Source organism: Leptonychotes weddellii, chromosome 4 (assembly GCF_054177405.1).
Source record: "Leptonychotes weddellii isolate Sample4059 chromosome 4, ASM5417740v2, whole genome shotgun sequence".
In the NCBI taxonomy this organism is placed as follows: Eukaryota; Metazoa; Chordata; class Mammalia; order Carnivora; family Phocidae; genus Leptonychotes; species Leptonychotes weddellii.
This window is the reverse complement of record NC_138372.1, coordinates 19,909,408-19,974,524: the sequence shown is the minus strand read 5'-3', so window position 1 is coordinate 19,974,524 and position 65,117 is coordinate 19,909,408. Positions and strand designations below refer to the sequence as shown.

Here is a 65,117-nt window from a genome sequence, read left to right as displayed (position 1 = left end):
TTTTATTTGTGGTTTATTATATAAGTGATTGAATATGGGACAAAGCATTATGGTCTTGTTTGGTGAGACAGTATTAGCAGGATTTGTAGAGGTTTGTGTTTCTTCTCCCTTCCCCTTTTCCCTGTACTTTGTAATGTCAGTGTTTATATGAATATGACTTTCATTTGCTTTTCCAGAATAAAGAAGTTATTAATCGAAAGACAGGGTACATGGCTTACAGCCTTTGAAAGGCCAGAGGGAGTTAAGAGGACAAGGAAGGCTGGATGTAGCTCTCTGTCAGCAGGTGGCAGCACCATTATTCATTTCTTTTTTTTTTTTTTTTTTTTAAAGATTTTATTTATTTATTTGACAGAGAGACACAGCGAGAGAGGGAACACAAGCAGGGGGAGTGGGAGAGGGAGAAGCAGGCTTCCCGCCGAGCAGGGAGCCCGATGCGGGGCTCGATCCCAGGACCCTGGGATCATGACCTGAGCCGAAGGCAGACGCCTAACGACTGAGCCACCCAGGCGCCCCACCATTATTCATTTCTGTGAGGAGAAAAAACCCAGGAATTTTTCTATTATTTTACTCCAAGGAAGGCCATACCATGAGGAGGAGTTTGGGTCCAGTTTCTCTGCCATAAAAATGGGGCAGAGTGACCTTCTCTCATGAACCCCAAGCTGAAGAGGCATCCTGGTTTTGGCAAAACCTTTTTTGACCTACTCTTCTGGAACTCCTGGAGTTCATCCTTGGCCCTAAGAAAGGATGGCAGTAACCTGGGGAAAGGCCCATCTGTGCGGGTGCCTTTTCTGTTCTTAGTTGTTGATATCCCTGATCCTGGTATTTTCACCATCATGCAAAGGAAACCAGGCCCCTAAGACCTCAGGGTCATGACCTTCAGTGGCACCTAGCATCATCCCGTCCTGAGCCCAGCATAGCCCTTGTGGATTATGAGGGTTCCTTGGGCTTCAGAGGGCCTGGCTGTTCCATCCAGGGGTCACCAGCATGGGCACATCGTCCTTGCCCTGCTTTTCACTCCCTCCCACTCGGAATTTGAGCCCAGAGCCCTTCTCTTCAAGCCTCGTAGATCTCTTGAGGCTGTGCTGATGTTCCTGTTGCTCTTGGCCAAGGTGCGCACCCAGAGAGGCAGCCAGCTTCTCCCCTTCCTCCGGCATCAGCTGTGCTCAGGCACCAGGTCTCTCTTGTGGCCTACCACCAGGAAGAAGATGTTGAAGGGTTTCACTTTTTCCAGAACCTTCCAGTGCCACTGGGTGACACTCTCAAAGGATGTTCTGTTGGTGATATCAAACAGCAAAAGGCCTCCTGCTGAGTTCCGATAGTAGGAGCGAGTCACTGACCTTGACAGCCAAGAAGGAATCCAGAATTAGTTTTGAATCCTCCATTGAGGACAGAAAGGGACAAAGGAATTGGGGCAGTTTAATGGAAAGAGCTGGGGGAGAGTCCATAGTTCTCAATTCTTGATCCGCTGTGTGACAGGTAAGTGGCTTCATCTATCTTGAGTCTTGTCCTACCTGTATGTGGAGGGACTGTTCATTCAGCAAGTATTTATAAGCTGGGCCTGGGCCTGGGCCTGGGCTAGGCAGTGGGCTACACTGATGAATAAAAAACACAGGGAGCAGCCCTGCTATAGGGTGAGTGAAAAACTGCCTCTGTGTCTGGGGCACCTGGGTGGCTCAGTCAGTTAAGCCTCTGACTCTTAATTTCGGCTCAGGTCGTGATCTCCGAGTCCTGGGATTGGCCCTGCATGGGGCTCAGCACTCAGTGTGAAGTCAGCTTGAGATTTTCTTTCCCTCTGCCCCTCTCCCCGCTTGCACGTGCTCGCTCTCTTTCTGGAATAAATGGATACATCTTTTAAAAAACAAAAAAACCTGCCTCTGTCCCTGGGGCTGCAAAGGAGAGAGAGGTTGGGGGGGGGGGCCTGACCAGCTGAGTTGAGGGACTCGGGTGAAGGAGTGGAGATCTCTGAGGGAGCAAGTACTGTGTGAAAGCAAGCCTGAGGCCAGCTCGCAGGCATTGTGGCGAGGTCCAGCACCCAGGCTTCAGAGGCTGCCATGTGTGTGTCTGTGTGTGTGTGTCTGTGTGTGTGTGTCTATCTGTATGTCTGTGCTGTGTGTCTGTCTGTCTGTCTTGCAGGAGTGGGAGGGTGTAGTGTAGGCAACTAGGTAACCCTCCAGGCTGGCCTTGTGCTTCCCATCCCTCCTCAGCCACAGAAATACCTTTTTTCTCTTTTTTTAAAGATTAATTTATTTATTTTAGAGAGAGAGAGAAAGCAGAGGGAGAGGGAGAGAGAAACTCAAGCAGACTCTCTGCTGAGCTCAGAGCCCAACGTGGGGCTTGATCTCACAACCCTGAGATCATGACCTGGGCTGAAACCAAGAGTCAGACGCTCAACAAACTGAGCCACCCAGGCGCCCCTGAGTAATACCTTTCTTAATTGTTAGACATTTTAGGGCTATTAGAAAGACTCCATCTGGTAAGAGGATTCTGGTGCTAAAAACAGGCATATAAACAAAAAGTTTGAAAACTGTGCAGGTGCTAGGGACCAGTGGAGTTTCAGGTGGTGGACTGATGTGATTGGGTTTACATGTTAAAAGCCTTGCTCTGGCTGCCGGCATGGAGAATGGAGTCGGAAACAGGCAGGAGGGGGGCCAGCCAAGAAGGTACTGTGGTTAATTCGGACTAAAAGTAAAGGAATATGGCATGCGAGGTTTTCCTGAGAAAGTACTAACCAAAAGATAGAGGTAGAGGTTGGTTGCAACAATACAGGTGAGTTTTGGACACAGAAGGAGCCATCTGGGACCACAAAGCCATCCTGAAAAGTCTCCTGTGCCTGCATGAGGGGAAGCAGGGAGGAGGAGGCCTGACGTGGACTGAAGCCTTACAGTTACCTGTAGTTAGAAGAGGCCCCAGCGTCACCCAGTGCTGCCCCATCTCTTACAGGTAAGAACATCAAGATCTGGGAGGTCATTATGTCCTGTCTGAGGTCCCTGGGCAGGCCGGGACTCAGAGCTGTGCTCTTGGTCCATTGTCCATCCTCATGGGAGCCCTGGCCTCAAAGCGCTAGTCTAGTGGGGCAACAGAGCGTGAAATCTCCAGGTGCCCTGAAGGCTCGGAGAAAGAATTGATACATCTGGTTGGGCCAAGCCTTGAAGGATGAACAGAATTTTGACAGAGATGGAGGAAGGACATTCCAGACAAGGGACCCACACATGAAAGACCCAAAGGGAGCTTGTTAGCAGAAGGAGCTTAACACTTATTGGGCACTTAACACACAGCCTCCTATTTAATCCTCCAACAAAGCTGTGGGGTAGGAATTGTTCTCATTTTACCATGAAGACCAAGGCTCAGAGGTAGAGGACAGGGGCTGGGCTCCCACCCAGACATCTTCAGCTCCAGGCTGTGTGTGGAGGGCAGGATGGGTTTTCTGTCTTTACCCACTAAGTTTCAGTGGCTCCCAGAATGGGCAGGGTCTTCCGAAAGGCTCCCATGGGTGACAGACTGGCTCTGTGCCTTCAAAAGGGCAAAAGGCAAGGATCCAGGCCTGGGAGCCTGACCTTGTCGAAGCTGCTGTGGCTGGAGGGTTTAGTCAGGGTGCTGCTTTGGAGAGGGAGTTTTGCTTGCTCAGACTAGTCTAGGGATAGACCTGAAGGGACTATTCTGGAACTTCACTCTTAGTACAGAAGCAGAACCCAGTTCACATCTCCAGGAGTGGGTCATGATCTTTAAGAACTTTTGTTATTTCCCCACAGTGTTTACTTTGGTAGTCTCTGTTCCATTACAGTGAGGAATAAAACGCTCAGGGAAAAAGGGAAATTCCATTTTGTGAATTCCTACTGTGTGACCAGCACTGCCTTTGATTTCTCATCAAACCCTTTCTAAAACCCTGTGTGAGTTAGGTATTAGTATCCTCATTTTCCAGAGGAGTCCACTGAGGCTTGCGGAGATGAAGTGAGTTGACCAGGGTCCACAGTTACACATAGTGGAGCTGGGAGTCAAACCCAGGCTTGACTGCAAAGCCCACCGTAATGTAGGCAGCTGGGATGATGCTGTGGTTAAGAAGAAGTGATACTTACCTGAGCGTGGCAAGCCAGTCTGGTCACCCGGGGAGAGGGGAGAGGGCTGGGGCCATCCAGTGGAAGGAAATACCACGTGCAAAGCCCAGGGCTGCAGGTGGTTCGGAATTTGTCAGGGCCAAGGAGGCGGAGAGGCAGCGCGCACTAGCTCCGGAAGGGCCAGGACTTTGAATTCTAGGAGGGGAACAGCCATGTCAAATATACTTTTAAAACTTCCCTCTGGGGCGCTGTGGATGCTGAATCAACAGGGGACACCCTACAGGCCTCAAGAGGGGCGGCACAGTCTCCACTAGAGACCGCAGGGCCTGAACTGTGACAGCAATGGCCCTCAGGGCAGGGGGGCAGGGGCGCGGAGGCTGCTTCTGAGCGGCTGTGGGAGGCGGGGCTCAGCTGGCAGGTGGGTCTGCCCCCCTCCACTGCTCTTCTCTGCTTTTCCTCTTAGCCAGCGGGCTGGGCAGGGCTGCTTCCTGCTGCTGCCAGAATCCTACCCATCAAAGCCACTTGTAGCCTCCAGAGGGTTTGCCACATGGCAAGGGGCTTGTGAGCGTGGGACCGGAGCCCCGAGGCACAAGATAGGACCTTCTGGGCCTGGCCCGAGGCGGTGGACGAGACCTGGGTTCACCAGCTGAGCCACATCAGTTTCCCATCCTGGACTTTAGGTCCCTGTCTGTGAAATGGACAAGCTGAGCCCCACCTCACAGTTTTGCTTCGGGGTTAATAATAAGCCATAGAATGAGCCCACAATGCATGAGCTTACGTGTGTGGTAGGAATTCACATAATACTTCATTTAATCCTCACAACAACCTTGTGAGACAGAAACTACTGTTCTCCCCATTCTACAGATGGGAAACTGAGGCTGAGCAGCCTGCTGAACAGTCCTCAAAGGAGGCAGCTGGGGATAGTGGGCAACATCTTCTTGGAGATGGACCCAGCCTTGGGAGGGCCTAGGCTCAGGCCGGTCCTCCAGTGCCCAGCCAGGATTTGGGCAGAGAAGGTCAGTTTTTTCTTCCTCTCTTCAGGGATTTGGGGAGGTTTTGAACACCTGACAGCAAAATCCCCACCTCCATCCCCAGGATGAGCTGCTCATCTCCCAAACAAGCTTTGGTTTACACTGTACTCCTATTCAGGGAAGCTCTGGGAAATAAGAAACCACAGACCAAGTTGAAGGTCACTCCCTGCTTCTTCACTTACTCTAGTTGCTCAGATCTCCAGTAAATTCCTAGAACGAGCCCAGCTCTTTCCTTGTTCCTTACCTCGAGGCTTCTCCCTCTGCTCACTGGTTTCAGTTAACCTCACTGGGCCTTAGTCTGCACATCAGTAAAATGGAACAATAGTACCTACCTCAACTGGACATAAGAAGTAAGTTCTGGCCACTGTTCTTTCGGCCCAGACTGCTGCTCTTAGCTGGGCCCCTCTCCTCCCTCCCCCAGCTCTCAGCTCAAGGTCGTCTTCTCAGGGAGGCTCTCCCTGACCAACTGCTCTAAAGAAATCAGTCCCGTCTTTCTCAGCCCTGTCTCCAGGATCTGTGGGCTTCATAGCACTTATAACTGGAGATCATTTAGTTCACTTATTTACTCGTTTTGTTCTCTCTCCCACTAGAATGTCAACCCCAGGAGGGCTTTTCTGTCATGTTCACTGCTGCATCCTCAGAGCCCAGAACAGAGTAGATGCTTATTTTTTTTTAATTGATGAAGGAATGATAACATTCTCAAAAACAAGTCAGTCATTTCCCTCTCCCTCTCCAAGCTTCCCCATCGGTGAAATGAGGGTAACCGTGCCAACCTTGCAAGACTATCATAAGGATGAGTGATGAGGTTTTAAGAGAGGAGGTAGGGAGGAGGCAGTGCAAAGGGAGACCCACGCTGGCCCAGCCCCATGGGGAGGAAGCTAAGAAACCCTCCCTGACTGGAAACCTCCCAAGAACCCTAGGAAGAAGGGATTATCAGTCACATGGTGCTGAGGAGGAATCTGAGACTGAGTAAGCCCCAGGTCACAAAGTGAGTGAAGTGGTTGTGCTCTTTTTCGCTGTGGAACTGTCCCTGCCCTTCCTGTGCCCACTGGCACAATGATACCCCCTCTACACCTGCTGAGATTCTTACCAACACCAACACTATCTCCCTGATTGCCCTAGAACATTCTCTGCCTAGCTGTTCCTGTTCCCCAGGAGGCAATTGCTGAGCTGAGGATTAGCGAGCAGACATTGATTAGAGGGTTCTTGAGATCAATACCTGCTTGGGGGAGGAAGGGAGGGAAGTGGGACTGAGCAGAGGAAGAATTTAGCTGTGATGTTGTAAGAACAATGGCCTCAATCAGCCCCATGAAGAGTGATGAAGCTGGGTTTGACCTTCAGAGCTGGGGCAAGAGAACCAGGCCTTTAAACACTCCCCCACCCCCCAATAGATTCAACAGATCAACACTGGATGTGGGCAGCCCTGAGGGGTAGGCAGTTCCCAGAGGGTGCTGTGAGCCCACCATCACTGGCAGCACTCCCAGCAGCTGGGGGAGGGGGTGTTTAGGGTTTAGGGGTGGGGCTAGAAGGCTGTGGGATCTGCAGCCCTGTAGGGACATCTTGGTGCCTAATCACAGTGTCCACTATGTGCCCAACCTAGGAGATAACTCGCTCGCCTTCATGCCTGCCTCCCAGATCCAGCGCCCGGCCTTGGAGTAGGGGCGCTGGGCAGCGACCCTGAGGTTCAGGCACACACTTAAGACTCATCCAATTCGGAGGACCTAAGGAGGCTCCCAGGTAGGCTTGCCCTGAAATTGCCCGCCCAGTCCTCGCCTGTGCAGCAGTGTCCAGACTCCGTGTGTCTCCGCGTCCGGGCTCGGGAGTGCTGCCAGAAATGTCAGAGGGGAAAGAGTGGTGAGGACAGTTCTCGTATTCAGCTCTTAGCGGTATGGCTGGCTCTGGCTGAGCATGTCCCCCACATCCATTTCTCATTCATGCCCCCACCCCCCCACCCCTGCCGTGGCATGGGTCTTCTATGAGCCCCACGGACAGCTGAGGAAACAGGCTGATGGACACGAAGCTGCACACCTGGCTTCTTAGAGCTTTCTGGCAGAAAGGGGCTGAGCTGTGAAACCCCAAAATCCGGGAGGTGTGGCTGCTAGGATACTGTTTATATTAACCCTTTGGCTACATTTGGCCCTTTGCTCTCCGGAAAGATACTGACACTCCCCATCCCAGCAGCACTTCTAAGGTTGGCACTGCTTTAACCCTTTCCTTCCCAGAGTCAACACTGGCATGGACCTGGGGGCTGCTTCCTGGGGGGGGCGCTGGGGACTTGGGTCTTATGGATGAGCCGGACGCCCCCCCAGTCCTCCTCCAGCTTGATGTCCCCCTGATCCAGGGCCTGCTGGATGGCGTCAGCAAGGGTGCTGAAGGCCAGGTCCACATTGCAGTTATTTTTGGCGGAGGTCTCCATGAAGGCCATGCCCAGGGAGGCAGCCAGCTCCTCTGCCTCCTGGGCCGAGACACAGCGGGTGCTCTGCAGGTCACTCTTGTGGCCAACCAGTAAGAAGATCACCTTATCCGGGCCCTGAGTGGCCATGACCTCCTGGTGCCAGTCGCAGATATGTTCAAAGGACTTCCTGTTTGTCACATCAAAGACCAGTAGGACGCCCAGCACGTTCCGGTAGAAGGACCTGGTGATGCACCTGAAGGAGGCGGAGTGAGCTGGGTTTATGCCTTCCAGGCCCCCCCACAGGCAGGGCGTCCCCTGTGTGCACGGACTGCCTCACAAGCCCCATAGCTCTTTTCACACTGCCGGGTGCTTCTCTGCCCCCGGCCTCTGTGTCTCTCCCAACGGAGTGCCTGCGCCTCAGCTAGGGAGCAAGTTCAAGTCACCTCCTCTCTGGACCATTCCTGGAGGAAGCAGATTTCCTGATGGCAGATTTTTGTTTCCCGTTCTCTGCCTGGCAAACTCCTACGCATCCTTCCAGGCCGTCCCAAACCCCTCTTCCTTTCCCATCTCCCTGGCACCTCCTGCTCTGCTCGCTCTGCTCGGGTGGGCTCTCTCAGCAGCCGGGTCACCCATCCCTCCAGGTCTCCGTGGCAGGACCCTTGCGCCCTCCCGGCGCCAGGGTCTCAGGCCTCTGGCTCGGGGGCTTGGCCCACGTGGCTGCATCTGTGGGACGAACGACTCCACGTGGAGGGCCAGAGAGCAGGGCTGGGACCCCCAGACCTGTACCTTGGCCACCGAGGCCGAGCCCTCGGTGCGGGGGGGGGTAACCGCCCTGGAGGCGGGGGGGGGCACTGACCGCGCCCCCGGGTCCCTCAGCCCGCCCGGCCCGCACCTGAAGCGCTCGTGGCCCGCGGTGTCCCAGAGCTGCAGCTTGACGCACGGCCCGGCTCGCAGCTGCAGCTTGCGGCTGTAGAACTCGACGCCCACCGTGGGCGCCCACTCGGACTCGGGTTCGGGCTCCGGGGCCCCGGGCGCGCCCGCCACATAGCGCCGCAGTAGCGACGTCTTGCCCACGGCCGCGTCCCCCAGCAGCGCGATCCGGAACTGGTAGCGGCAGCCCCCAGCCGCCATGGCCCGCGTCCAGCCGCCCGAGGCCAGCCGCCCCGCCGCCCGGGGTCAGCCGCCCCGCCCCCGAGGCGCTCCCCCCCCCCCCGCCCCGGAGGCTGGCCCCGCCCCTCGGCCCGGGGCGCGAGACACCGGGGCACGTGCTCTCCTGCCTGGGGGCCCAGTTTCGTCCTCTAATAACCCCTACTTCGCGGGATGGGAGATTAAAGAAGGCAATGTGGGGAGGAGGACGAGCGAGGGACGAGAACCAAACAGGCACCTGCCCGAGACTAACACCGCCAGAGGGTTCACCTCATTCTGCGGGCCGGCTTCTCTCTCCAGCCCCACTCTCCGGGCAGTGCCCTGGTTGGGCCCCTGTTGCTGGAGCTGGAGGCACCACTCTAGAAAGTTGATGGTTTATAGGTGTCCCTTCCCCACCCAGGTGCTCCTTTCCCGGAGCTCCATTAGCCCTGGCCTAGGGCCTCCTAGGGCCTCCCGTTCAATGGTCGGGTTCAATGTTTAACAGCCCCCACTGCATCCTCAGCACCTGCTTGGGGCGGGGCCTCAGGGCCCAGAGAGGGATGCCAACAGGGCTGGTAGGAGGCCGGCAGACATAGGCAAATGCGATTCCAGAGAGCGTACTGTTGGCCTGTGGTCTGGACAACTAACATTTATGAGGCCAGATGGTCAGTTCTTCACACTCTGCTGGCGACAACTTTGAGAGCACCATAGTGTGCCTATTTTAGAGCCGAGGAGAACTGAGGCTTGTCTTAGGTCACAGAGCAGAGCTGAGACTCATACATGAGTTTGTCTCACTCTTCATTACCCCCCTGATGCCACAAAGGGGGACTGCAAATCAAGTACCAAGAGGACCAGGACACAGCGGTCAGGTCCCTGTGGGTTAGTGGCAAGGGTAAGGCAGGGACATCTGCCTCCAAGAGCCAGTCTACCCTCTCCAGTCAGGCCTTCTGGAAACCCAAGTTATCAAGGCTGGAGTTCTGGCTCGTCCCAAACAGTGCGTCTATTGGTTTAATCTCACTGTCCCAAAGTGGGTGGATTTTACCACTTTAACTTGTTTTGGCAAATTGGTGGTGAGGTGAAATCCTCACTTTTGCAAACAATCGAATCATCATATTTCCTTCTCACACAAACTTGTAAGGTGTCGTTATTCTCATTTTTACAGATGAGGAAACTTGAGGCTCAGAGATAAGGAATCCGAGGTCACTTAACAAGGAAGATAGACTAGCTGTCAAGTTTACCCAAGGCCAAAGCCTTATTTGCTATTTCTGTGTCTGACAGGACAGGCTGAGGATCTGGGAAGGCCCAGGTTTTCTTCTCACTCTTTTTTTTTTTTTAAGTGGTTATATGTATGTATGTATGTATGTATGTAAGTAAATAATCTCTACACCCAAAGTCGGGCTTCAACTCATGACCCCGAGCTCAAGAGTCACATGGTCTACCAACTGAGCTAGCCAGGTGCCCCTCTTCTGGCTAACTCCTAACAAATCAATAAGAAGCCATTTTGACAGGTCTCCATGTAATCTGTTACTGGTCACCTGCGTGGTAGAGCCTGAAGGGGCCCATGTGTCTGCTTGTCCCCTACTTCTAGGAGTAGGAGAGAGAGGAGCCTGAGAATCCAGGAACCCTGAGGAGCCTCAGGAAGGGTGTGTGTTCGGGGAGGAATCCTTCCTGCCAGCTTTGCCCAAATTAAGAGTTTGCCCCACTCCCACCTTCCCCACTGATTCCTCAGTTGAGATATTTTCTCCACCTCACTCTGTTTAGCTGGAAAAATATTTTTGTGTGTCAGGTCCCTATGGATGCCTCTAGCCCCTTCTTTACCCACCACTGGTACTCTGAGCTCCAGCCATGTGCAACACCTTTCCTCTTCTCAGTCCTCTTCTCCTCTTCAAAGGGCTAACTCCTACTACACGACTTAGGTTCGAGCCCTGTCCTCAGAAAGCCTCTGACTGGCCAGTGAGGTCACATACCCTTTTGTCCGCTGCATTAGCTGTCTCCCTCCTAGGTCACTTGAGGGCAATGATCCATGGTGGTATCCCAGTGCTTGGCACAAAACAGGAACTAAGTACATATTTATGGTAGAAAGAAAGAATGAAAGTGGATAAGTGCTAGTGGTTCATTAATTCAGTCAGTCAAATCCCACAGTAGGGCTGGACTCTGGACTCAGGGAGCCATAGGCTCAGAGAAGACCTTGTGCAGCAGGTGATTCTGAAGCTGGGTCTCCCAGGACGAGGGCGAGCTGGGGAGTTCAAGGAGGAAGGGCACTCTAGGCAGGAGCAGCTGGACAAAGGCAGAGAGGCATAAAACAACTTGAAAGGTGGTTTGAACCCCCATTCCCAGAAGCCTTTGCAGTCAGCACCCGTGGGCAGTGCATTGGCACCACTGGGCTCTTGGAACTTCCTCTCCTGGAGGCTCCTGCTGTGGGCGAGGGTCATGTGCCTGCCCCCTGCAGCGAGCGCCAGAATCCAGATGTCAGCTGACCTTGCCAGAGACTGGCTATGTGACTGGGGCGGGGCAAGTGACTTTCCCTCCCCACCCTGCTTCCCCTTCTGCTGAGTAAGGCAGATCATGGTGCCCGCCTCACAGAGTAATCTGGAGGGGCCATGCGACACAGCAGGCGAGTCAGGCGCCTCTGCCCAAGAGAGATCAAGGTTTTAGTTCCAACTGCCCTCTGACTAGCTGTGTGGCCTCCGCCAAGTTTTATTCGTTAATTCGTTTACTTTGTTTTTGTTTCAGTAAGTGCTAGCTCTCCGTTATACACCAGGCACTTACACAGCAGTGAAAATAAAAACACACAATTCCTGGTCTTGGGAGCTCACATCGTAATGGGGAAGACAGAAAATAAATCCATATATAATGTGATGTCAAGAAGCAATAAGTGCTATAAATAACAGTCAAGCAGGACAATGGCTTGAAGGGTGGCAGGGTGCTACATCAAAATAGGGTTTTCTTTTTTTTTTATTTTAAAAGATTTTATGTATTTATTAGACAGAGAGTGTGCACAAGCTGGGGGAACAGCAGGCAGAGGGAGAAGCAGGCTTCCCGCTGAGCAGGGAGCCTGATGCGGGGCTCGATTCCAGGACCCTGGGATCATGACCTGAGCCGAAGACAGCCGCTTAACAGACTGAGCCACCCAGGCGCCCCTAAATAGGGTTTTCTGAGGAGATGACATTAGAACAGAAAACCAGGGGGAGTGAGGGAGTAGTGTGGGTGTCTGTGATATCCAGAGAGGATAGTTCCAGGCAGGAAGAACCACCAAGAGCAAAGGCCCTGAGGTGGGATCAGGCAAGGGATGCTCCAAGTAGAGCAAAGAGCCTAAGAGAGCAGAATGATTGAGGGAGCAAGTGGTGGGTGATGAGGGCAGAGAGGAGGAAGAGCCAAATCACATGTGGCTTCAGAAGCCATCATGGGACCTCAGCTTTTATTCCAAATATCTTGTGAAGTCAGTGGAGATTTTGGAGCAGGTGAATAATATAATGTAAATTTTTTCTTGGTTTTTAATTTTTACATCTTAATGGGGGTATAAATGACACACAGTAAACTAACTGTACATATTACAGAGTATAATGTAATGACTTTTTTTTAAGATTTTATTTGACAGAGAGCGAACGAGAGAGCACAAGCAGGGGGAGTGGCAGAGGGAGAGGGAGAAGCAGACTCCCCGCTGAGCAGGGAGCCCATGCAGGGCTCCATCCAAGGACCCTGGGATCATGACCTGAGCTGAAGGCAAACACCCAACTGACTGAGCCACCCAGGCACCCAATGTAATGACTTGTGATGTAAGTGTACATTCATTAACCATTACAACAATCTAAATAATGAGCACATATCACCCCCAAATTTTCCCATTATTTATTTGTTTGTTTGTTTATTGTAGGTTCCACGCACAGTATGGAGCCCAGTGGGGGGCTTGAACTCATAACCCTGAGATCAAGACCTGAGCTGAGATCAAGGGTCAGATGTCTAACCAACTGAGGCACCCCTCTCCATGTCCTTTTTATTTTTTTCCCCCATATCCTTTTTAAATTCCCTTCTCCTGACCCCCCCACCCTGAGTTTTTAATTTTGATGAAATGTAACTTATTAATTCAATATTGTACTGGAGGTCCTAACTAATACTATACGACAAGAAAAATAAATAAAAAGCATCCAGATTGGAAAGGGAGAGGTAAACCTCTCTTTATTCACAGACATGTGAAAAGTCTTAAGGAATTTACATAGGAGCTACTAAAACTAATAAATGAGTTTAGCAAGGTTGGAGGATACAAGTTAATATGCAAAAATTAATTCTATATACACTAGCAAGGACCATTTAGAATTTGAAATTGATAAAAGCAATACCATTTACAATAGCATCAGAAATATGAAAAACTTAGGGACAAATTTGACTAAAAATATACAAGATCTGTATGTTGAAAATTACAAAACACTGTTGAGAGAAATTAAAGATAACTTGACTGAATGGAGAGCTATACCATCCTCAGGGATGAGAGGACTCAATATTGTTAAGATGTCAGTTCTCCCCAAATTAGTCTACAGATGCAATGCAATACCAACCAAATCCCAGTAGGCTTTTTAAAAAAATACAAATTAGCTGATACTAAAGTTTACATGGAAATGCAAAAGACTCTGAATAGCCAAAACAATTTTGAGAAAGAACGAGTTTGGATGATTTATACTACCCTATTTCAAAACTTATTAAAAAGTTACAGTGGGGCGCCTGGGTGGCTCAGTCGGTTAAACGTCTGTCTTGGGCTCAGGTCATGGTCCCAGGGTCCTGGGATCAAGCCCGGCATCGGGCTCCCTGCTCAGCGGGAAGCCGGCTTCTCCCTCTGCCTGCCTTGCCCCCTGCTTGTACTCGCTATCAAATAAATAAATAAAATAAAAAATCTTTTTAAAAAAGCTACAGTAATCAAGACAGTGTATTATTGAGTACAGAAACAGACCTACACATATGGTCAATTGATTTCTACAAAGGTGCCAAAGCAATTAGATGGATAAAGATAATCTTTTTCAACAAATGAACATGGAACAATTCGAGAGCCATATGTAATAAACTTTCACTCTTACACCATACACAAAAATTAATTAAAAATGAATCCTAGATCTAAATGTAAGAGCTAAAACTATTAAGCTCCTAGAAGAAAACATAGGAGAAAATCTTAATGCCTTTGAGCTAGGCAAAAATTTTTAAATTAGGACACAAAAAGCACAAAGCATAAATAAATAGACATTGGACTTCACCAAAATTAAAAACTTTTGCTCTTCAAACATCGTGGCTGGTGTGTTGAGACCAGACTATAGAGAAGAATGGCAGAATCGGGGAGACTGATTAGGAGGCTTACTGTGATTGTGGGTGAGCAGTGACAGCATCAGTGGGGTGGTAAGGAATGTCTTACCATCTTAAAGGTGGAGAATACAGGATTTGCTGACGGGTCCGAAGTAGGACGGTAGAGAAAGAGACCAGGGTCCCTCCAAGGATTTACTGAGATTGGGAAGAGCCGGTGCGGAGGAGGAAAGGCTGTGTTCTGAGAAGCCTATTTATTAGCCAGGTGTAGGTGTCCAGGAAGCTGCAGGGTGTAAGGTCTGGCGCTCAGGAGAAAAGAGGCTGGAGAAACACATTTGGGAGTCACCTGAAAGTTTCTTTCTCTCAGAGTCTGTTGTTTTCTCCATAAAATGGGAGTAATAGTAGTACCTACTTTTTAAAGTGTATATTAAGGATAAAAATTAATAGAGTTTAAGCACAGAATAGGTATTTAATTCTTGACGACTACTTGTTTTTACACTGACGCTTACTCATTCCACTGTGCTCGTGGCACAGTGACTCCGAGTGTGGTCTCTGCGGTGGACTCGTGGATTCCAGTCCTTACCTCGTTAGCTACCTGGCTGATGCATTCCTCAGTTTTCTTATCTGTAAAGTGGGTATAACTATAACTATACACAGGGTTATTATGAAAACTAGCTGAGATAATCGAGTATCATTTACTTAGTAACCGCTCAGTAATTTATCTATTAGCGCAAGAGGCTAGTCTTGAACAAAGAACGCGTTCCTCTTCCGAGGACTCGGCCGCCTTTTCCTTCCTAAGAAGCCCTCCCCACGGGCCCCGCTCCAACAGGAGCTCCCAGAGCGCCTCCCCAAACCCACTCAGCCGCGGCTGCCCTGTCGCAGCTCATAGCGTCATTTCCCGACTTTGGAAGTCTGACTGAACTCCAGCGGGCATGGCGGGTCGGCTTCATTTGTAAGCTCAGTGCCCAGTACCGGACGTTCAGTGAATCCGGAACACAGGCGGAAAGTCGCTCCAGCCCCGGTCAAAAGGCCGGGACTCCACACGCGCTTAGGTCTTGGAACGGGACGCGCCGCCCGGCATGAGGGCGGGCGGACTACAACTCCCAGCGGTCTGCGCGGCGCGTTGCTCCAATTGTCGGCGCGGCCTCCAGGGGCGAGGCCTATATAAGCCCCCCTTCCAAGACACGGACTTCCTTTTCCCCAGCCGGGGTGGTGGTGGCGTCTCTGGTCCTGGAGACCCAGGCCTGCTGCAGTTCACGCCCAGCCTCCTCTCCCCCCGCCGTAGCTTCGCCGCCGCTGGCCCCGCACCCGCCGGGCCTGCCTCCGAGGCTGCGGGATGATGAGAGCGGCTCGGAGCTGCCGGGCCTCCCGGCCCGCTGGGACCAACACCCGGAAGGCCTGGTCGGCCGCATGCGCGGGGAGAGGGGCCGGAGCCTGAGAGGGCCGTACCTGCTCCCGCCTCGGCCCGCGCATCGCTGCACCGTAGTGCGACGGGTGAGTGACGCGGGCAGGCGGCCTGGTGCAGGGCAGTCCTGGGTCTGAAGTGGCTTAATTTGCGCGGTGGTGTCCACCAGATCTGAAACTGCCTGTTAAAGCCACGTATTGGGTGACCTTGGGGAAGTGATTTCACCTGTCGTCTGGCTGCACAACACGTTAAGCAATCCATGCAGGTGGATAAAAGGGTAGGGTTTTCTGGGGGCCGCGTTTTAGAGTCCTTTAGGTCCTATTTTGAATCCCAGGTCTGTGGCTTTCTGCATTGATTGGCGACCCTAAGTAGATAGCTTAATTGGTCTAAACTTACCGGTAAAACGGATGATAAAATGGTCCTGTGAAGATGAAATGAGGTAAAACTCTGACACATAGTAAAATAAAGTGGTAATTGGGACCCGGTAATAGGATATCTTTTCGGCGCCTGACTGGCTCAGTCGGTTGAGCATGCGCCTCTTGATCTCAGGGTCCTGAGTTCCATCCCCATGTTGGGCATAAGCTCAGTCTAAAAAGTACATATAAAAGGGTATCTGTTCTCTTTAAGTAGGCTCCATGCCCAGCGTGGAGCCCAGTGCGGGGCTCTGGGTCGAACGCAGGACCATAAGGTCAAGACCTGTTCCCGGGATAAAGAGTCTTGACTCTTAACCAACCGAGCCACCCAGGCGCCCCAATGGTATCTGTTCTCTTATTTGGTCTCCAGTATATTTCAGTCCATGAATTTGTTACGCAATAGTGCACGGGCTCTAGGTGAGTCTAGGGGGCTAGGTGGCATTTGGGAGCGGTCCTGGGACCTAAATTGCCCTGTGGCCCTTATCGAAGCTGCAGCTGCTTCCACATAGCTGCTGTGGTCAAAAAGGAGCCCAGAGTGACAGTTTTCCTTGACGGTCGCCGTTCTGTTTGCTGTAACTGATCTGCAACATTTCAGGAAAAGACAGTTCCTGTTGTACCTGCCATTTCTCAGGTATAGGTGGAGTCCTTTATTACAATTGACAGGTTTCCAGAGGCCAGCAGAAACGTTTTGTTAATGGGGTCTTTTTTTTTATTTGGGAGAGAGCGAGCACGAGCGGGGGAAGGGGCAGAGGGAGAAGCAGGCTCCCCACTGAGCAGGGAGCCCGATGCTGGGCTCGATCCCAGGACCGACGCTTAACCAACTGAGCCACCCAGGCGTCCCTGTTAATAGCGTTCTACATAGAGTTGCTAGAAAAAAACTTGGGATAAGTAAATTGCTGAGACCAAGAACCAGTATGGTGGGGCAGGCCGAGTGGCGTGGACAGGTGTACTGGGAAAATCTATTGGCAAGTGGCACAAATCTCAGCAGTGCTGTGGGTCACTGCCCCGAAAAAGCTTACGGCGGAAGTACCAAAAGCCAGTCACACCTTTGATTATGAAGACCAAAGGAAGGGAACAGTAAGATCATTCAGGACAACTGTTTTCTCATCTCAGCTGTCCCAGATGAAGATTCCAGGATGACTTTGAAGTGGAGCTTTTTGGTGAGGATTCTGGGGTCATGACAGTGATGGAACACAACCACCTTGGGACCTGGTAGGTTTCTGGGAACTACCTGGCGGGTCAGTACAGCATGTTTCCAAGGGCTGTGGCCGGGTGTGGCCACGGGATCTCCAACTGCATGCGAGAGCAACCTGGAGAGACTTTGACAGCACAGGTCAGCATAATACCTGCAGCTGCCACTCGCCTTTCCTATAACAGCCCAGGACCTGGGTCGGAGGCCTTCTGCCCGAGTCCAGGTGTTTTCCATAAACTTCCATGAAGATGGGTGTATTGGATGTATTTCTGGTTTAGAGCTTTCACACTTTTTTCTGCAGGTTGCCCCCAAGTGTTCCTGTCAGTGTCTGCTACCGAAGAGTCTGAGGATACCAGGTTGTTGCTGTGCTTTAGACAAGGTAAAGTTAGATGCTGGAGACAGCCTGACCCTCCGGTTCCCTTTCCCATCGGATCTGAACGCTGGTCTTGGTGGTCGTAAAAGGAGGAAAAGGGATACTGAAGCTGGCCTCGTGGTGCTTATAGTCTGTTATATATGACTGTGGGCTAGTTTCAAACAGGGTTTGAATTCTCTTTGACCCGGTTTCCTCCTCCCCTCTAAAATGGGAGAATCTTAGGCTTAAAGGGAGGATGTATGTGAAGCTCTGGGCAGTTGTAGTGATTGCTGACTTAATGAATGGTTTTCTTGCCTCTTGAGAGTGTCCATTTTGGTGGTGTTTTTGTTTTTTTTTTTTTTTTTTAGATCTGTTACCAGTAAAGTTGTCCTTGTCTGTGATTATGGATCTATAGTTGGGTGAGTTGGCTACCTGAAACGTCATAGCTTCCTTGCAGCTTCCAGTAGTGCTTGAGCCTTGTGAACCCTGAGTAGTGTAGTGAATCGATAGAAGGCTAGTCAGGCCTCTGGGAAGTCTTAGCGTTTTCATATGTCATTTACACCTGACCTTGTATGCCGTATTAGCTGTTCATGGCCAGAAGAGAAAAATGTTTACAGTGTGACTTGAGTCTTAGATTTGCCCATCCTGTTGGAAGGCCAAGAGCATACTGCTAGGAGTAGAAGGTACCAGATGCCAAAGCCCTGTACCTTCGGCAGCAAGGGCCGATTGCTGTGAATGTACAATTGTGGTTTGAACTTATGCTGACATTTGGGGAAACCTCAAACCTGGGATCTCCCTTTCCTAGGAGTGTGGGAGATGGGTTGGGTAGAAACAAGTGTAGTTCATCTAGTGTGGGACGTTTTTTAGGCTGACTGGTCCAGGATGAAACCTAATCTGAGTGGACATCTATGGATGATAAATGCGGATATGGGACTGAGACCAGCTCTTCAGAAAAAGTCTGGGTGGCAATTAATTGGGGGCGTATTAACACACTGGCTTACACTTCCTTTGCAGGACAGAAACACTGGGAAGAGGCAAGCTGAAAGAACAGATTATTTTAGTGGAAAACCATGACCTTTGTATTTCTGCTACTGGTGGCACATGGCATAGAAGTGACTAGTAAAACACTTGAAGTATGTTTGTGTCCGTTTTCTTGTTCCCCGTTACAGTGTCGTCTTCATAAAGATAGGTTGACCTCTACAAGTTCCACTATACATAATTAATTTTTCCTCCAAAAAGCCTGAAAATTCAGGCAGAGCCTAATACGTATTCCTTAAAATATCTGAAGGCTTCTTGTGACCTAGACCATTTACCCCAAGTTGCCCCCATTGTCCACGCCCCCCCCCCGCCCCCCGCCTGCAATTTCCTCTAGCACAAACGAGTAGAGGTGAGCTGCAGATTTTTAGTGTAAATCGAGACTTTCCACATGGGTGCTGGAGAGCATTGTAAGTGGATTCATACCTATCTATCAAATGAAAATAATGTCAAGAAACCGGTGGGCCAGGCACACAGTCACATTAATGTCCCTCAATAAGGGCTTACTGAAGCTAGGCTTGCCCTTGGAGCATGGCCCCAAGTCTTGAGCCCTTTGGTCTAGATTTAGCTGGTTCCATTACAGCCTACCACACACAGCCACCAAACTTAAAAGCAAACTTGTCGGGGTGAAGGGATACTTGAATGGATGATCAACACTGCCCCCCACGAGGCATACAACAGGTAACCCATGCACTGTGACCCCAGAGAACCTTAAGGATGCAGCGTCTGTCACCTGAGATGGCCCTCTGGGTTGAATAAATCTTATGATCCACTTAGATTAATAACCCCAAACTCTCCTTATCTCCAAAAGTGGGTAACATCCCTACCTGGAAAAATTAACTTTTCAAGGACAAGTAGAACCTTGCTCAATGGCACCGTGGTTGTCAAACCCCGAAGGCTCACGGGCAAAGGAAGGCAGCAATGTTGCAGAAATGGTCATAATCTCAGAAGAGTTGATCACTAAAATCTTACAAAACATTTCCAGAAAGTTAAAAGTTCTTCTAATACTTTGTTAAAAAGGAGTCTCTCCTCTCCACCACACAGTCCTTTTCGGCTGGTCCTCTGTCCCGACTACATCATGGCAGGGATCTCTGAAGAGACTGTGTCCAGGGGCTGCCAGTGACAGTCCATCAAGGCGTCGTACAGCTCCTCGCTCTGCTCCATGAACTCCTTGTTGGCCTCCGTCACATCCAGCTGCGGCATGGGGTCTGCAAGAGAAGCCAGGGTGGGTTCAGAGTGCCAGGAGAAGCACCCAGACACTTGGACTCCGTTCCCCACTCCCAGGGCTTCCTGCTTCTGGCAAGTTCCCTGTGCTCTGTGTCAGAGTCCCTCAGGGCCCGCACCGCTGCCTTGCAGGGTTCCTTTAAGGATAAAAGTGGAGTCTACTTAGGAAACCTCATACACAGACTCAAATCATGGTGGCTGTTACTCCACCTCCTCTAGACTTCATGTGCCCTGGCTGTCCTCGTGTGGTCCTTCCTTCAATTTTGGGTTATGGAAATTGATCAAAATGACTAAGTCCAGAGCACTATTCTTCAAAGGGAACATTACATAGCAATGAAAATCAGCCTCAACTGCATACAACTTGGTTGGATCTCACAAATGGTGTTAATTTACCATGATGAGCACTGAGTAATGTAGAGAAGTGCTGAATCACTATATTGTACACCTGAAGCTAATGTAACACTGTACGTTAACTATACCAGAATTTTATTTAAAAGAAATGCTGAGTGTTCAATGAAAAAAGCAAAAGACAGTACATAATAGTACAACTGCATTGTATGAAGCTAAAAAAAATATTATTTAAGGATGGATATCTCTAAAGAGAAGGAAGAAAATAATTACCACAAAAATCAACACCGTAATTTTCCCTAGCAGGGTTGTGGGTTCAAATAAGTAACGCTTAGCCGACTGAGCCACCCAGCCACCCCAAGATTTTTTTTTTTTTTTAAAGATTTTTTTATTTATTTGAGAGAGAGAGAATGAGAGACAGAGAGCATGAGAGGGAGGAGGGTCAGAGGGAGAAGCAGACTCCCTGCTGAGCAGGGAGCCCGATGCGGGACTCGATCCCGGGACTCCAGGATCATGACTTGAGCCGAAGGCAGTCGCCCAACCAACTGAGCCACCCAGGCGCCCCACCCCAAGATTTTTTAAGTAATCTCTGTGCCCCACATGGGACTTGAGCTCACAACCCCAAGATCAAGAGTCACATGCTCCACTGTTGAGCCAGCCAGGTGCTCCTAAATTTTACTTCTTTTTTTTAAAGATTTATTTATTTGACAGAGACACAGCGAGAGAGGGAACACAAGCAGGGGGAGTGGGAGAGGGAAAAGCAGGCCTCCCGCCGAGCCAGGGAGCCCGATGCGGGGTTTGACCCCAGAACCCTGGGACCATGACCCAAGCCGAAGGCGGATGCTTAACGACTGAGCCACCCAGGCGCCCCTAAATTTTACTTCTTTAAAACGTAACATCTATTCAGAAATGTTTAAAAAAATTGTTTTTCATAGTATTTTCAAACCTTAAAAATCCTTTAAGTATTAATATCATTTGAGAAATCATTCGTTTGAAGGTTAGCAATCCCTTCAGTTTTATTTTCCTTTTTCCTGTGTTAAATTCAGTAAAAATTACAACAAATGCTTTTAATTAAAAAAAATTAAAAATGGCTATTACTGTGTAGCAGATTGGGGTGATTTTCAGTTTTCTTCATAATATGTTACTATATTTTCCAAATTTTTTTTTTTAATATTTAAAAAAAATTTTTTTTTTAAAATTTTATTTATTTATTTGACAGAGAGAGACAACAAGAAAGGGAACAGAAGCAGAGGGAGTGGGAGAGGGAGAAGCAGGCTTCCCGTGGAGCAGGGAGCCCGACGCGGGGCTCGATCCCAGGATCCTGGGATCATGACCTGAGCCGAAGGCAGACGCTTAACGACTGAGCCACGCAGGCGCCCCTATTTTCCAAATTTTCAATCATACCTATTACATGAGCATGAGGAAAAAATGTAATTTAAAATATATAGGAAAAAATTAAAATGAGATAAAAAAATGAATTTTACAAACTATCAAACACACACAAGGCAAGAGTTTTGCTGGAGACCTACATGTGGGGGTTGAATGTCCCAGGTCTCTCCCCTGCTGCGCTGCTTCCTCTGGGCTCGCTGGGACTGCACGCACGCCTCTGGGGCACACGCTCCCTTCTCACTATAATTATGCGTGCACTAGCTCTCTCACTAGAAGGCAGTTTCCTCCAGAGCAGAATCCACCTTGCATTCCTCAGCATCGAGCTAAGGAACAGTGGCGCCACAGAGCGGTCGCCTGACAGGACAGAGGAATGAGTGAACAAGCTTCTTTCTTACCTTCCAACGCGTCATCCCCGACTTCTTCATATGTCTGCCAAGAGACCGAAGAGAGGGTGAGTAGCAGCGTGAACTCCTGGCCCGAGACAAGGAGGCCTCATTTTTAGCCAACAGGTCGCTTCGTCTTTCCCCATTTTCTTCTGAGGCCGCAGCCTACCGACGCCATGCCGGGGGCCGAGCTGCGGCCCGGGGCCCGGGGCCCGCGCGCTTACCTGCATGGTGCTCTGCGTGTAGCCGTAGTGGGGGTAGCTGTAGCTGTAGCTGCCTGTGTTCTGGTCGTAGCCCCACTGGGCGTAGTAGTTCTGGTACTGCTGGTAATACTGGTTGTAGCTGTAGCTGTACATCTGACTATACTCCACTGGCTTCACACGGCTCCTTAGATGAAGAAAGAAGCAAAAATAAACAAATACAGGCAAACATCTCCAAGCGCTTACTACGTGACCAGGGGCTGTTCAAGTGGCTTTATGCAGATTAACTCATTTAATCTCCACAACAACCCTATGCAATAAGAATACATTTATTCCTATTTTACAGATGAGGAAACTGAGGTCCAGACAGGTCACCTAATTTGTCCAAAGTCACACACAGACCCAAACCCTGGCAGTCCGGCTCCAGAGCCAAGGCTTTACAGTCCGTTTTTAACGGCCAGGTTTGGCTCTCTTATCAAATCTTGTCAGTACTGACTTGTCCTCTTCTCAAAATCGGGGCGGGGGGCGGGGGACGGACTGTTTTTCTGCCAGCCACAAAGGCTCAGGTGAACATGGCCTGGAAAATGTGGATTTAGGATGATCCAAGAAGCATTTCAAACTACAAAATGTCGACTGCCCTCTTTCCCACACACAAAAAAGAAGTGTTCCAGGAGCCTTAGCAACACTACTGTAGTCACAACTACTGTTGATGGAGTAGCTTCTCAGCATCTGGGCCCATTGTTTTTCAGATACAGGCTCCTATTTTAAGTCCTGCACAACCCTATGACAGAGCTATTAATAATTATTCCCATTATACAGATGAGAATGAGAATCTAAAAGGTCAAGTAACTCACCCAAGGCCACACCTAGGACTGGAGCCAAATTTAACTCCAAGACTCATGCTCTGAACACCAGCCCACTACATACAGCATCTGCCCTGACAGATGCCAGACACCTTGCGAGGCTCCTATATCCTGCACTCACCAATCAGGGCTGAGGCCCAGGTTCAGTGGACAGCTTTTTTCTCCGGCTGGCATGGCTACCCCAGCCACTGCTAACCAAAGACAGAATGTCAAGCTTGCAAAGCATCCATTGCTTTCAAAAATACACAAAACCGGGCGCCTGGGTGGCTCAGTCGGTTAAGCGACTGCCTTCGGCTCAGGTCATGATCCTGGAGTCCCAGGATCCAGTCCCGCATTGGGCTCCCTGCTCGGCGGGGAGCCTGCTTCTCCCTCTGACCCTCCCCCCTCTCATGTGCTCTCTGTCTCTCTCATTCTCTCTGTCTCAAATAAATAAATAAAATCTTTAAAAAAAAAAAAATACACAAAACCATGTATGTATGGGTAGGCTTATGAGACAGGCCCGGGGCCTGACCAGCAGTCCTAGATGAGAGCAATCAAAAGAACAACACGGCGATGCGCTTCCAGAGTCCTCATACTCCAAAGAGCCAGACTCACAAGTGCAGCCGAATGTGCGGGAGGCAGAGGCTCACACCACCATGCCACCTGGCTTGTAAGGAGAACCGTAACTGTCATGTGGTGTAGACTGCACCCGTGGCCTCGGGATGGGTGTATTCTATCTCCACAGTGAAGCCAGAGAGGAAACCCAAGTCATAAGCAGGAGCTGAACTACCACAGCAAACCCTAAGGAACCACAAATTCTCAAAGTCTGAATGAGCTCTTCACAAGTTCCTTTTGAGTTCAACGTCTGCGTGGTGAGCAGGACTGGGCCAAAGCAGTTAGACAACGCCCCATCTGACTGCCTTAGCATCACCTCCTGACGGGCTGGCTAGATGAAGTCCAATGGCAGAGACTCCCTCTCCCTGCCCAGTACGAGGCTGGACACTGTTACTGTTCTCGTCCAGGACCACCCCGCCATGTTTCCAAGGAGCCTGCCACCCTCCTGGTATGTTCATGGAATTGAAGGCAGTCTCCCTGGCCTGGGTCTGCACATTTCTGTTGTTTCTCCACACTCAGCTCTTGCGGATTAACTCTCAAAGGGACCTCTTACTGCCCTCAATTCCTGGTGCTTGATGGCACCTCCCTAGATGCAGGCACCAAATTCTGACAACAATGATCAACCAAGAAATGGAACAGAACACAACCTCCTTGTGGAAAGGACTTTCTTTCTCTTGTTTATAGCTACAACTCCAAAGTCTAGGTCAGGGCCTGGAGAGTTGTAGGGATTCAGTCACTATTGATCGAATAAATGGTAACACATCAGAAACAACCAACACCATCAATATCAGAGACAGACCTCGAGACAGAATATACACTTAAGATACCCTACAGCTGTTAAAAAATACTATGATGAGGATTATACAACTATATGGAAAAGGGAATGTGTATATGAAGAAAACTGGGGGGGGGAGAATGAGATTATAATTAAAAATAAAGAAATAAATCTACCACATGTAAATTGATCCACACAGTGTATCTATATCTACCTATCACGGATATCTATGGAGAAGCTTATAAAAGTCAGAAATCATAATTAGTCATTTTAGGGTAACGAGGAAACTTCTTTTAAATATTTTCTTTAATGCTTTTATATAGTAGAGTTTATTACTATTTTTTAAAAATTTTTTTATTTGAGAGAGAGCAGGAGAGAGCACAAGCAGGGGGAAGGGCAGAGGGAGAGGGAGAAGCAGGCTTCCCGCTGAGCAGGGAGCCCGACTTGGGGCTCAATCCCAGGATCCTGGGATCATGACCTGAGTGGAAGGCAGACACCTAACCAATTGACCACCCAGGCACCCCTATATAGTAGAGTTTAGAACAAATTAACATTTTGGGGGGAATATCACAGGCTGATCTTCCATGTATTAAACACAGTTAAGCAGCAAAGAACCTCCAAATCTTTTGCTGCTTTGAAAAACCTGGCTATCTGGAAGTTCTGCCCTAAGAATGCAGTCACTCTCCTACGCCTGGCATGGAATTTCTCAACCTCAGCATTACTGACCTGGGGGCAGGGCAGGTAAGTCTGGTGTGGGGGCCGTCCTGGGCAGCGTAGGATGCTTAGTAGCACTGCTGGACTCCACTCGTTAGATTCCCAGAGCACCTCCCCACCCAAGTTGTGACAACCAAAATTATCTCCAGGTGTTGCCAATGTCCCCTGCGGGATAAAACTGTCCCTAGTTGAGAACCACTGCTTTGGCCAAAGGACAGAAGATTCTATGCTGACAATAGCTGTCTTCTGGGTGAGAAACTTGCTTGGAGCTGTAAGGGAAGAAGGGCTTTCTGCCTGGCATGACAGGTAGGATGGTGATATATGTAATATTCTGTACTGTTTGGATCTTTAACTCTCAGCCATTCCCATAGCTAAAATGGAGTATACTTTTTTTTCTTCTGCTCAGTTCTTATTAATTCTGTGGGTAAATTTCTAACAGCGATACTACTGGGCAAAGAGCAGGAACATTAAGTATGCAGGACACACCGCTTTCCCAGTACTACTACCAGCAATGTCTGAATGTATCTGCCTTCGCAGGTCGGAGCTCTCCCCCAGCTACAAGCTTCTGGAGGCGCAGGTTATGCTCATTCATCTGCAATGCCCAGCACACAGCCTGGCAAGTAACAGGCTTCCCTGCAGTCTCCCAGCCGGCATGCGGAAGCTCTGATTATTAACAAGCAGATGAGAAGCGTCCAGGTGGGCATCAATCCAGAGGCCCTCTACCTCCCCGCCAGTGCAGGACTCACGCTTTGGGGATTGCCACACTCAGCCGCACTGGTTTAGACCCCAGGCCGACTGCTCCCTGGCACTCGGTCAGAGCTCGCTTCTGTTCCAGTTCATCCGTGAATTTCACAAAACCATAGCCCCTGCAGAAAACAAAAGCATATACCTTATTTAGATCACAAACGTGATGAAGGCGAAGTCGAAGAATGGAAGAGAGGGAGCGTCTGTCCAGCTCTGCAGGAAGGGATGAGAGCCCCGTCAGTAGAGGCGTGCCATCGAGCGATGTGAAACTCCAGTTCGGCAGGAGCCTGGGGCCGAGGAATCCCCTCCACGCCTTGACTGATGGGGCTCCTTCCCAGTGGCTTCCCTCCCAATCTACTGGAAATCCTGTTACCATGCTCATCATCATGGCAGCAGTGGTGGTAGGAACAGCTGTGGTTCCCTGAGCGAACATTTACCCCGTCTGCCCTGTACACCAGGTATCACGTTTAGACAACGGGGCTCAGCAGTCATAAGCACTGCTGGACTCATATATTTTTTTAAGATTTTATTTATTTATTTATTTATTTGAGAGAGAACAGGTACGCGCGAGAGGGGGGGGAGGGGCAGAGGGTGAAGGAGATGAAGGAGGAAAGAATCTCAAGCAGACTCCGCACTGAGCCCAGAGCCCCACGTGGGGCTCGATCTCACGACCCTGAGATCATGACCTGAGCCAAAACCAAGAGTCCATCAAAAACAAGAGTCAGACGCTTAACCGACTGAGCCACCCAGGCGCCCCGGGACTCATATCCTACTTCCGGGATCAACAAATGATAGCTAATATTTCGTGAGCACTTATTATCTCCCAGGCACTGTGCTGAGCATTTCCCTAGGATTATCTCGTCAAACGGCCCAATGATTAGATAACGGTAGTGTCCCCATTTTACTGAGGAGGAAATCAAGTTCAGAGGGATTCAGTAACTTGCCCAACATCATTGTAGAAGCAGGATTCAAATCCACGTCTTGAGCTTGTAACTCAAACTTGTGCTTATAACTATTACTCTGATCAAAAATAAGCCTTTCTTGAGGTTTTTCTACCTTTGAAGTAACAATAATAGGTAAAATGGCAAACACCTACCCAGCATATCCTATTGCTTTATTTATAGCACATCACATAACCGTTAGGTCAGGCCTGTGAGCACACTATTAATTAGCATCTGTTGTACCAATGAGGAAATAATCAGGTGAGAGGTTGGGCCAGTACCCGAGTCAGGATGCACACCACAGTCTGGCTCCAGAGCCCGTGCTCTTCATTCCCATGCTACATGGACTCGCTCTAACACCCCCATCTTTGAGACAAATGCTGGAACACGGTGGGCATCAGTCACAGGTAAGGCCTTACTTTGACACGCCCGTCTGGTCCAAAACCACCTTGCCTCCCCGACAGGACGGGTAGACTTTGACGAAGAATTCATACAGCATGCCATCATCCACATCTGGGGTGAGGTCCCCCACAAAGAGGGAGTATTCAGGGCTGAGAGGGGAGAACAAGATTCAGAGACAGACACCGAAAGCTTTGTTCTAACAAGCTCTTTTGGCCCATTCTAGGTAAACCTCTCCTGGGCCTTCCCGGGGAACAGCACATCTGATGGGTCCTTAGCCAGGTCCTAATTTGTTGCTCCTGGCAGTCCTGGCAGAGAGTTATGGAAGCAGCCCCTGTCCCAAGCGCCTTATCCACTGAACAAAGCCTGTCTGGCTTCAAATATTACAGGAGTGCAGATGGGGGGGCCTGGTCAGAGGTGCTCAAAAGAGAAAACTAGACACTCTGTATTCGCTGCAAATATTTTTTTAAGTAATCTCTACGCCCAATGTGGGGCTCGAACTCATGACCCTAGGATCAAGAGTCGCATGCCCTACCGACTAAGCTAGCCAGGAGGCCCTCACTGCATATTTTTAATTCAAATGGTGAAGATGGAGAATGAGAACTGGACCTTATCTCCTAAGACTGAAAGCAGAGCTAAAATGAAATCTGCCAACTTTTAGAACATGGATCAGCAAACTTTTTTTGTAAAAGGCCACATAGTAAAAATTTTAAGCTTAGTGGGGCACCTATGGTCTCTGTTGCTTTTTCTGTTTTCACAATCCTTTAAAAGTGTAAAAACCATTTTTATTTTTAGCTCACAGGTGATATAAGTCAGGTCACATTTTGTCAACCTCTGTTCTAGAAAAAATTATTTAACAAAAAATATCAAACAAGCAGACTCATTATTATAGTCTTAGTTCAAGTATGATACATATTCCTTGTTTAAATCAGAATACACAAAAGGACAAAGAAAAATAAAATTACCAGTAACCCAACCACTCGAAGGTAATCACTATGAACACTGTTATATACTTTTGTCTTTTTTCTTTGGCTTCTTTGTGTTTTTGTTTGTTTGTTTAAGATTTTATTTATTTACTTGTCAGAGAGAAAGAGAGAGAGAAAGTGAGCACAAGCAGGTCGAGTGGCAGGCAGTGGGCGAAGCAGGCTCCCCACTGAGCAAGGACCCTGGGATCATGACCTGAGCCGAACGCAGACACTTAATCAACTGAGCCACCCAGATATCCCTTTTTTCTTCTTTTTGAAAGTAGGCTCCACCCCCAGCGTGGAGCCCAATGTGGGGCCCAAACTCACAACCATGAGATCATGAACTGAGCTGAGATCAAGAGCTGGACGCTTAACCGACTGAGCCACCCAGGCACCCCTGGCTTTCCTTTTTGAATTTACAAAACTTGGGTATGACTCCCTTGTTTTGTTTCTAGCATTTTTCACTTTTAACTTATCACCAACTTCTTGACCTGTCCTCATCTGCTGCAAAATGACTTACAAATGGATACATAGTATTCCAATTAATGAACATATTGTCATTTAAGCTACTTCTCTATTATTAGGTTATTTGGGTTTTTCCCCAATTTCCCCCATTATATGTAATATTTCAACAAACACTTTTGAAGCTAATCTTTGCATACATCCACGTATAAATTCTGAAGTAGAATTACAGGGTCAGTGGGTACAAATCTTTTTAAAGCTCTTGATACATTGTTTTAAAGCTTTTGAAGGGCACCCTGAAACAATGAATTTATGTCACTACAACAGGTCAATTCTTACTGAATAAAACTTCAATACTGCAGGTACTAACAGGGTGGAAGGCTAGAGGCAGCACCAAATACAGAGAAGACATGGGTCTTGACAAGAAGCACACTGGGCAGGTCCACCAGCAGGGGAGGGGAGGGAGTCATCCTTCAGGAGGAAGGCAGAGTGGACCAAACTGGGCTCCCCAACCTCTTTGGTGGTGACCAGCACAGTGACACATCTTGTCTCTAGACATTTCCTGGGCCTTGAAGCTACCCTGGGGCTACCCTGCACTTACCTGTTATCTGGTTGCTTCCCATAAGTGGCATAGTTCAGTTTAAAACGTTTTGCCTAGAAATTGAAAAACAAACAAACTAAAACAGAGAAAGGTGTTTCAAGAGTCAAACAATATTTGAAAAAAACTGAAATAAATTACCTTGGCCAAAACATCTCCCCCTCTCTAAGCCTCAGCTTTCTCTCCTGTATAAAGTGAGGGGGTTGCACGGATGACCGCTAAGGGCACTGCCAACTCCGTGGTTCTATGAGCCCAGGTGTGCCAGCTTGGTGCGGCTGTAAGCTAAGTAACTGTGGGAAGAGCAGAATGTAACTCTCTTGAAATGTGTCCTCACTGCTGCCAGCCTGTTCTAGTTTCTCAATCAGGCAAGAGGTCTAGAGTTGCAAGTCTTCCATGAAGGGAGGCAGCAGTGCAGAGTGCAAAGGGCATGGATTTTGGAGGCAACCAATCTTCCGCTGGCGTCCCGCCTCTGCTAGTTACTACCTGCGCTGCCTTGGACAAGTTACGCCACCTCCCTGAGCTTCGGTTTCCTGGGCTGCCAAAGATAACGATGCCTACTGTGCAGGGTTGTTATAGGGTTCAACAGAGTAAGTATACAGTAGGGATTCAATGAATGATAGTTATCGATGACAATAAAAATGGGAACATCATCATTATCCAAGTGTCCTTACAGGTGTGGCTCCTGGCAGGGGTTTCCCATTAATTTTATGCAAACACTTCTCGGCTGTGGCCAAATCTGCAAATTCTACAAAACAGTAGCCAGCTGGGATTCTGGAAAGAAAGCAAACAAGAGAAAGAGAATGGTTAAAGATGGGATTCCCAGATGAGACTGAGCTCTGGCCTGAGGGGAGGGAAAAATGTTTTTCTAATCAGAGCTCATCCTATTTTTGTTCCCTGCCATATTCCAGTTCAGAACTTACAAACCTGAATATAAGGGTTGTCCACTTGGGCCAGTCCAGACTCCTCTGATAAACACTTATTTATGTACTGTAGCACCTTTGAAGTACTTTTGCCAAAAATATTTAAGATTTATTTATTTGAGGGGCGCCTGGGTGGCTCAGCCGTTGGGCATCTGCCTTCAGCTCGGGTCATGATCCCGGGGTCCTGGGATCGAGACCGGCATCAGGCTCCCTGCTCCGCGGGAGGCCTGCTTCTCCCTCTCCCACTCCCCCTGCTTGTGTTCCCGATTTTATTTATTTATTTGACAGTAAGACAGAGAGCGAGAGAGGGAACACAAGCAGGGGGAGGAGCAGAGAGAGGGGGAGGGGCAGAGAGGGGGAGGAGCAGAGAGAGGGGGAGGAGCAGAGAGAGGGAGAGCTGCAGGTTCCCTGCTGAGTACCGAGCCTGACTCAGGATGCGATCCCACGACCGAGATCATGACGTGAGCCAAAATCAAGAATCAGACACTTAACTTACTGAGTCACCCAGGCGCCCTCCAAAATATTTAATACAATCCAATCAAACCCTTAGATCTAATGTCCAGTTTATAGGGAATATTAGGGACAGAACAGCTAAAACACCACCACAAGGAAGCAAATAAAACCAGATTCCAGAATGTAGGACCTTATGTAAGACAATTTAGTCCTACCTCTTTAAAAAGTCAGTGGTACGAGAAAAGATAAGAGGTGAGCTTTCCTACACTTAAAACAGACAGGAGATGATCCTTTTGTACTTCATTACTGTGATGATTGAGTGTTCATACTGTTGTGACATGTACCTCCCTTAAACTGTTACAACCTTGGCACACGACCCGCCTAAGATGGGGGGAAAAAAAAGAGAGAGACACATAAAAAAAGAAAAGCTATAAAAGATATTCTGAGGGTGCCTGGGTGGCACAGTTGGTTAAACACCTGACTCTTGGTTTTGGCTCAGGTCATGATCTCAGGGTACTGGGATCCAGTCCCGAGTCGGGCTCCCTGCTCAGCGGGGAGCCTGCTTCTCCCTCTGCCCCTCTCCCCTGCACGTGCACGCTGTCTCCCTCTCTCTCAAATAAATAAAATCTTAAAAAAAAAGAATATTCACATTATTGTGCAACCACTGACTGCATTCTTAAGCACTATGCTCTGCTGCATATTATTCTCCATGGGTCTTATTTTTTTCCCCTTATTTTCTCTGGTCTTGGTTTTTAAATTTGCATTTATTTATTTTACAGTATTCTTACAGGACACTCCAAAGTCTGTCAAATGAGGCAAGACATAAATGTAATGTGTTTGTAAGTACATAAGAAATAGCCAGAGTTTAGGAATCACGGACAGGAAAAGAGTTCCAAATTTTATTTCAATAAAGTAGAAAGTATTACAGAATGTGTTTTCATACTAGTAGCTGATTATCTGGGGTTTTCTGTCTACAAGAGCAAAAAGAAGAAAAATATTTAGGCTAGCATGATCTACCTGCCAGAGAATCTGTTCCTAGAATACAGTGCAAATAAAAAGCAAGTGGAGAGAGTATGTAGGCAGCTGGGTGGAAGCAGGCACCAACGCTGAAGAGGAGGGAGCAGCAGAGCCACGGCCTCCCAGGGAAAGGCTCTTGGCTCGCCCTGAGTGTAGCTGGTGCAATTCTTCATCCCTGTTCTGAGCTGCAGCTCCCAGACCTCAGAATGAAAACTGAGGGCCCCGTGGACTAGTGTGTGCGGGGGGTGGGGGCTGTTCTCCCCGAGAAACATTTCACGTATGGGCACAGGGTCCTTTCTGAGACTGTTTATCAGGCTCAGAGTCAAGGTGTGTTAATGGCCTCATGTAGCAGGACCCGGGGAGCCCCTCCGTGGTCCACTGTGCTCACTGTATTTTTTTCCAGGCTGTACAGTTGCTTCTCCCTTTCCACCTGTCCCGTCCTGGCATCCCAGGAGCTGGGCAGGGACCGGCAATGAGTTCTCTATGCCTGCCTCAGGGTCACTGAAAACCTCTACTCCTTTTGATACAAAAAAGCCTACAGAGACAGGCCAATTGCAGAGAATAGGCATGGAACCAAGTCTATTTCTGTAGGACCTATATAAATATGCTCCTGTCTAGAGTGTTCTGCTGTTAGGAGCTTTGGGGAAGTTGGTTCCCAGTGATCACCTGGCGTCGTGCTGGTTTTTCCTCTGTCCCTTCCTCATCCACACTGCATACCTGTATGTGAATGGCCTCGTGGCTACCTTGGTCTTTTCTCATTTCATAAAATGGTTGAAAGACAAAAAACAAAAACAAAAAACAAAAACAAACTGTTCCTAGGTATGAAGCTGCCTTGGCCCCTCTGGCCAACCTAGTCTTTTAAGTTTTAGCAAGCACCCTTAACCCACCTGACTGATTAACTAAACCTGTGTACATTTATGGATCATGCGTTCTTTCCTAGAAAGAACAGAGCACTTCTACATGTCACCGGGCTCTCCTGCACCACCCGGGGCACCAAGAAACCAAACCCTCTTGCACAACACCGCCCTACCCCCCGACTAAGGAACCAGACCCCACTGCAATACCTTCAACCACCATGATAACATCTGTAGCTGGCACCATCGAGACTGCACGTAGTCAAAAGTTGTCATAGACCACTGCATTCCCTTAACTAATTAACTGCCCTAAATCACTTTAAAAATTTCTGGGTCAGGAGAAACCTTGGGAGTTGGCTTTTGGACAAGAGTCCACCTTCTCTCCAGGTAGCCGGCCTCCTGAATAAAGCTCATATTCCCTTCCAATCAAAACTCGTCTCTTTGGTGGGGGTGGGGGTGGGGGGGGCAAGAGAAAAAAACCAAAACACCTCATCTCTAGAATATTGGCCTTTCTCTCTACAGGCAGCCATACTTGGGTTTCAGTAATAGGTACTGGGATTCTGAATACACAAAGTACCTGTCAACCAAACAGCCAGAACTGACCACACTTCATCTCTCATCTGTATTTTTCAACCATTTGATGTTTCAGCAAGCTGCTTTGGTAGTGTACCTGGCAGAGTACCTGCTCAGTAAACATTGTCAAAATAAGAGAATCCTCTTTTTTCTAATTAGAACTCTAAGGAAAAGTGAGACCCCTCAAGAGAAGGAAGAATGTGCAGGCAACATAGCACCACTATCTCAAAATATTCTCTGCATTTTGTTTTGTTTACATATTTACTGCTGTTTCCCCATTAGAATGTAGTAAACTCCATGAGGAGGGACTATGCCTGGTTTGTTTCAGCCACATATCCCAGGAACCTACAACAACAGCACATGGTACTGTTTCTATAAATAACTTTTTAAGTTAAGGGCACTCATGACTTTAAGAACAGATCTGAGTCCTGGCTTGTCATTTAATAGCTCTGTAAACTTTAAGACAGTTATGAAGCTTCCCTAATAATAATACTTAGCTCAGACGTTTTTGTAATTTAAAAAATTATTTTAGGGGCGCCTGGCTGGCTCAGTCCAAGAAGCATGTGACTCTTGATCTTGGGGTTCTAAGTCTGAGCCCCACATTGGGTGTGAAGATTACTTAAAAATAAAATCCTTTTTTTTTTTTTTAAGATTTATTTATTGGGGCACTCGGGTGCCTCAGTCGGTTAAGCATCTGACTCTTGACTTCAGCTCAGGTCATGATCTCAGGGTTCTACGATCGAGCTCTGCATTGGATAAATAAATCTAAAAAAATAGAATCTTAAAAGATTATTTCTATTTTTATTTTTTTGGAGACCAGGAGGGGCAGAGGGAGAGGGAGAAGCAGACTCCCCACTGAGCAGGGAGCCCTGATCCCAAGACCCTGAGATCATGACCTGAGCTGAAAGCAGATGCTTAACTGACTCAGCCACCCAGGTGCCCCAAGAGAGAGAGAGAATCTTAAGCAGGCTCCACACCCAACGCAGAGTCCCGCTGCAGGCTCGACCCCAGGACCCTGAAATCATGACCTGAACCAAAATCAAGAGTCCAGGCTTAACGACTGAGCCACCCAGGTGCCCCCTCAAAAAAGGATTTTGAAGCGCTTACTACCTAGCAGATCATAATCTGTTTATATTCACTGACCAAATGCCATAGGCTAGACTGTTCTAAATGCTGAATGTGAATTAACTCATTTAATCCTCACCATAACTCTATGAAGGATATGGTGTTATCATCTCCATTTTCATAGTCACGGTGAGATGGAAATGGAGAGGTTTAGTAATTTGCCCAAGGTCACACAGTAAACCTAACTTTCAGTCTGGCTCCAGAGTCCAGTCCTTAACAATATGCTATACTTCCTCTCAATAAGCCCCCAAATGTTAGCGTTTATAACATTATGTTAACTATTATTAGGGGTGAGAAGCCCTGACTTTTCGATGTTTACATTCTCGAGAATGACACTGGCAGCACGGTCTATTAAAGGAGAATTGAGAAGATGGAAGGAGAAAATGTACCCAGTGAGGCGGTTTCGGATAATTTTGACGCTCATCACGGTCTCCCCCATGGTGGCAAAGGCTCTGGAGATGAAATTCTCATCCATGTACGGCTCCAGCTGCGTAAATACAAGAGCAATACATTCAGGGGGCATCCAGGCTCCTCATTCCCGGTTCTAGAGCCCACCCAGGGTTGGCTACATGCTGCTGGTGGGGGCGGGGATGAGGGGAGTGGAGATTTTCATCTACAGTGGCCTGAATCCCACCTCCCACGTTTTCAATCCTTTGCCTCCCTTCCCTTCAAACTTGCTCCCTTTAGGGAGCTTCCTCCTTGGATCTAGTAACCCTATCCCTCCAGTCCTCGAGCCACAGCGCCCTTCAATCCTTGGGATTCCAGCCATTCTATCCCCCTAAAGAACTTCCCTTTCCCTTCCATGAACGCAGGCGGAGGGCCGGGAACCCCCATCCTCAGACTCGGTCTCTTCACCTAAATTCTGGGACCCGCCTGTTTCACCCAAAGAACTCCTCTCCCCATTCACTTCCACCCTTCTGGGATTCGAGGACCCTTCCCCTTCAGACTCGTCCTCCCCCGTGACGCTAAGATTCGTCCTCCTCGGACCCGGGCAGCTGCCCTCACTCACGTCGCCCATCCACAGACTGGCCGCCATGCCCGCAGCCGGCCCAGGAGTCCGCGGGCCAAGGAGGCCAGCGCCGGCGCCAGTCCGCGGGGCCGGGACCGCCAGAGAGCATGCGCCTCCGACGCCTTCTGCGCACGCAGCGCCCAGGGCCGCGCCGGGATTGGCCGCTCCGGGTTTTCCCGACGACCCGGCTGGCGGGCGCTGAGTTCCTGGATCCCCGAGGGCGGAGCTCAGCCGGAGTCCGCGGGCGGGGGCGGAGCAGGCGCTACGCCCTCGCGGGGGTTGCTCGGGTAACTGGTTTTCTCGGGTTTCTTTCTGATCGTGGGTTCCAACACACAAATACATTTAAAATTACAAAACTAATTATGCTCATTGTAAAAAACAAAACAAATCAACAAAAAAGAGCAAATAAGAGCACACTTTTTAGGAAACTAAAAAGTCCCTTTGGAAGCCCACACGATCCAGTTCCACTGTGTGACCTTGGGCAAACCACAGGTCTGCCCCAGCCACCCCCTCACCCTGCTTCCCAGTTTGCGAGACGTGAGATTTTTGTTGAAGTTGGATGGGATTCTTCCATCATGCCTGTAGATAGCCCTAGGGTGAAAAGAGGGGGCGGCGGGTTACAGGGAGTGTAAATTGGGTCAACCCTGTCATCTCAACCAAATAATCTCCAAGTCTTGTCATTCTACTTTCGGGAGTCCCATATCCACTACCCTAACCCAAAGCGCCAGCTCTAACTTGTCCCAGAACAATTACCGGTCCAGGGAAGGCCCTCAGTGAACACCCATTACAATGACTAGATAATCCCGACAATTTAACTCTCCTAGTCCGGGAGTGTCCGAGGCCAAAGCCTCACTCTGGCGCCCATTTCTCAGAATGGGGAGCTTTTTTGTAAGTGATCATCAACTCTAACAGTGAAGCTCACCCCAAGTGCTTGAGGATCCCCTTCTGGGGCTCCCTCTGGGCTGATAAGCCACTAAGGCCCTTCTTTACCAGTTTATACATCTCCTTAGTTTAGGGCGTTGGGCCCCCAAGTCAAGCGCTTACCAGTCTGAAAACGAGATCCAGCCACTAGCTGCCACATTTCCAGGTTTATCCTACTTACTGTAATAGCAAGTGTAGTGGCTGGGCGCTTTGGCTATCAATCCCAGCCTCCTCTCACTAATTATTTTGGCAAGTTACTTAACCTGAGACTAATATGGATAACAGCAGTGCTTACCACATAGAGTGTTGTGAAGAGAAAATGAGAAGTTGGGAAAGTATTTGGCCCAATGCCTGGCATCCAGTAAATTCTCCAACACGGTATTTGGAGGCCTTCAAATTATAGCAGAGAGCTGTTTATTTGGTACTATTTGCCAGCCCCTCTGCAGTGCTCTTTACTTTCTACAGGTGGAAGATTTTTAAATGTTTGCTTTTAATTTAGAATGCAAGCTTCATGAGACAGGGATTCTTGTGTTTTGTTTCTAATCAAATTCCTACAACAACGTCTGGGATATGGTAGGCACTGAGAAAATATTTGTTGATTTTATGAAATAAACAATACACAGCAGCCCCTTACCCTATCCCTACCCCCAATTCTCAGTCCCTTGAGGCAAGTTTCCGTATGTCCCTATAATCTGCACATTTCTAAATAATGTACTTTCTCATTTAGGTTTCAGATATCTTGGAGACTGTCCTTCATTCATACATACACACTTCTCCATCTTCTGACTATAATTTCTTGCAAAGCAGGAGCACCTGGCTGGCTCAGTCAATAGAGCGTGACACTCTTGATCTTGGGGAGGGGGGAGGGGTGTGAGTTCAAACCCCACAGCAGGCAAAAAAATAAATAAAATATAATGTCTGTCAAAGCAATATTGAACATTTACATTACAACTTTGTAAATATTTATAGCAGAGCCACATTATGTACTATGATTACATTTGTTTTGGGGTAATCAATCCAGGTTGCAGGAGGATGGGGGAAAAGATAAAACAGAGTACTCGATGTGTTTGAACAAAAGGAAATTTACACTTTTAAGATTTTGGCGCTAAATTAATACCTAACACCAAAAAACTACGCATGTGAAAAACAGGACAATTATTAACTATAGGGAACAGAAAAAAACGTACAATTGTCGTTAACGGCAAAGAGCATATTATAGAGTACTATGTGCCTGACACTGTTCTCATATATGTAAAGCACCTACAGAGAGCTTTATAACACTTACGTGCAACACAAGGAAAAGGAATTGACGTTCTCGGCTCAGCAAGAGGCTGACTTAGATTCCAGCCTAGTTTGTGCATTTGGTAGGTAGCTTCTTGACCTTAAGCAAGTCACAACTCTCAGGGACTGTTTCCTGAGGGACAAGTTTTTGCAGGGCTGATGTAAGGATTGAAAGAGCTATTATTGCATGTAAAGTGTTCAGCACAATGCCTGGCCCATTTTAAGTCCCAATACAGAAGAGCTGTTATTAAGAACAGGGTATTTTCATCATGCTATCCTGTCAGAACGGAAAACTCCAGTAAGTCTAAACCAAATGGACTTTTCTGGGGGGAGTGAGGAGGAGCAGCACACACACAAGTGCTTCTTTACAAAGAAAATATTAGAATCAAAAGTGTGGTGTCCCTTCTAAGAAGTCAATTTCCAATCAGTATATTGCCTGTATCAAAACTAAAACTTAAGGGGGGAAAAAATCACAGAATACATTTGAAGTTCTTTTACATCATATTCATTTTTCCAAGTCACGGACATCCAAGATGAATCCTTTTGGTGATAATAAAAACTTCCTGTTATACATGTAAAGACCTTCTAGATCAGCACTGTCCACTGTAACTTCCTGCAATTATAGAAACGTTCTATGTTTGCATAGCCCAATACCACAGGCACCAGCATACAGGACTACTGAGGACTTGAAATGTGGCTAGTGCAACCAAGGAAATTAATTTTAAATTTTTACAAGTTGTAATTTATTTAAATGTAAATAGCCACATGTAGCTAGCGACCACCATCGTAGACAGGTCAGCTGTATGATTTGGTTGCTCAAGTGCCTGGGAAGATCTACATTAATACTCGTAGTAAGTAGTCTTAAGAGTTATTATGCAGTTAACCATGTTTAATCAATTACATCAGCTGCTGAGAATGATATAACAGCAAGCTTAGTGTATTTGTAGATATGTACTGTACTCAAATCTTGGTTTGGGTTTAGGATATTAAAAGATCCATTCCATGTCTCACATTATGCAGCATAGTTTTTTTTTTTAAAAATCCACTGATTCCTGAAACATAAATACCTAAGCAAAAATCAATCAACTCTTTTTCTCTTTTTTGATTTGTATGAAACAGTTACATCAACAGCTGACTGGCACATACCAGGACATCGCGACATCACTTAAGTCCTAGCCTTGACCAGGTGCATAGGTATGGGTTTATTCTGCTCTTGCCAACACGACAGGTGCTCCCTTAAAAAAGCAGGGAGTATGTAGAAAACAAGTGACCTGTTTTATAAAACTCTAAATTTATTCAAAGTGTTAAAAGATTTCACTCTCCCCTCCAAAATACTTTATATTTTAAAAAAATCAAAACTGTTTTCTATTTTCTCAGCCACTGTACAAGCTGCTGCTTCCCTTTCTGGGCACCAGCCTCTGCCCTTCTGACCCCCTTCCCCTCCCTCCCTTCACTCTCAATATTGCTATAAGTTTGTTTATAAAACTCTCCTTCCCCACTCCCTCCATGTCCTGCCCTGCAGATGTAGCTTCCTTTCCAGACGTCAGGCCCTTGGCTACAGGTAAGGCAGGTCGGATGGGCAGGATACTCAGGCAATGCCTGAAGGGCAGAATGCTTTGTGCTTCTGGGAGAAAGGCTGATTGGCTTTTTTCTTGATCAAGTGGAGGATCATTGTTTATTCTTCCCCATGGACATCTGTTGAGGGCCAAATATTTGGCTTGGGGTTGCCCATGACTGGGCAGCCCTGCCCCATCTCCGGTTTCCCCCAGGCATAGGTCCATGACAGCTGGGTCTGACCACCATACCATTTGTCTGCCTGTGGATTGTGAAGGACAGAGAGTGGCACATGGCTAGAGTAGGGCTTGAGGATCCCCAACTTTTCAGAACGTGGGCACCAAATCCCCAGGGGAGGAATTTTTGGTTTTTGGCAGGCAAAACCAGGGTCAGCCAGGACCATGGAGGTAGGGACGAGGGGGAAAGGTCTAACCACATAGCTCTGCGGTGAGCAATGTTCCGGCTGCCAAAACCCCCTCCCCTCTTCCATTTCCCCCCACTCCCCTTCATCTTGTAGGTTGCAGGATGATTCAGGAAAGGAGGACAGAAAAGAGGAAAAGGATTCTGTTCTGCTGATAGGAAAAAGGCAGGAGATGACAGAGTATTCGGGGCTGGGGGAGGCCTGCTGGAATCTGTAGTTGTCATAGCTTCCCAGTTCCAGGAGGGAGGGTGGCAGGGCCAGGAGCCAGGCCCGCAGAGGCTTCATCAGCTCTGTTCCTTGTCCTTGACTAGTAAGACTGTGTGCTGGCCCCCACTGGACACCGATAAGACCACACGGTTCTCCAGCTGTTTGCCTGTCATCTCCACCGGGCTCCAGGCATCCTCCTCCTGCCCTGTGCCCAGCTGGTAGTTGGTACCCATGCCCCAGGCGAAAACACGACCTACAGGGGAGAGAAATGGGGACAGCTGTCTCCAGGATCCCTAGCCCCACCTTTCTAAACCGTGAGAAGCCTAGAACATGAGGGTGAATTCTGGCTTTGGCCTGTAGCAGCCTAGCAATGTCCCAGCCTCTGGGAGTTCAGGGAAGCTGGGAGAAGCCAAGGAGATGATGGATTAAAAAAATAGTTTTGTCAACCAGAGACCACACCCCTTATACATTGCCAAAGACTTCTCCCTACTCCTAGGCATGGCATTCAAGGCTCCACATGACTGGCCACTCCCCAAAACCCTACACCACCCTCCATTCCAAGGACCTTTGAGACCTTTGAGACTGCTCTAGATGTTCCTGTGCCTGGGATGCCCTTCATTGCTTATCATAAAGGACTGAACCTTTAAGGTGTAGTATAAGCTCTACTTTCCCAGTAACTCTTCCCAGATAATTCCAGTCAAGCGCTTCCATCAGCTCCAGACTTCTCAAAGTGTCCATGGCTATCGATCTCACCCACTCAGGCTTTGGTGACCACCTGGTTCAGAGCCTCCTCTGCTGTGCCTGCTGGAACCCCAGTGACTAAGCCTTCTTTCTCCTAATAAAAGTCTAAGTACAACTCCCTGGGAAGCTGGCACATACTAGGTTGTAAATAAAAGGGGTCACCTTGGTGGGAAGTGTAAAGAGAAGACTGAGCTAAGACTCTGGAGACCTGGGGGTGCCTGGGTGGCTCAGTTGTTAAGCCTCTGCCTTCGGCTCAGGTCATGATCCCAGGGTCCTGGGATCAAGCCCCGCATCGGGCTCCCTGCTCGGCGGGAAGCCTGCTTTTCCCTCTCCCACTCCCCCTGCTTGTATTCCCTCTCTTGCTGTCTCTCTCTGTCAAGTAAATAAATAAAATCTTAAAAAAAAAAAAGACTCTGGAGACCTGGATTCAAGTCCTACTGCCTGTCTGGGCCTCAGTGATGTGTCTCTCTTTACTATTTTTCTATGCTACGAAACAAATAACCCTTCTTAAAATAATACGTTTACTCATTTTATGTTCATCAAAGCCAGAGCTTCTGACAGGAGAAAAGCAATGTCATCACAAACAGTGCTCTCTGCATCTCAGCTCTATTTGATGATGGACATCACAGCCTGACGAGCAGTTTGGTAAGAATCATGACCCCCAAGACCCAACCACACCAAGTGTGGGCAGCCCCAACTCACCATCCCTGGTCACAGCATACCCAACGGAGGCCCCACAAGCCACTGAGGAGACAGCAGGGAGCCTTGGGATGAGGGTAGGTATGCTTTTCTCCTCGGCGCCCTCCCCAAGGCCCAGCCGCCCATACTCAGCCCGGCCCAGGCTGTACGCTTTTCCTGTGGGAGGAGGGAGGAGATGAAGAGTAGCAGAGGGCATGCTCCAGGTAGGTCAGATGAGTTCCCAAATCCAAGGGAGCTGGTCCCCACTCCCAGGGTGGTGAGAAGCAGGTCTGCAGCATCTGTCCCAGTTTTGGGGGAGGTCTGGGAGAACCCCATAGGACCCCACTGAGCTCGTACTTGGAAGAGTGCCAAGACTCTGGGGGATGGGAATGGCCCTCATGGACCCACATCTGGCCCAACCCACGGAGCAGGCCCAGGTTCCAAGGACCATGGTCTCAGGAGTCTGGCTAGGCTATGCCCAAGGAATACTCCACCCCCAACCCAGAGGTCCCACCTTCCGAATCCATGCAGACTGTATGATGCTGGCCACCAGAGAAGCCCACCCAGGACTTGGTAGAGTTCTTGAAGGATGTCAAGTTTTGGGGTACAAAGCAAGATTCTGTGCCTGGGGTTCCTGGGAGGAAAATGCCAGAATAGAGTTTTAGGGGTGAAGCTGTCCAAGGAGCTGTCCTTCTTCATCCTCTCACACATGAGGCCACCTCCCCCCTCCACAAACACCAAGGTAAGGATATTTTCAGTTTACAGATAACAGAACTATGGCTCTGAGGGGTTAGCAGACCCCAACAAGGGTGCCCAACAAATGAGTGGTGAAGCCAGGATTGGATCCAAGTCACTCTAGGCTATGCCAGATGTTGGGCTTGGGACTCACCAAGCTGATGATAGTTGGAGAGGCCGAAACCATATACATGGCCCTCGCAGGAGATGGCAAAGGTGAAGTAGGCACCACAAAAGGCGTCCTGGAATCTCACATGACCCCGGCTCCCTCTGGATTTCAGCATCACACACTTGGGGACCAGGAGTCGTTCTGTAGCAGAGAGGAGGCCAGGGTCAGTGGCAGACACACACAGCTTCTCTCTCTGTCCTGTGTGTTTTTTCCCATCACTATAGCCCCTGGAGGGAAGCTAAGCAGGGATTTTTCTTCCTTTTCCCTATTAAAAAGAAGAAGAAACAGGCCAAGAGAATACAAGTGCCTCACTGAGACTCCCAGAGTTGTAAAAGGTAACATTTACACGGAACTTACCATGTGCCAAACATTCTTCTATGTTAACTCCATTTCACTTCAACCACAACTCAATGAAGTTTAGAGATGAGAAAACTACGTCCAGGGTCCCACAGCCAATAGGTAGTAGAAGCAGGATTCAAATCCAGGGTGGTCTGGCTCTAGAGTCAGAGTTCTTACCTATCACCACAGGCCTAGCTGATGCAAGCCTAAACTCACACAGAGAATCCCTCCTGCTTCTGACCTTCACCAGGGGGTGGCTTGCCAAGTTGCTCTGCCCTGCCGGAGTGACCTAAGCCACCTACCAAGGCCCTGCCGGCCACCACGGTTGGCAAATAATTCAGGCACACGGCCCAGCTGGCCCTGCTCCCCGCAGCCCAAAGTGTAGAGGTCACCATCAGCTGTCAGCATCACCAAGTGGTCATTTCCTGCGGGCGAGAGGAAGGCAGAGGATACAGGGCTTGTCTGTACGGCCCAAGACTAGGCTAGCCCCAGAACGAGCTTCTCCAACTCCTGCCTAGAGTGCCCCCAGGCTCACCTGAGGCCACCTTCACTACGGGCATAGTCAGCTGCACTTGCACGGGCACCATGCTCTTCTTCATGGGCTCCAAGAGTCCAATCACACCGTTATTGTCCTGGAAGGCAGGGCAGGGCACTTACCGGCCAGTCCTGTCTGCCCCAGACCAGCCAGATCCAGGCTTGCGGCAACCATGGAGCCGTATGGCGAAGGGGACTGGTGCCAGATGGGGAGGAAGAGGTGGGCAGGAGCCAGGACAAACAGTGAAACACTTAATGAATGAAATCATATGTGGCTTGTGATTTGCATTAAAATAACAAAGGAGTAGGGTAATGGACGGGAGCAGAGAGGAAACAAGTTTAGCCACAAGCTGATGACTGTGGAGGCGAGTAAATGGGTATTCGATATGTTTTTCTGATTACTTTTATGTGCTTGAAATTCTCCATAAGTAGCTTTAAAAACAGCCATGATGAGGACACACCTCATCAGATTCCTTTATTTTTGACATTTCAAAATAAATACCAAAGTACCAAGACAATTTTAATGCTGACTCTACTGTTTAAACTCCCTTGCCTCAGAAATTCTGAGATGTGACAATCCTTCTAATGCACCCCAAAACCCCTGACAGATGTAGAAGAGGGCTGGGAAGTGGGGAGGTTGAAGGCAGGGAGATGGGTGAGGAGAGAAGGCTTCCTGAGTCAGTCTCAGCCCAAAGGCATCCTTGACCCACCCCTTTCCCAAGATAACACACTTCATAATATGGACTCAAGGAAGGAGCCCATGGTGTGGACAGGCCTGGATGAAGAGACCTGCGTCTGGGCCCAAGCTCTGCCTCTGGGCCTTGATTTCCCCACCATTAAGTACAACTGGGAGGTGGAGATGGATTATCACTGGGGTCTCACCAGTGAATTCTTCCAGCCAGCCAGCCCTCATGCAGTCTTCCAGACCCAGTCTTACCCGGAAGGAGCCCCAGAGGAAAACGCGACCATCCTCAGTGAGGGCTGCTGTATGGCTGTCTCCTGCTGACACCTGTACCACTTTCTCTTGCAGTTCCACTTTCCCGGGGACCATCTCTGAGCCCTCCACTGATGTGTCCCTTCCCAGGGCACCCTCATCGTTGCAGCCGAAGGAGTAGACCTGTGCCCAAGATGCCCCCATTAGCGTAAGGTCTGGCTTCAGTCCATTCTTGCACTCCCTGTGCAGCTAACCAGCTCCATCTCCACAGAGTGATGTGTGTGGCTCAAAGCTCCTTCCCCAAGCCCCCCAACCCCAGGCCCTGTCCAATCCTGTGCCACCCACCCCAACCTACCTGGCCGCTTTTGCTTAGACACACAGTATGCATGCCCCCAGCCTCGGCTTGCACGATGTCCTCCGGAATGGGCACCAGGGCCGGCTTCTTCCTCTCCATCACATTCTCGCCTAGCCCCAACTGGCCCACGTCGCCCTGGCCCAGTGTTAGCACCATGCCTGGTTCTGTGCTGTGGGACCTGTGGGAGACTGAGAGGTGAAGAAGACAGCCCTTGAGTGTGCAGGATGACAGAAGAGAGGAGGGGTCACTGCATGGGCTCTGGGACCACACAGACCTGGGTTCAAGCCCCTGCTCTGCCACAGATCAGTCACAGGATCTTTCTAGGAAGCCTAAGTCTCCTCATCTGTAAAATGTGAATAGCAAAGATAACTATGTCACAAGATTTTTGTGAAAATTAAAACCTGAGCACGTGGGGCGCCTCGGTGGCTCAGTTGGTTAAGCGACTGCCTTTGGCTCAGGTCATGATCCTGGAGTCCCTGGATCGAGTCTCGGTGGGGAGTCTGCTTTGCCCTCTGACCCTATCCCCTCTCATGTGTTCTCTCTCAAATAAATAAATAAAATCTTAAAAAAAAAAAACAAAAAACTGAGCACGTTATTAATATGAGGGACAATCAACATTGTGAAATGAATCTTGGTGGGGAGGGGAAGAGAACAGTGAGGATACAGATGATTTTCCTGAATAGCTCTGAGTTCTCAGGAGTCATGTTGCCAACAGTGAGGACTCAGATAATGTCCACCCTTTACTGGCTGCTTATTCTACAAATGTTAAATTGCTTTGTAGTCCCCTAAATTATACTACAGACCTTCCGTATTTAGGCTCCTGTTTTACAGGAAAGGAAACAGAGGCTCAGAGAGGTTAAGTAACCCTCCCAGGGTCACGAAGCTAATAAACAGTAAAGTTTGCACTGAAACCAAAGGAACCTACATGGGTCAGAGCACTGTCCCTAGCCTCCACCCTCAGGCTGCGACTTCACTCCTAGACATATTCCCACGGAACCCTTCCGCAGCTGACCCGCCCCTGAAGAGGAAGGGGCAGGAGTTAAGACAGAAGACAGGCATTTGTAGAAAAGTACAAGCCAACCAGTGGAAGGCACAGGGCCATCTGCTGGCCAATGGTGGCTGCCCATGGCCCCGGACAGCCAATGGTGTCCAGCTCCTCCCCCCGGGGGTGTGGCCACGGCTGCCGGGGCGCTACGGCTGCGCAGAGGGTGCCCTGGGCAGGGAGCCACCTGGTCGGGTTTTCTGGTCAGGAGGGCTCGGCCTCTGGGCACCTGGAACGCGATGGGAGGCAACAGCCCTCACTGCCTGGTTACGACGGTCTGCAAAAGACAGACACTATCTGAGCATCGGTCCACACTATTCCCTCCCAGATTGGGGGTGGATTTCTCTCCTTCCCGTCTCCCTCCAGGGTCCCAGGAAAGAGCAAAGCACAGCTACCTCCTTCAAATGCTACCAGGACATATCTCATTTTCCTCTTAACAGCCCAGCGAGACTGGTGCTGTTCTTGCCTCTGTTTTATTAGTGGGGTAAATTCAAGCTCAGCGACGTTAAGTCACGTGCCGAAAGTTACACGGCTAGAAAGTGGCAGAGCCTGGACTTGAACCCACTTCTGGAAGTCAGTGGTCCTAGCCATAATACATTACTGTCTGGAGCAAAGTCCTAGCTAGGGTCTTGTTTTTTTTTTTTGTTTTTTTGCCAGTACTGCCTGAGTGCTTGTAGACAAGTCGCCTCCTTTATGACTTACAGAGGGTGGGATTCAGTAAGCTACAAGAGACCCTGCATCTGGGTGGAGACCCTGCATCTGGGTGGAGCTCCTGGGCTTCCAGGCCCCTCAGCTTCAGATGTCAGGGAGGCAGGAGCCCAGTCCTAGATTCTGGGGGCTCCAAGAGGGCCCCCATTCAGAGATAGAGGCCAACGCCAACTTACCCTTCACCTTCTTGCTTTTGGGGAGAGCATCTTCTGGGGGTGACCTTCTCTTAGCTATACGTTTGGGTGGCATCTTCCTTTCCTGAAAAACCGAGGCAAATATTCCGTTTCAGAAATGGCTATCACTTGGGGCGCCTGGGTGGCTCAGTTGGTTAAGCCACTGCCTTTGGCTCAGGTCATGATCCCGGAGTCCTGGGATTGAGTCCCGCACCGGGCTCCCTGCTCAGCAGGGAGTCTGCTTCACCCTCTGACCCTCCCCCTTCTCATGCTCTCTATCTCATTCTCTCTCTCAAATAAATAAATAAAATCTTTAAAAAATAAAAAATAAAAGAAATGGCGATCACTTTCCTGCTCTAACTAGGCAACATTTACCAAAAACCCTAAAAATGGTAAGAGGAATTCTGGCAATTCCACTTCTCAGAATTTATCTGAGCAGAACAAGAACAGAATAATGGGTACACCCAAAGATTAGGTTCCATAAATATTCTCTACTGTATTCTTCCTAATATTAAAAAAAATATAACAACCCATGTGCTCCATGGTAGGGGGCTGGCCAGAAAATATGCAGTATATTCAGGATAGAAGAGTATGAGGCCATTAAGAGGATGCTTTCAGAGATGTGTTTATTGAATAGGAAGATGTTCACCATTGCCAAATAATACAAGCAGCTTGAAAAAACAGTCCATCATCCCATAAAAAAAAAGGCATACACATGCAAAAATAGGTGTAGAAGACTGTGTGGAAGGAAATACATTTATTAACAATGGTTAGTAACCTCTGGAAAATGGGATTATGGACACTTTTATTTTTTTTTTTTTGTACCTTCCTATATTATGTAAGATATCTAACAAAGAACTTTACATGTTTTATTTATTTACTTAGGGTTTATTTATATATTTTTGTCATTTCTCCACCTGTGAAACTCAAACTCATGACCTTGAGATCAAGAGTTGCATGCTCTTCTGACTGAGCCAGCCAGGCATCCCTATTTTTTATTTTATTATAAAAAATTAAAACCTTGAAGAACAACATCAAGTAAAGTATCTCTCACAGCTCCCCCTCAACCCTGAGATAACCACTAATAACTTTGGGAAAGCACTACTGTTATCAGAGCAAAAGAAAAACCAACCAAACAAAAAACCAAAAAAGCTATTATTCTCATTATATAAAACCGAACCAGACCATCTGTGCCCTCTGATCTAAAAGTGCCACTCCTAGGAAGACACGGGCTTTCCTAAACAGTCCGATTAATAAATAAACACTGTATATACTCACCAGGTGTTACAAATAGGGGAAAGGAAACCACTTGTGGGTGACAAGAAAGGTGCTTGGACCTAGCACCATCCAGGACAGCTGAGGGCTTCAGCCTCAAACGGCTCCCTCATTCGGTTGCTGCTGCCCCACAATGGTCTCCCTATCTTCCTCAAGGCTGCTGGGAACAGAGACATTCTCCCCAGCTCTCTCAATTCCAATCCAGCCCAAACTGTGTCCAAAGCCTTCTTCCTCCACATACCCAGCCCCGGAAATAAATCTTTATTGAGCCCTGGTCTTTAAGGTTGTGAAACTGCCTAAGCCTGGGGCTCTCCCATCCGGACTGCACACGTTCTGGAATGGTTGGCAGGGGTCAGGGCCCTTGAGAGCTACCCTGATGTAGAAGTGGGATAGCCTGTGCCCGTGGAGAGCCTCAGGGCCAGAATCTGGGCTCAGCTACTTTCTAGCTGCTTGACCTTGGGCAGAATTACGTAACCTCGTCATGAGTCAGTTTCTTCCTCAGTAAAACAGGGATAATAATTGTACCTACATCTTTGTTATGTAGGATTAAATGAGCTAATGCTGTAAACTATACATTCTAGAGCCTACCCCAGGCAATGCTTGAGCACAGCTCTAATCTAATCTAACCCAGCTCTCCTCCATTTTGGAGCTAAGGGATGAGACTCTACCCAAGACTATAAATGGAGTAAGAACTCCAAGAGCCCTTCTCAGGCTCAGCTGTGGGCTTAACCGGCACCTCCTCCCCATCTCCTTCCAGCAGGTTCTAGAGCATCAGCCTCTCCAGCTCCCCACTGCCTGGTAATGAACACAAGGCCAAAGGCCTCTGATTTTCTGAGCACATTTCTGCTAACTATCCTGGGGGAGAACAAAGAACTGAAGATAAGGAAGTAGCCAAAGGTTCAGAATCCTCCACGCCTGTGTAGGCTGAGCTTCTTCTACAGGTTGTGACTGGCCCAGTTCGACTCTGATGAGGTGGCAGTTCTGAACGTCACCCAACTTTTATTCTCTTGGGGTGGGACTCCTCCTCTCCAACCCACCTCTTTGAGACCCCTCTTACCATGCTAAAGATGCACATTCTCTGGGATGAGAGGGAACTGGATTCATCTGCTAGAGCTGTGGCTTGCTCACCCCAGCTTTTGTGACCCTGGTTGGCCAGCAGCCTTGACCTCTCTGCGCTGTAGCCTCTTCTGTAAAGGGGAATGCTATGGTACTTCTCAGGGCTGCTGTCAAAACTGAATGAAATGGGCACACCTGGGTGGCTCAGTCGTTAAGCGTCTGCCTTCGCCTCAGGTCCTGATCCCAGGGTCCTGGGATCTAGCCCCGCATCGGGCTCCTTGCTCAGCAGGGAGCCTGCTTCTCCCTCTCCCACTCCCCCTGCTTGTGTTCCCTCTCTCACTATCTCTCTGTCAAATAAATAAATAACATCTTAAAACAAACAAAAACCCCTGAATGAAATGTTTGTAATGGACTTTGCAGTGCCAAGCACACAGTAAGTACTCAATACATGGCAGCATTTATTCATCTGTCCCACAAATATTTATTGAGTGCCTATTTACAGTGCTTGGCGTTGGGCCGGGTGTAGCAAGGAAAGAGGAGACTAACCCTCTCCTTGTTCTCATGGAGCTTACATTGTAGCAGGAAAGAAACATTACGGATGGTGCTGAGTGAAAGATCAGCAAGGTGACATAAGAGAGAATTTGGGGGTGCACAACAATGTGTGTGTGCTTAACGACACTGAGCTATACGCTTAAACATGGTTAAAATGGAAAAAAATGGTGAAAATGGTAAATTTTATGTATATTTTATCACACCAAAAAAAAGAAAAAGAAAATAACTTGGGGTAGGGAAGAGAGTGGTCAGGGAGGTGACCTTTAAGCTGGGACCTGAAATATGAGAGAAAGCCAGCAGGGCAAGACCTGGACAAAAGTGGCCTGGGACACAGTGTGGTAAGTTTGGGAACCAGGAGAGGCCAGCGCGGCTGCAGCTGGAGAACTGGTCAGATGGCACGAGGTGAGCAGGGGCTGGATCATGCAAGGCCTTCTAGGGAAAATGGAAAACTTTTAAGAAAGTCTTCATCAGATTTACATTCTTTTTTTTTTTTTTTAAGATTTTATTTATTTTGACAGAGAGAGACACAGCAAAAGAGGGAACACAAGCAGGGGGTGTGGGAGAGGGAGAAGCAGGCTCCTTGCTGAGCAGGGAGCCCCAGGCGGGGCTCGATCCCAGGACCTTGGGATCATGACCTGAGCTGAAGGCAGACGCCCAACGACTGAGCCACCCAGGTGCCCCCAGATTTACATTCTTAAACAGTTGTTCTGGCTACTGTAAAGAAACTGGGATGGACTGGAAGAGGAGGCCATTGCAGGCATCCAAATAAGAGAAGATGGTGACTTGATTGGGTCTGTCTGAGGTAAAAGAGAAAAAGGACACAAAACAGATCAATTTAGGAGACAGATTCAATTCATGGATTAGATGTGTGGGGTTAGGGAGAGGGAGGGATCCAGAATGACTTTCTTCATCCTAAAAAAAATCTAGGGGATTCCGGGCAGGCCTCCCCAGGATCTCCCTATGCTTGGCCAAACACAACGATTCTCAGGCGTTGGCTTAAATGACTAGGAGGATGGACTGGAGCACCTGGCTGGCTCAGTTGGTGGAGCATGTGAATTTTAATCTCAGGGTTGTGAGTTCAAGCCCCACATTGGGTATAGAGATTACTTAAAAATAAAATATTTTAAAAAAATGACTAGGATGGTAGACTTCTATTTAGTGAGGTGGGAGAACGCTGGGGGACAAACGCTTGAGGAGAGACCCAAGAGCCCCATTTTACCCAATGTTTTCCTTAAGTCTGAAGTCGTTGGGAGCCAACGAGAGGGGATGTTAAGTATGCAGAACTGGGTGGGTGAAGGGGTGTGGGATAGAACAGGTATCCTTGTTTCAGGTAGACAGCTTGTATCTCTGGCCAAGGCCCTGTCCTGCCAAAGGTAAATCTCCCATCAGTTCATCAGAATGACCTGTAGAGGTTAGCTGTGGCAGGGAGGGAGACCGTGTCGTAGCATGGAAAAGTGCTCACAACAAGAAGTTAAGTGAAAACAAAGGGAAGAGAATTATGTCACCATACTGGTGCTGATGCTAGGCTGACCTGTAGTCAAGGCCTGGAGTGGAGACGGAAAAATAAACATGAGGTGATTGGTATCACAGGGTGCTAACAAAAACATGTGTTACTGTGGGCTGGAACCCAGTGAACATCTCCTTAGCCACCTGCGTTTTGGTGAACATTGCGGGGCATCTCACTGCAAGCTAGGCACACTGATCCTACTTTACAGGTGAGGAAGCTGAGGCTCAGAAAGGTAAAGTATCTCATCCAGGACTGGAAAAGGGAGTGAAGGTCTCAACCAAGCTGGTCAGACTCCAAAGCTGGTGCCCTTGCCAACTTCCTCCCCAAGCTCCCCAGTCTCTCAGCCTGCCTGGGAACCGTCTCTCATACCCTCTCACCAAGAAAAGACAGCCACTTGGCTCTGGTCTTCCTGATCCCCACCCCATGTCATTCCGTAAGTCAACCATGATCTTTCTAAACCTCAAACCTGAAACAAGCGGCTTCCTTGCTCAGACTCCCCTGTGGTTCCTTCTGCCTGGAAGACAAAGCCCACATTTCTTAGCCTGGTGCGAAAGGCCTCCAGAGTCTGGTACTGACATAACTTTGGCCTCATCCCTTCTCTGTCACATCCTCCTTTTGCTTCCTACACAATCTTAGATTGCTTACAGTTCTCTCCAGACCATTTGCATCTCTATACCTTCCCATCCCTTATCCTACTGGAAGAATGTCTACTCAATCCCAAAGTCACCTCCATTGGTAAACCTTCCTGGTCCCTCCCCTCATCCTAAACTAACCATTCCCTCCCAGAGAAACTGGGATCTTCTGGATCATAACTACTCTGTTTTACATGTCTGTCCACCATACCTACCTACTCCTTAAACTACGAGCCACTCTCGGGCACTAGCCACTCCTATCTTCTGTATGCCAACAGCCTTTTACTTCTCACAACAAGCTGAAGCAGCACTATCACTCCTAATTCAACTGATGGGCCTGAGGCTCAGAGAATACAGCCAATAAAAAAGAGTCAGGAATAGAAACCAGGTATATCTGATTGACTTAAAAACAAAAACCAGGTTGGCCAAAGGCAGCCATGATCCAGGCAGAGGTGGAGGCAGCCCAGGCAGGCCTCCCCAGAATCCCCCATGAGCTTGGCCAAACATACGTGAGGGCAGAAGCCAGCTGAGTGGAAGAGGATGGTGAGACCAGAGAGGAGACACTGAGGCAGCTTGGGTCTAAGTGGGTGGGCCAGGTGGGTGTGGGAGCCACTGAAGGACATGGGGAAGGACAAACCTGAGTTCTCTGTGAGCCTCAGAGTATTTGCCTCTCAGATGGAAGACTCTAGGTACTGCAGAATGCTGTTGTGAGCAATCCCAGAGGCAGGGCAGGGGATGAGGGCACCTCCTAAAAGGTGGAGCCCTGGGGGCACCTGGCTGGCTCACGCAAAAGAGCATGTGACTCTTGATCTCAGGGTCATGAGTTCGAGCCCCAGAGTGGGTATGGAGATTACTTAAAGAAAGAAACAAGCTAAAAATAAATGAATAAAAGGTGGAGCCCTGCACCCATTACCCACCTGCCTATCCTCGACTGCACAAATCAGTCCTTTGTACAGACTCCTCTAACTGCTCTGGGTGTGTTTTCTTAACCACACACTAAGTGTCTGGACTAGAAATAAGTAGCAATTTTTTCTCCCCACCCCTCACTCCCTAACAGACAAACACAGCTTCCATCCTCAGCAGCTTACAGTCTGGGAGAAGAGTGAGACATAGTCAGAAATAAGTAGAACTCAGAGAGTCAACTTCCACTAAGAGCCACCTATGATGCTAGGTGTGATCACCCTGGTTTTACAGATAAGAAAGCTGAGGCTCAGGAAAGGTGCCCCAGGCCACAAAGGTGGGATTAGATCCCAGGTCTCCTGAGCACTCCCCATGAGGGCCAGGGCAACCCCACCCTTCCTCCCCTCTTCTCCCTGGCCTCCAGTTTCCTCATGTAGTGAATGAAGGCACACCAGACTAGACAGTCTACCAGGGGCCTAGTGTTCCTGTTGTGACCTCCTATGACCTCTCCACAGCCTCGTTTCTGCAAAGACAGACAGGGCCCTCTCTGACCACAGCAGCTGTCCTGGCCACCACCCCCACCTTGCCAACATCAGGAGGCAGACACTTGCCTGCCAGTCTCAGAGGCTTAAGAATCTCTTTGTGAGTTAAGGTCCCCGGGAGGAAAGGGAGGAGAGGGTCTCGTGTCAGCAAACACTTGCTGAGCTCCTGCTCTGTGCCAGGCACAGCGCTGGTATACTTCACCCCAGGAGTTCCTCGCCAGAGGCGCCCCCTTGTATACAGAGCTATGCCTGGGGGAAGAGCACCTCAGCTTCCACCGGATGTTAGAATCACTGCTTTATGAAAAATACAGGATATTAGTAATTCTCACAACATGCCTCTTACCTTCATTTTACAGATAAAGAAACTAACACCCAGGGAGACGGGGTGGGTGGCCCAAGGGCACCCAACTAGTAAGTTGCAAAGCTGAACAGGATTCCTGCTCTTGGGATGTCTTTGCAACAAGAGCAAGGTGAACTCTGAATTCATCTTTCCAGACTCCGCTCTGATGCCCTTCTTGGGTGACACCGTCCCTGCCTCCTCCACCACCACCCAGTGTTTCTTGGTCTTGCACTCCAGACCTTTCAAGACCCAGCCCTTGCTGTATTATCTTGTTACTCCCTTCTTTTACTCCAGACTTCAACATCTGTGGTATTCCTAACCCCAACACTCACCTACACCTTCATGCCTTTGCATGCCCCTGCCTGGCTGGCACTAACCCCTCCACCCCAGGCAGCTGAATAACTCCACGGTCCGGTCAAAACCCCGTTCAAGAGTCACCTCACCTGGAAGGCCATCCTGACCCTCCTGGGCAGGGTTGGGTGACCCCCTCACGCGTTCCCATACCACCCAACACAGTCAACTTCTGCTAGGGCACACAAGTCACACTTGGCTGGAGCACCTCCATTACTATCTGACGAATGAATGGTTTCACGGACACACTTCGGTGACACACTGGACCAATAACTGAGGCCCCCAGATGGGTCTCCCCAAGGAGACCGGGGGCTCTGTAAAGGCCACGCGGGGCCCTTCTCACCATTGTTCCCCAGCCCTGCCAGCGCAGCACGGAGTAGACAGGCAGTAAATAATCGGTTGACAGAGGAGTTGATGCGGGGTTCACAGCACACCTCTCCAAGAGTCAACAGTCTTCGTCCTGGTGCCTGTTGACGCTGAGACTTCTTTCCCTGCAGAAGACCCTCACCAGCCTAGCCTCGCGCTCCTAAGGCACGCACTCTCGCCGGGCAGGATCCCTCCCCTGGCTCTGTCAAACGCACCCTCCGGACGCACGCTGGGCACAACCACTTTCCCCGCTCCGGAAGCGCAGCCCCGGCCGGGGCGGCCGGTCCCGGGCCGCGAGGCGCGCCGCTCTGCGCCCGGCGGGGTCACCGCGGCCGCGCGCACACGGCCGGCCGCGCTCGGGCCGTTTGAATCTCCCGCCCGCGCGGGCGCCGCGGGCCGGACGACAGAGGCGCGGCGGCAGTGGGGCCGCGCGGCCCTCGCTCGAGCCAGGCGGGGCCAGGCCAGCGCCAGGGCGCCCCGCGGGGCCGGGGACCCGCGCGCCCGCACCCGCGCCTTCCTGCCGCCCGGCTTCACGTGGGGCCGGCGCCGCCGACACGAGCGCGCGGGCAACGGCCCCGGCCCGCCAGGGCTCCGGCTGTGGCCGCCCCGCGCGCCGCCCTCCGCCCCGACCCTCCGCCCCGACCCTCCGCCCGTGACGGGCGCGACCTACCTCGCTGCAGGTCCGCCACAAGCAACTCCTCTGCTCGCCGGCCCGGCCGCGAACTGCCCCAGAGCATGCGCTCTGCAGGCCTCCGGCCCCGACCCCGGGCCAGAAAGGAAAACAAAGAGCCCGGCGGCCCCTGGCGGCCGCCCCGGGAAGTGCAAGTGGCGCGCTCGGGCTAGAGCGCTCTAGACCGGGTTCTCTCCGCCCCTGGCCCGGGTACTGTGGGTATGTATTTGGGAGGCTCCAAATCCGGACCAGTGGACTGACAACCAGAGACTACTTGAAACCAGGGTTGGTTTGGGAAGATCTGGTGGGGCAGGGACTGTAGAGATAATGATCTTCCCTGCTCTCAAAGGGGTCCCCGTCAGAGAAAGATGAGAAATCAGACCATCAACAACCACGCAGGGGCATCTGGCTGAGCCTGGGGCTTGGGAAAGGCTTTCCAAGGTAAGTCTAAGAGGGCAGGGCATCTAGGAGATGCATCCCTTGCGATGACAGAGAGCGATGAGAACCTAGGGTTGTTGCGGAAAACTGCCAAGGTGTGATTTGAGCAGAGGGTGCCCGTGGGAGTGAGTGGAGAACGCTCGAGAGGGAGAGTCAGATCATGATGCAGGGCCTCGTGTGTCTAAGGAGTACAGCCTCTATCCCGAGGCAGTGGGGAGTTAGGGAAGGGATCTGAGCAAGGGAGTGACATGAGCAGAGTCTTATTTTAGAGCAAAATGGAGAATGGAGTTGGTGGGAGGGGAAACTAAGAGGGGGGCGGGTGGGCAAGAGAAGCAAAGGAGACCAGCTAAGAAAGAAGATGAGGTTGTGGACTGGGGTGAGGTGCTGGAGATGGGAAAAAAAGCATCAAGTTGACTGTGCTCTCTTGTTAACACACTCCTTCTTCAGGATGGATACAAACAGTTCAGGATTTCAGGTGTTCCCTGAGGTGACTTGATTGTGTTGGGGGATTTCTGAGATCAGAGCAGGGACCTCTGCAGAAGGGCATTTTCTCCATTTCATGTTGATTCTGACTCTGAAAGTCATTCAATCATACCTGAACCCTAGATGGACACTTTTGATGAGTATTTACCAACCGAATTTCTCCTACGATGTGGAGCCCACCCCAAAGTACTCCCCATCTTCAGGGTCTCTTACCTCTCCAAGTTTACCTCTGCCTCCATCATGGACTCCTCTTTTGGATGATATTCTGTGAAATTTCTCCAAGTTTTAACCCTGGATCTTTGATCTCTCTGCTGTCTTCTTCCAAGATCTTACTCATTCACATGGCTTAATGTAATTATAAGAATGATTATTATCAACTATTTTGTAAAACCCTTTACTTTGTTAACTACAAAAACACATCCACCCATGTCCATGAGCTCATTTGTTCCTTACACAACCTCATGATCGTTGGCAAATGAGAAAAATGAGGTTCCAAGAGCTGAGGCCAGTTCTCTGGGGTCAGCACTACAAGCAGTAGAAGAGGACCAGAACTCTTGTTCTTTCAACTGAGAGGACAGTCCATTTGGTCTGGTTTGACTTCCACCCTAAGTTTCAGCCCTATAGCTCTTCCCAGAAGACCCAATACCTAAAATAAAACATGTTTTGTATGGATCTAGACTCCCCTCCCAACTTCATCCTTATAGCCAAGATTAAGGTTCTCGGAGAAGTAAAGATTTAATCCTTAACTTCTGATTCTTCCTTCTCTCCCCTCTTCATGTTTCTGTTTCTGCCCCTCTGATCTAAGGCACCACCCTCTTGGCTTCTGCTCCTGCCCCTCATCCCTTCCCCTCCATTTTGTTCCACCTAGGCCCCCATGTTAGTCTCCCTAAATCACGGCTCTGAGAACTTGCCCTGCTTCAAAATCTTTCAAGACTCCAAAATCTCTTCACTGCTGCGCTTGGAACACCAGGTGGCTAACGCCCCAGGTTGTTGATCTCCCATTCTCCCCTTCCCCTCTGCACCATACTCTGAAGGTGCCCACGTTCATTCTACCTTCTCACCTTTATCTAGGCTGTTTTCCCCAACAAGAGCCTTTCTTCCTGCCTTGCAGAGCTCTTGATATATCTTAAGGCTCAATTCAGTCCCCATCTCTGTGAAGCCTTCCTCGGCTCCACTTTATCTTTTCCTATTCTGAACCCAAATACTAATTTTAATTTTTTCACATTCTATCATTGTTTTATTTATTGAACACAAACCATAAGGACAATCAATTGAACCCAGCCCAGAACTGGTTCAAATGACAGAAGTGAAAGATATTGCAAGTTACTGTAGGGGCGCCTGGGTGGCTCAGCTGGTTATTAAAGTGTCTGCCTTCGGCTCAGGTCATGATCCTGGGGTCCTGGGATTGAGCCCCGCTGAGCAGGGAGCCTGCTTCTCCCTCTCCTCCCCACTTATGCTCTCTCTCTATCCTTGTCTCTCTCTCTCAAATAAATAAAATCTTAAAAAAAAAGAAAGTTATTGTAACTTTATTCCATATGCATAAAAGTTAAGTAGAGACATGGAAGATATAAAAAGACCCAAAGTGAATTTCTTTTTTATATTTTATTTATTTGAGAAAGAGAGAATGAGCATGAGCAGGCGGAGAGGCAGAGGAAGAAGCAGACTCCCTGCTGAGCAGGGAGCCAGATGTGGGGCTTGATCCCAGGATCCTGAGATCATGACCCGAGCCGAATGCAGACACTCAACCGACTGAGCCACCCAGGCACCCCCCAAAGTGAATTTCATGACAGTATCTAAGATTGCAAATACACTGGATGCTATTAACAATAGATTAGATATTGCAAAAGCAATGATTAGTAAACTTGAGGGCATAGCAATAGAAACTATCCAAAATGAAACACAGAGAAAAAAGAATTTTAAAAAATTGAAAATAGGGGTGCCTGGGTGGCTCAGTTGTTAAGCATCTGCCTTCGGCTCAGGTCATGATCCCAGGGTCCTGGGATCGAGCCCCACATCGGGCTCCCTGCTCAGTGGGAAGCCTGCTTCTCCCTCTCCACTCCCCCTGCTTGTGTTCCCTCTCTCGCTGTGTCTCTTTCTGTCAAATAAATTAATAAAATCTTTAAAAAATAAAAATAAAAATAAAAAATTGAAAATAGCATCAGTGAGCTATGGAATAACTTTAAGTGGCCAAATATATAGGGAAGCAAGGAGGAGCTGGGGACAGAGAACATATGAAGAAATAACAGCTTAAAAATGTGCAAACTACAAACCTACAGATCTGTGATAGCTAATTTTATATGTCTACTTGGCTAGGCTATGGGGGCCAGCTGTTTGGTCAAATGCCAGTCTAGATGTTGCTGTGATGGTATTTTTTGGATATGATAACCTTTAAATCAGTAGACTTTAAGGAAGCAGATTACCTTCTGTAATGTGAGTGGGCTTCATCCAATCAGTTGAAGGCCTGAAGGGAAGGAATTCTGCCAAGACTGCATGTAGGCTCAAGACTGCAACACCAACTCTTGCTGGAATTTCTAGCCTGCCAAAGTGCCCTACTGATTTCCGACTTGCCAGCCCCCACAACTACGTGTGCCAATTCTTTAAAATAAATCTCTATCTATCTACACACATACCTTCTGTTGGTTCTGTTTCTCTGGAGAACATTGACCAACACAAAATCCAAGAAGCTCAAGTAACTCCAAGTACAAAAAACAAGATACATCAAAATCAAATTGCTTAAAACGAATGACAGAAAATCTTAAAAGCAGTCAGAAAAAAGACATGTTATATACAGAGAAACGAGACAAGGATACAATGCAACATGTTAGGTACAGAGGAACAAAGACAAGGGTACAATGCAAACAACATGACATGGAGCAACATCTCTAAAGTACTCTAGCAAAATTATATCTAAGAAGGTATATCCAGCAAAAACATCTCTCAAAACTAAAGGTGAAAATAAGTTATTTTCAGGGGCATTTGGGCGGCTCAGTCGTTAAGCGTCTGCCTTCGGCTCAGGTCATGGTCCCAGGGTCCTGGGATCGAGCCCCGCATTGGGCTCCCTGCTTGCCAGGAAGCCTGCTTCTCCCTCTCGCACTCCACTTGCTTGTGTTCCCTCTCTCACTGTGTCTCTCTCTGTCAGATAAATAAATAAAATCTTAAAAAAAGAAAAGTTATTTTCAGACATACAAAAGCTGAAAGAATTCATCACCAGTAGAACCACTGTAAAAGAGATGTTAAAGAAAGACCGGCAGAAGGAACGTGATACCAGACAAGAATCTGGATCTATCTACAACAGAGGCATGAAGAGCATTAGAAAATACCTTATTTCACCTTCATTTTTGAAAGATTGTTTTCTTTCTTAAAACTTTATTTAAAAAAAACATTTATTTATTTGACAGAGAGAGACACAGCGAGAGAGGGAACACAAGCAGAGGGAGTGGGAGAGGGAGAAGCAGGCTCCCCACGGAGCAGGGAGCCCCATGCGGGTCTCGATCCCGGGACTCTGGGATCATGACCTGAGCCGAAGGCAGATGCGTAATGACTGAGCCACCCAGGTGCCCCTCTTCCTTAAAACTTTAAAAAGGATAACTGCCAGACGAACCATGAGAGACGATGGACTCTGAGAAACAAACTGAGGGTTCTAGAGGGGAGGGGGGTGGGAGGATGGGTTAGCCTGGTGATGGGTATTAAAGAGGGCACGTTCTGCATGGAGCACTGGGTGTTATGCACAAACAATGAATCATGGAACACTATATCTAAAACTAATGATGTAATGTATGGTGATTAACATAACAATAAAAATTTTTTAAAAAAGGATAATTGCCTGTTTAAACAAAAAAAATAATGTATTGTGGGTTTTATAATATATATAAAAGTGATACACAAGACAACAGTAAGACTGGGGGGTGACAAACGTATGGTTCTTATACTGTCCTAAGTGATGTGATATAATATCAATTAATATGGACTCTGGTAAGTTGAAGATATGTATTATAAACCCTAAAGCAACCACAAAAATAACAAAATAAAGTTATAGCTAGTAAGCCAACAAAGAAGGTAATATAGAATCAGAAAAAAAAAATACCTTTTTTTTTTTTTTTTTAGAGAGAGGGAGGGCAGAGGGGCAGTGGGAGAGGGAGAGAGAAAATCTTAAGCAGGCCTCACACCCAACACGGGGCTCGATGCAGGTTCAATCTCGCAACCCTGAGATCATGACCTGAGCTGAAATCAAGAGCTGGACACTTACGTTAAGCGTCTGCCTTCGGCTCAGGTCATGATCCCAGGGGCCTGGGATCGAGCCCCGCATCGGGCTCCCTGCTTGGCGGGAAGCCTGCTGCTCCCTCTCCCACTCCCCCTGCTTGTGTTCCCTCTCTCGCTGTCTCTCTCTCTGTCAAATAAATAAATCTTAAAAAAAAAAAAAAAAAAAGAGTTGGACACTTAACCAGCTGAACCACCCAGGCGCCCAATACTCATTTTTTTTTTAACGATTTATTTATTTATTTGAAAGAAAGTGTGTGTGCAAGCATAGGGGGAGGGGCAAAGGGAAAGGGAGAGAGAGAATCCCAAGCAGACTCCCTGCTGAGCGAGGAGCCCAATGCGGGGTTCAATCTCAGGACCCAAAGATCATGATCTGAGTGGAAATCAACAGTCAGACACTCAACTGACTGAGCCATCCAGGTGCCCCCAATACTTTTTTTAAAAGGCAGAATAAGAAGACAAAAGGAACAAAGAACAGATGAGACAAATAGAAAACAAGTATCAAAATGATAAGACTCTGGGGCGCTGGGTAGCTCAGTTGGTTAAGTGTCTGCCTTCGGCTCAGGTCATGAACTCAGGGTGCTGGTATCAAGCCCTGCTCAGCAGGGAGTCTGCTTCTCCCTCTGCCCCTCCCTATACCCATGTTTTTTCTCTCTCTCAAAAAAAAAAAAAAAAAAAAAAGGTGAGACTCAGACCTAAGCACATTAATCATATAAAAATAGGGTCTAAACACTCCAGGTGAAAGGTAGAGATTATCATAATAAATCAAAAAAGCAAGACCCAATTATACACTGCCTACAAGATATATAGTTCAAATATAAATATACAAATAGGTTAAAAGTAAAAGGATAGAAAAGACATACTCTGGTAACACTAGTCAAAAGAAAGCTGGATCAGCTATATTAATAACAAAGTAGATTTCAGAGCAAAGAATATTATTGAAAAAAAGTAATTTCATAAATGATAAAGGAGTCAATGAATCAAAATACACAATCCTGAACATACATGCAACTATTAAGAGTTTCACAATACATGAAGCAAAAACTGATAGAACTTTTTTTTTTAAGATTTATTTATTTATTCATTTGACAGACAGCACAAGCTGGGTGAGTGGCAGGCAGAGGCAGAGGGAGAAGCAAGCTCCCCGCTGAGCAGGGAGCCTGATGTGGGGCTCCATCCCAGGATCCTGGGATCATGACCTGAGCAGAAGGCAGATGCTTAACCAACTAAGCCACCCAGGCACCCCCTGATAGAACTTCTTGAAGAAATAGACAAATCCACAAATATAGCTGGAGATTTTGATAACCCACTCTCGATAATTGATAGAACAAGTAGGCAGAAAACCAGCAAGGATATAGGCTTGAACAACACTTGCAACCAACTTTACTGATTGATTGACATTTCTACAATGCTTCACCTTCCTTCACATTCCACCTTGCTTTCTTCAAATAACAGTAAAATACATATTCTTCTCAAGTGCCCATGAAACATTTACCAAGATAGACCATGTTCTAGGTCATAGAACAAGTCTTGGTAAATTTAAAAGGATTCAAGTCGTACAAAGCATATTCTTAGACTACACTGATATTAAAATAGAAACCAATAACAGCAAGATTTTTGGAAAACTCCCAAGTATTTAAAAATGAATACACTTTTAAATAGCCCATAGATAAAAAAAAACAAAAGGGAATTTAAAAGTATTTTGACCTGAATTAAAATGAAAACACAATATACCAGAAAACAAAACAAACCAGAAGTTTAGGATATTGTTAAAGCAATATTTGGGAGAAACATATAACACTAAATGCTTATATTAAAAAAAAAGGAAAAGGACGCCTAAGTGGCTCAGTCGGTTAAGTGTCTGCCTTCAGCTCAGGTCATGATCCCAGGGTCCTGGGATTGAGTCCCACGTCCGGCTCCTTGCTGAGCAAGGAGCCTGCTTCTCCCTCTGCTGGCCTCTGTCTCTCTCTCTCTGATAAATAAAATCTTAAAAAAATATATATATTAAAAAAAAATTAAAAAAAAAAAAGGAAAGTTCTTAAATCAATGACCTCAACTTCTACCTTAAGAAGTGAGGGAAAGAGGGGTGCTGGGGTGGCTCAGTCGGTTAAGGGTCGGACTCTTGATTTCAGCTCAGGTCATGATCTCAGGATTGTGAGATTGAGCCCCATGTGTTGCTCCATCCTCAGCAGGGAATCTGCTCCAGATTCTCTCCCTCTCCCCCCTCCCCACTTGTGCGCTCTCTCAAATAAATCCTAATAAAAACAGAAATGAGGAAAAGAAGAGTAAACTACATCTAGTCAAAAGAAAATAAAGATAAAAGCAGTAATCAATAGAACATAGAAAAACAAAATCATCAACCAGTGTTTGCCATGTGCCAGGCACAGTGTAGGTACTGAGCTTACATAGATGGTACCATTCCTTGAGGATCCAACTAGTAAGTTAGATGTACATCAGTTTAAAAATAATCACATCAGAATGCTATCATGATGGAATGCTCAAGGTGCTGGTGCTTATAAGGGAAAGTGAAGACAGTGGTGCAGAGTTCAGGCTCTAGAGACAAACACCTTTTAAGTTCTATTCTGTGTGGCCTTGGGCAAATGATATAACTTTGATTTTGTCTTCCTTTTCTAGAACATGGATTTAATAAAATTCCCTGCACTGCCTAAGACTGTTTTAAGGATTAAAGAATGCCTAGCACACGGCAAATCTTCATCAAATGTCAGGTACTATCATTAAAATGTGGGTCCCATCCATCCCAAAGATAGAAAGGGGTGAAAGAGGGAGGCATGGCCAGGGAAGGGCTCTCAGTCCCCAGGAAACTACTCATTTCCACTTCATTTTCCACTGTCAAGTAAAACTGGGCACTTATGTTTATAATTCATTACAAATGAAACTGAGGTTTTATGGTATAGCAGTTATTACATTAGCTTAATACCAAAAAAGTGGTATAAACCAGGTGGAAATAGTATTTTTTGAGGCATCATATGACATAGGTTGAAAACAGGTTCTGTGGCCAGTTGCCTTGCTCACAGGCATGCTCTGCCACTTACTGGCTGTGTAACTTGGGCAAGTTCCTCATATCCTCCAACTTCAGTTTTCCTCATCTGCAAAATGGGCACAAAGAGTACCTACTTTACCAAGGTACATGGAGTATTAAATAATGTACATACATCACCACTGTCTTGCTCAAAGCTAATAATATATAATATAGTTTTGGAGTTAGGTTTGAGTCCTGGTTCTGCTCCTTACTAGTTAGGTGATCTTGGGGAAGTTACTAATCCCTTAATCTCTCCTGGAAAGATAGGGTTGGTTCTGAGATAAACCTGGGTTAGTAATAGCTAAGTGATGGTAGACTTTACTCATTCAACAAAATTTATTGGATACTGCATCCCAGGTGTTTGCTTGAGAAGTGATATTTAACAAACTCATTGTGCTTTTATGAAACTGTAAGCTTTTTACAATTAACTCATTTCTCATTAAAACCCCAAGAGGTAGGTACTTTTATCATCCCCGTTCTATGGATGAAAAAATTGAGGCGGAGGTTAAGTAGCTTGCCCAAGGTCACATGGATAGCAAGTTGTGGTATTTGGATTCAAATGCAGGGAAGTCTTGACTCCAAGACTCCAACTTTCACGACTGATAGGACTGCCTACATGCAGAAAAAGGCCAGAAGAGCCTGTTTGGAAAAAGCCTACAGACAAGTATGTCGAAAGCAGAAGCCTGAAAAGGTGGGGCCTAGAATACCTGACAGCTTTGCTTCAGCTACACTTTGGACGTGGAGGAAAAAAATGCACGTATTTCTTGCCCAGCAGGTTACCCAGCCTAACCCTGCTCATTTGTACTAAAAACTAAATTCCCTGCCTGGTTGTAGGGAAAAAAACACTATTCAGACATCTGAGCACCTCCTCTCCATAGGCTGCTTATGTAGTAAGGATAGGAAAGATGAGCACCAGAGAAAAGGTTGGCCCTGGGCATCCAGGTTCCCTCCCAGAAATTCTACAGGAGTTCATTTGTACAGAGGCTCTACTTAGCTGTTGGCTTGGACAATCAGCCTATTTGTTAAAACTAACACCTACCTCAGAGTTGTGAATACATGCCAAGCTTAGGACAGTGCCTGGCACAGGTAAGTACAAGTTCAAGTGTACTTGTTTTAACAGATCACCTAGTCACACTCCTTAAAAATAAGCCCAAGCAGCTCTCCCACGTTCTTTTCTAGAATCATGGCTACGAATGCTTAACTAGCTTCAGTTCTATCCTCTGGCCCTCAAATGGGTGAAGCAGTATGCCCCGCTGTTCCAGGAGTCTGGGGAAGACTCATTACTCAAATCACCCACTTCCCTTAAACTTGACCCTGATGGCTTCTAACTGGTCACATGGCTGTTACAAGCCCTCTCCCCACCTTGTTTCATTTCGCCCCACTCTGGAGCTAGACTCTACCTTCTAGATGGTTCCCTCTTAGTCCCCATCCTTCAGGGTCTCAGCTGCCCTATGCTGGCAGCCAGTACATGAGCTTGACAAGATTTCCATTGTGACTCAACCTCACATCACTCATAGGCAGGATGACCATCTTCTCAGGCTTAAGTTCCACTTGGAACACTGGCAGTAGAGGCTTAACTAGCTTAACAGAGGTGTGATTTTAGCATTTATGCCCAACCTTGTTAAGGTCAATTTACCTGTACTATATTGTGAGAAACCGAAGGCTTGGCCTAATTAGTAACCAAGATCTCTTAACACTCATGTCCAGTGGTCAATTTTATGTTCATCTTTCAAGACACCACACCTAAATTCATTAGGTATCCTAAGCACTACCCACCTTTGAATGCAACCAGCTTTTACCTGCACACTAGGTAACTGGTAGGAATCAACACACATTTTCCCACATAAGAGTAAACAAGTGCCAGGGCGCCTGCATAGCTGTCGTTAAGCATCTGCCTTCAGCTCAGGTCATGATCCCAGGGTCCTGGGATGGAGCCCCACATCAGGCTCTCTGCTCGGCGGGAAGCCTGCTTCTCCCTCTCCCACTCCCCCTGCTTGTGTTCCCTCTCTTGCTGTCCTGTCAAATAAATAAAATCTTAAAAAAAGAAAAAAAAAAAAAAGAGTAAACAAGTGCCAAGTGACACAAGACACACAAGCTCAGTCTTTAGTTAATGCAGAACTAATCAAACATAACTGCAAAGGTAGTTTTCCTAACAAGCACTTCCATTCACAGAATACGGTTGTCAGTCACATTTCCAAAAAAAAAGGAGCCACACAAATACGCAGTCATCTTTATTTTAATTCATAAATACATTATAAACAGACCTGGATCTTTAATAAGACACTTAGGATCTGATAGGCTTCTGTTTTCCATTCAGTTATATAGTTAGAAAACCCAGTTTACTTGAGAACAGTAGAAAAGGCCAAGTAGCATCTTAGCTTCCTTAAGTTTTCTCCTCATAGGCATTCTGGAATCTTTGGGCTTTGTGGATCAAAGGACCAGATTGTTAAGACATGCCTATATTCAGTGCTGTCCACATTCCCTAAATTTCAATGGGCCCGTCCTTTGGAACATTCAACTTGTTCCCCAAATTTAGTATTCAGTTTTTTAAAGAGGTCAAATATGCCCAAGTTTCCAAACCTCCAGGCTTATCTTATAAAAACAGCATTTATCATTCATTTTACCAACCCTCCCTGCCAAATAAAGGACCCAAACGGGTGTTAACTGCCAATGATTGGTGAGGCTCCTCTTCTCTCCTGAATGAAAACAAATGAAAAAGATGATCAGACTCCTACTTAAGATCTCACTAAAAATTTTAATTTTAGTTTTCATTAGATGTTTCCTGCATGGTTTGTCTCCTCAGTCATCGTCCAGAGGACTCTGAGAAGCTGTAGGAATATGCAGGCGCAGACTCAAGGCCCGGCTTCATCTCCAACGTCGTGGAAAGGGACTGTACGTCACAGGGCAGAGCCCTATGCTCCCGTAGGCCACCTGGACAGAGCCCGGGGAGAGTGACCTCCCGGGAGTATCCACGTTGGAATGCCTATGATTAAAGAGCATCACCCTCAAAACATTTTTAAGAGATTCCATTTTCCCCCATTCCATTCTACACAAGTGAATTTGAGGAAAGCCTGTTTAAAACC

At 48.1% G+C, this 65,117-nt stretch overlaps 4 protein-coding genes, 1 long non-coding RNA gene and 6 other non-coding genes across 20 annotated transcripts in view; 6 read left to right on the top strand and 5 right to left on the bottom strand.

Moving 5' to 3' along the window:
* Positions 1-7,038: 7,038 nt before the first annotated feature.
* On the bottom strand, positions 7,039-8,641 carry RAB42 (RAB42, member RAS oncogene family). The gene is made up of 2 exons (XM_006739889.3): positions 8,371-8,641; positions 7,039-7,731 (listed from the first exon to the last, which is right to left on the bottom strand). The coding sequence occupies exons 1-2, from the start codon at positions 8,607-8,609 to the stop codon at positions 7,308-7,310; spliced, it is 663 nt and encodes a 220-aa protein (XP_006739952.1). The 5' UTR covers positions 8,610-8,641; the 3' UTR covers positions 7,039-7,307.
* A 6,177-nt stretch (positions 8,642-14,818) lies between these two features.
* LOC102750257 (uncharacterized) lies at positions 14,819-18,384 on the top strand. The gene is made up of 5 exons (XM_081816839.1): positions 14,819-14,825; positions 14,971-15,380; positions 17,198-17,275; positions 17,617-17,667; positions 18,263-18,384. The coding sequence occupies exons 1-4, from the start codon at positions 14,819-14,821 to the stop codon at positions 17,629-17,631; spliced, it is 510 nt and encodes a 169-aa protein (XP_081672965.1). The 3' UTR covers positions 17,632-17,667; positions 18,263-18,384.
* On the top strand, positions 16,177-16,311 carry LOC115943134 (small nucleolar RNA SNORA16B/SNORA16A family). The gene has a single exon (XR_004077743.1). It is a non-coding gene; the product is annotated as a small nucleolar RNA SNORA16B/SNORA16A family (small nucleolar RNA).
* On the top strand, positions 16,950-17,080 carry LOC115943135 (small nucleolar RNA SNORA44). The gene has a single exon (XR_004077744.1). It is a non-coding gene; the product is annotated as a small nucleolar RNA SNORA44 (small nucleolar RNA).
* LOC115943128 (small nucleolar RNA SNORA61) lies at positions 17,303-17,436 on the top strand. Its single transcript, XR_004077737.1, has one exon. It is a non-coding gene; the product is annotated as a small nucleolar RNA SNORA61 (small nucleolar RNA).
* LOC115943130 (small nucleolar RNA SNORD99) lies at positions 18,120-18,193 on the top strand. The gene has a single exon (XR_004077739.1). It is a non-coding gene; the product is annotated as a small nucleolar RNA SNORD99 (small nucleolar RNA).
* Positions 18,385-19,205: 821 nt separating the features above from the next.
* On the bottom strand, positions 19,206-34,980 carry TRNAU1AP (tRNA selenocysteine 1 associated protein 1). 4 transcript variants are annotated; one of them, XM_081817894.1, is made up of 9 exons: positions 34,834-34,980; positions 34,214-34,311; positions 29,554-29,653; positions 28,886-28,938; positions 26,878-27,009; positions 25,520-25,639; positions 21,852-22,014; positions 21,640-21,715; positions 19,206-19,491 (listed from the first exon to the last, which is right to left on the bottom strand). In XM_081817894.1, exons 1-9 carry the CDS (start codon positions 34,858-34,860, stop codon positions 19,355-19,357), a joined length of 906 nt encoding a protein of 301 aa, XP_081674020.1. In that variant the 5' UTR covers positions 34,861-34,980; the 3' UTR covers positions 19,206-19,354. The 4 variants fall into 4 exon arrangements, with proteins under 4 accessions (XP_081674020.1, XP_006739951.1, XP_081674022.1 ...); XM_006739888.3 differs by having other exon boundaries at positions 21,640-21,673; XM_081817896.1 differs by lacking the exon at positions 21,640-21,715.
* Positions 30,543-30,642, top strand: LOC115943131 (small nucleolar RNA U13). The gene has a single exon (XR_004077740.1). It is a non-coding gene; the product is annotated as a small nucleolar RNA U13 (small nucleolar RNA).
* A 1,706-nt stretch (positions 34,981-36,686) lies between the features above and the next one.
* RCC1 (regulator of chromosome condensation 1) lies at positions 36,687-53,929 on the bottom strand. Of its 7 annotated transcripts, none has more exons than XM_031035123.2 (11): positions 53,817-53,929; positions 45,629-45,710; positions 44,932-45,021; positions 43,703-43,890; positions 43,351-43,530; positions 42,415-42,511; positions 42,182-42,304; positions 41,526-41,681; positions 41,151-41,270; positions 40,661-40,813; positions 36,687-39,470 (listed from the first exon to the last, which is right to left on the bottom strand). In XM_031035123.2, exons 2-11 carry the CDS (start codon positions 45,699-45,701, stop codon positions 39,295-39,297), a joined length of 1,356 nt encoding a protein of 451 aa, XP_030890983.1. In that variant the 5' UTR covers positions 45,702-45,710; positions 53,817-53,929; the 3' UTR covers positions 36,687-39,294. The 7 variants fall into 7 exon arrangements, with proteins under 7 accessions (XP_030890983.1, XP_081674016.1, XP_030890984.1 ...); XM_081817890.1 differs by lacking the exon at positions 53,817-53,929 and adding an exon at positions 53,124-53,385; XM_031035124.2 differs by lacking the exon at positions 53,817-53,929 and adding an exon at positions 46,904-47,375.
* Positions 53,930-62,086: 8,157 nt separating this feature from the next.
* The window catches only part of LOC115943126 (uncharacterized), a 4,922-nt gene continuing 1,891 nt past the window's right edge, over positions 62,087-65,117 (bottom strand). The window contains exons 3-4 of the long non-coding RNA XR_014144764.1: positions 63,811-64,730; positions 62,087-62,101 (exon numbers count right to left, since the gene is read on the bottom strand). This is a non-coding gene — a long non-coding RNA (uncharacterized LOC115943126). The remainder of the gene's footprint in view (positions 62,102-63,810; positions 64,731-65,117) is intronic.
* On the bottom strand, positions 64,808-65,012 carry LOC115943132 (small nucleolar RNA SNORA73 family). The gene has a single exon (XR_004077741.1). It is a non-coding gene; the product is annotated as a small nucleolar RNA SNORA73 family (small nucleolar RNA).

What these genes read in the sequence shown, in the direction of transcription:
- RCC1 (XM_081817890.1), bottom strand. An exon ending in GTCTAAGCAAAAGCGGCCAG is followed by an intron (nt 43,531 to 43,702) that starts GTAGGTTGGGGT and finishes TCTTGGGCACAG; the next exon opens with GTCTACTCCTTCGGCTGCAA. An exon ending in TCCTCTGGGGCTCCTTCCGG is followed by an intron (nt 42,512 to 43,350) that starts GTAAGACTGGGT and finishes CCTGCCTTCCAG; the next exon opens with GACAATAACGGTGTGATTGG.
- LOC102750257 (XM_081816839.1), top strand. An exon ending in GCTGCACCGTAGTGCGACGG is followed by an intron (nt 15,381 to 17,197) that starts GTGAGTGACGCG and finishes TTTTTTCTGCAG; the next exon opens with GTTGCCCCCAAGTGTTCCTG.
- RAB42 (XM_006739889.3), bottom strand. Translation starts at nt 8,609, where the DNA reads ATGGCGGCTGGGGGCTGCCGCTACCAGTTCCGGATCGCGCTGCTGGGG. An exon ending in GCGGGCCACGAGCGCTTCAG is followed by an intron (nt 7,732 to 8,370) that starts GTGCGGGCCGGG and finishes CGCCTCCTTCAG; the next exon opens with GTGCATCACCAGGTCCTTCT.
- TRNAU1AP (XM_081817894.1), bottom strand. Translation starts at nt 34,860, where the DNA reads ATGGCGGCCAGTCTGTGGATGGGCGAC. An exon ending in CCAGTCTGTGGATGGGCGAC is followed by an intron (nt 34,312 to 34,833) that starts GTGAGTGAGGGC and finishes GTATTTACGCAG; the next exon opens with CTGGAGCCGTACATGGATGA. An exon ending in AGTGTGGCAATCCCCAAAGC is followed by an intron (nt 22,015 to 25,519) that starts GTGAGTCCTGCA and finishes TCTTCATCTAAG; the next exon opens with GAGCCGTGTGAAGCCAGTGG.